The 71,265-nt window shown below is 46.2% G+C and overlaps 4 protein-coding genes, 1 long non-coding RNA gene and 1 pseudogene across 6 annotated transcripts; 1 reads left to right on the top strand and 5 right to left on the bottom strand.

Moving 5' to 3' along the window:
* Positions 1-1,695: 1,695 nt before the first annotated feature.
* On the bottom strand, positions 1,696-2,780 carry LOC147966512 (uncharacterized). Its single transcript, XM_087530853.1, has 2 exons — positions 2,093-2,780; positions 1,696-1,709 (listed from the first exon to the last, which is right to left on the bottom strand). Exons 1-2 carry the CDS (start codon positions 2,778-2,780, stop codon positions 1,696-1,698), a joined length of 702 nt encoding a protein of 233 aa, XP_087386979.1.
* Positions 2,781-6,294: 3,514 nt separating this feature from the next.
* On the top strand, positions 6,295-7,397 carry LOC147966511 (uncharacterized; annotated as a pseudogene).
* A 10,238-nt stretch (positions 7,398-17,635) lies between these two features.
* LOC125515233 (structural maintenance of chromosomes-like protein, putative (DUF3531)) lies at positions 17,636-20,569 on the bottom strand. Its single transcript, XM_048680674.2, has 8 exons — positions 20,278-20,569; positions 20,021-20,108; positions 19,824-19,912; positions 19,371-19,449; positions 19,227-19,286; positions 18,575-18,696; positions 18,420-18,491; positions 17,636-18,059 (listed from the first exon to the last, which is right to left on the bottom strand). The coding sequence occupies exons 1-8, from the start codon at positions 20,535-20,537 to the stop codon at positions 17,957-17,959; spliced, it is 873 nt and encodes a 290-aa protein (XP_048536631.1). The 5' UTR covers positions 20,538-20,569; the 3' UTR covers positions 17,636-17,956.
* A 243-nt stretch (positions 20,570-20,812) lies between these two features.
* Positions 20,813-23,457, bottom strand: LOC125515232 (Tetratricopeptide repeat (TPR)-like superfamily protein). 2 transcript variants are annotated; one of them, XM_048680672.2, is made up of 3 exons: positions 22,128-23,457; positions 21,273-21,896; positions 20,813-21,189 (listed from the first exon to the last, which is right to left on the bottom strand). In XM_048680672.2, exons 1-2 carry the CDS (start codon positions 23,380-23,382, stop codon positions 21,358-21,360), a joined length of 1,794 nt encoding a protein of 597 aa, XP_048536629.1. In that variant the 5' UTR covers positions 23,383-23,457; the 3' UTR covers positions 20,813-21,189; positions 21,273-21,357. The 2 variants fall into 2 exon arrangements, with proteins under 2 accessions (XP_048536629.1, XP_048536630.1); XM_048680673.2 differs by having other exon boundaries at positions 21,290-21,896.
* Positions 23,458-27,134: 3,677 nt separating this feature from the next.
* Positions 27,135-30,269, bottom strand: LOC147966510 (uncharacterized). Its single transcript, XR_015607786.1, has 2 exons — positions 29,513-30,269; positions 27,135-27,388 (listed from the first exon to the last, which is right to left on the bottom strand). It is a non-coding gene; the product is annotated as an uncharacterized LOC147966510 (long non-coding RNA).
* A 2,114-nt stretch (positions 30,270-32,383) lies between these two features.
* On the bottom strand, positions 32,384-37,926 carry LOC125515231 (betaine aldehyde dehydrogenase 2). The gene is made up of 15 exons (XM_048680671.2): positions 37,686-37,926; positions 37,459-37,601; positions 36,686-36,766; positions 36,456-36,601; positions 35,746-35,838; positions 35,544-35,667; positions 35,390-35,455; positions 35,162-35,228; positions 34,236-34,312; positions 33,765-33,878; positions 33,267-33,344; positions 33,032-33,183; positions 32,855-32,915; positions 32,669-32,775; positions 32,384-32,591 (listed from the first exon to the last, which is right to left on the bottom strand). The coding sequence occupies exons 1-15, from the start codon at positions 37,798-37,800 to the stop codon at positions 32,507-32,509; spliced, it is 1,509 nt and encodes a 502-aa protein (XP_048536628.1). The 5' UTR covers positions 37,801-37,926; the 3' UTR covers positions 32,384-32,506.
* Between the last annotated feature and the right edge of the window lie 33,339 nt (positions 37,927-71,265).

The following is a 71,265-nucleotide window of genomic DNA, read 5'->3' as shown; positions in this document are numbered from 1 at the left end:
AACGGTAGCCGGCTTGACAACCGGACTGAAGGTATCCCCATAGTCAATGCCAAGCTGCTGTGTGAAACCACGGGCGACCAGACGAGCTTTGTACTTATCCACAGAGTCATCCGGACGATGCTTGGTCTTGAAGATCCATTTGCTCCCAACAACATTAACACCGCGCGGCCGAGGCACAAGAACCCAAGTCTTGTTGTGATGCATAGCAGTGAGCTCATCAACCATCGCGGTACGCCAGGCAGTCTCACGGAGAGCATCACGATGAGAGACAGGCACCGCAAGAAACGCACGGCGACGGGGATCATAGCGGATTGTCCCGTCAGTAGGAACAAGAGCACGGCGAGTATGATCGTGGGTGCGGGTAACCATGGTGTGTGCAGGAGCAGCTGGGGGCGTCGTGGTCGAGGGAGCGGGACTCCCCTCGACAGAGGGCGATGCGAGCTGCGGTGGCGATGGCGGAGCATCATCCTCGAGCACCGGGCGGGGGACACCACGTCACCGCGTGGCAAGGAGGCCGCAGAGGAGCCGGGCAAAGCGGCCGGGTCCGTGGACGGGCCGGTCGAACCGGGCGAGGCGGTAGCCGATGGGCCAGCTAGGCCGGGCGAGGTGACGACTGAGCCGGGCGATGCGGGAACCGAGCCGGGTGACGCGCGAGCCGATCGGGGAGACGTGCATATCCCATGCACGTCGATCGCCAAGGAGGGCTGCGCGATGGCCACGGGAGGGCGACGGGCAGAGGGCGTGCATGCGCCATGCATGTTGGGCGCCGGAGAGGGCGGAGCCGAAGAATCCCGCACAGAAGCAACAGGGCCTGGAACAGGCGTGTCAGTAGACAAATAGGACAAGTCGTATTTGCGCATATGGTCACCCGTGGCCGGTTCAGTGGGAGGAAAAGAGAGAACATCAGCCAAAGAAGAGACATCAACAGTGACCCCGGGAGTGGCATAGGGAAAGACAGACTCGTCGAAAACAACATCACGGGAGATGTAGATACGTCCCGTGGAACGATCAAGACACTTGTATCCCTTATGCATCGGACTATAGCCCAAGAAAACACACATGGTGGATCGGAAAGCAAGTTTGTGTGCATTATATTTACGCAAACTAGGCCAGCAGGCGCACCCAAAAGTGCGAAGAAACTTATAATCAGGGTGCACCTTAAGGAGTCGATATATGGGTGTATCTTGTTGAAGAACAGGTGTAGGCATGCGATTAATGAGATAGCATGCCGTAAGAAAAGCCTCATCCCAAAAACGCAATGGGAGAGAAGAATGAGCCAACAAAGCAAGGCATGTTTCAACAAGATGACGGTGTTTGCGTTCAGCAATGCCGTTCTGCTGAGACGTGTGCGGGCAAGACACACGATGAGAGATGCCAGTGCGCTGGAAATAACGATGCAACCGGTGATACTCACCACCCCAGTCGGACTGCACAGCTATGATTTTAGTGTGGAGAAGACGCTCAACATGAGCCTGAAAGGCATAAAATACTTGCTCAACGTCAGACTTATGCTTAAGGAGATAAATCCAAGAGAAGCGAGAGTAATCGTCAACAAAGCTCACATAATATTTATAACCTCCGGAAGAAGCAATAGCTGGCCCCCAAACATCAGAATGGATTAACTCAAGAGGCATAGTGGAAACATGATGTGATAAATGATAAGGCAATTGTCGACTTTTAGCACGCTGACAAGCATCAAACACGGAAGGCTGACGTTCAGAGGAACACACTAAATCATTATTCCTAACAAGGTTTTGAACAATATTATTCGAGGGATGACCGAGACGCTGATGCCACTGGGACGGGGTGGTCTTGACGCTGAGGGACGCTTGGCGGGTGGGGGATGACGACGCGCGACCAAACGGGATGGGGTAGAGTCCACCATGACATCTACCGTGAAGAAGGATTTTCATTGTGATCGTGTCCTTGACAAGGAAAAAGAAACGGTGAAATTCCACAAAGACATCATTATCAAGGACGAGACGATAAACGGAGAGAAGATTTTGATGAATGTGTGGTAGACGAAGAATACTGCGTAAACGAAGGGATGAACCGGGTATAGTGGAATGACCAATATGCGAAATAGACAAACCTGCACCATTTGCCACTTGCACTTGATCCTTCCCGCCGTAGCGCTCGTGGAAGTGCATACGATCAAGATCATTCGTCAGGTGGTCCGTCGCACCGGTGTCCAGAATCCAGTGCGGCGGCTCATGGGAGGAGGATGTGGACGCGGAGTTGCCGGCGCGGTGGTCATGGTCATTGCGGCTGCGACAGTCGCCGGCCTCATGACCCCAATTCTTGCATATCTGGCACCGGGGACGCCAGCGGCGGTTGCGACCACCCCCGTTGCCACCTCCGTTTCCTCCTCCATTGCGGCCATTGCCGCCGTTGTTGTTGTTACGACCAGAGGCGTTGCCCTGGCCGTTGCCATAGCCGCCCGAGCCGGGCGGGAGGGAACCGGCGAAGGGGCGGCCGCCGCTCGGGCGGCCAGAATCGGAGGCTCGGCCGGAAGTGTTGGTGTAGACCGGCCGAGACGCGGCGTTGGCGGAGGACTGCCAATCCTCGTGCTCAGACTGATGCTGCTGAAGGGCCTCGTAGTGGAGAACACTGGAGTAGAACGCGGGGAACGTGATTGGCACGCCTGCGAAGTTCATGGAGGCGGCGATGGGGTTGAACGCCGAACCGAGCCCTGTCAGCATGTAGTCGATGATCTCATCATCGCGAAGAGGAGAGCCGGCGGCGGCCATCGAGTCAGCGAGGGCCTTGACCTTCTGCATATACTCGCCGGCGGGACGATCTCCCTTGCGCAGCGCCTGAATCTGGCGCCGGAGGTTGCGCACGCCGGCACTGTTCTCGCCGGCGAACATGGTGTGCACGGCCGCCCAGGCGGCGGCGGCCGACCTGCAGCCAATGAGCTGCGCGGAGATCTCCACACCCATCGAGCCGAGGAGATGCCTGAGAACCTCCTGATCCAGCGTCCACCATTGCTCGTAGTCGGGGTTGGACACGGTGCGGGCGGCCTCGCCGGTGCCTGTCGTCACAGTCGGCGGCGGCGCAGTGGCCGAGTCGTCGAGGAAGCCGTGGAGGCGAACTCCGGCGAAGTTGGGGAGGGCAAGAGCCCTCCAGAGCACGAAGTTGCTGCGGTCAAGCGAGACCGCGATGGGCAGAAGGACCGGGGTGGGAGCCATCGCGACGGGTGGGGCGATGACGGGGGCGATCGGGACGAGCGCGGAGGGGGTGGTGAGCGTGAGCGCAGAGGAGGGGGTCATCGTAGGTGCCGGCGTGGTGGACATCGCGGCGGCCGCGAGGAAACTGCGGCGGCGGCGGCGGCGGCGGCGGGAGGAGAGGCGGCGGCGGCTAGGATAGGCTCTGATACCAAGTTAGAAAATAGGATTTAGGGTTTTCCGTGGGGCAAAGCCTCTCCATGTCTTTCTATATATATAACAATCAGTATACAATTACATACGTACAGGGTACGTGTACATGAGACGCTAGACCTATTTTAACAGCGATCTTTGGTGAATGATTGATGGAGCGGCTAGCTGACGTGAGGGTCCAAAAGTGAAAGTTCATCTGTTCCTCGATGATGCTTGTAACTTGTGAAATATGGAAAGAACGGAATGTGTGATTTTTTTTTGGCAACCTTAGGGCCCCGACGATGGTCATCTTGAGGATCATCAAGAAGGAGGCCCGTCTTTGGGGTTTGGCAGGTGCTATGTATTTGGGTAATGTAATTCCATAATAGTAATCCCTTTGTTTTCCTGCTTGGCAGGTCTTTGTTTAAGTCTCCTTTCTTGATCAATGAAAACAACAAGTTTTTTGTCTTGCTTAAACAAAATATTGTAATCCCAAACACGATTCAACATAATTATATGGGACACTGTAGATCATAATGACAAATGTAAAACTACCAGTAGTACTCATATTTTTAAGATTTGCCCAAAAGATTGATGAAAACAGCTTCGCGTTACTCAGATTGGTGGCTAACCTAGCCGCCACCAACGCGAGTCATTCGTCCTCCTGATTTCCCAGCGCTACCGCCGAATGATGCTTGGGGCCCTCCTATGGTCGGTGGTAGCAACAGGGCGGGCGGCTGCAGGTGGTCGGATTTGATGTTCAATGAAGGTGTCGGCGGGCATGAAGAGGCCTGGCATCAAGGATGGTTGTGGAGGGCCGACGGGTTGTTGGTGCTGCTATTGCTGCGGTGGCTTGTTGTTGGGTGCAACAAGATCTGGCTAGACATGGTGCGAGGCATGCAACGCGACAACGGGGTTGGAGGGCTTCCTCTAGGTGGGATGCACATGCGTGGAGGTGGCGCTTCAGCACCAAGGAGGTTGCGGCATGGTGCAGGATACGACATGGTGTGGTGCCTGCGAGATGTGGGTGTGGACGCTGGGTGGGTGACCCTAGGTATGTGGCATCAACGACTTGGGCCATTGCGGTGGCTAGGGAGTAGAGGGCAGGTAATTCAACTGGTTTGGTCTCGGAAGTGTGAGGCTACACCGGGTGAAAGCTTGACTCCGATTGTGTGAGCCGGCAATGGTGGCTCCCATGGGATGCCTTCTTGAAGGTGTTGTCGTGGCGAAGTGCCCCTCTCCCTACCAGCCCTTGCTCCGAGGGGAAACCTCAGATCCGTGCATTCCCAGAGTGGATGATGTCGACGCCTTGCGTCGTGCTCCTGTAGAGGGCTTTATTTTGAAGGAGGGCTCGGCTAGAGGGACAAGTGGCAGGTGTGTGGATGATGGTAGTGTTGGCGTAAAGGCTCCGTATGGCAATGATGATGGGGTGAGTGATGCCGGGGTCATGGCAGTGGTTGCAGTAGTCGTGTCTTCTCCGTCGTCTTCGTGAGATTTCCTCAAGTTGTTTGTTGCTATGAAATTGGAGTTGCGGCGGCGGGTCCCGATGGAGACGATGACATGAGGTAGGTAGTTTGCTCGGTGATCTTCAGTGGCGCCAGCCTTGCATATCTCATCGAGCAAACTACCTACCTCATGTTTTCAAAATTTAAAACACCATAGCTTGGAACTCACTTCCAAAGGGGAGTACTCCGCGACCTCGGCATACAAGGTACAATTTGTTGGCCACGCCTCCACTCCCATGGTTCCAACGGTTTGAAACGTTTGAACTCTTCATAAGTACAAGTTTTTCGCTTGGGTTGTTATCTGAAAAAAAGTTCTTATATTTTAAAGATTACTATCATTTGAAAAAGATTGTTTTTTACTGATGCATTGCCATTAGAAAAAAGATTGTTCTTTTATACTACAACCTGCCATCGGAAGAAGTACCGGTATGTCATGGCGAAAAAACAGAGGCAAGCTTGGCTACCGAAGTCGTCAATGGCAGAACATTTGATTAATACACTTTACTCCCGTACTCGAGTGCAGCAGTCTTGCTTTCAAATCAAACTCGCCCTAGCTGATCTCTACGTAGATCTCCTACGTCCCAATGCATCAACATGATGATGAGATGCATTCAAGAAGGTGCAGCTGGTCTTCACTGCTCTATGTGCTGCCAAGAGCAACCATCTAGAACAGTACTCTACCAGTACCGTGATGATCTATGTATAGCTCATCTATTCAAACGTCCATCATCATGGCACATCACTTCATTCTCCAAGATTCAATGTGAAACTATGATCACATCTTGTTCAACATTTTGGAAACCGTCAAGAATGTGATGATTTGTTTCCTTTCGGGGTTCTGTAGATTCTGCAGGCACTCCTTCAACATGTTGACCGGCTAGTACTATAGCAGAATGAAATTTAGCGGCAATGCGCAAGTTTTCCAATGAGCGGATTCCTTTCTGTATCTCATCTTAGTAAAATAATCTTCACTATATCTGTAAGGCCAACTGCAACGCGCGACCCATCATGTCCGCTCGTGTTCGTTTAGGTCAAAATGGACAGATGACACGGCCCGATGCACGGCCGCATCCGTAAATTTTATCCGTTTCGCGTCTGACCCGCCTCATTTCCGGAGCAACACGTGCACTTGGTTTGCGGCCACACGGACGCCGAACGAACGGGCACATGCTTGATCGTCGTACGTCTCGAGGACGCGTGGCGACCGTCGACCTATCTCCACCGCCCAAAGTCAATGCGCACGAGCAACGGGCTCTGGTTGTCATTCACACGGGTGGAGGGGTCGTCGTCCTTCTTAATGTGGAAGCCGTAGACCGGCCAGTCCACAACTTCCACTTCCTGGACGGCCTGCCTCCTCGAGCCCCGACACGAGCGAGCAAACCCTAGCCAGCGCCGCCATACCCCCGCTCGTCCACCTTCCTGCCGGCATCATGGGCTGGGATTGGATCAACAGCAAGGGGAAGCACGACCACGAGGCCGGCTCTTCCTCTGTCCGCCGCCGCTCCAGCAGATCCGCGTCGCCCGCACCACCATCTCCGCCCACACCACCTGCCTTTCGGCTCGCGCCGCCGGTGGTTGGCTAGTGCAACAGGATGTACGTCCACGTCGAGGTCTGTCGCCGGTACTGGGAGACGTCCACGCCGCTCCCGTGGGAAGATGTTCATTTGCCAAACAACTGGCATCTCTCCGCGGACCGCGTGCCAATAACAGCGGTGCTGGTGAGTGGCCTGCCAGCCGCGAAGAGATCAACCGTCGCCGCCAACAGCTGCCACTGGATCTGCTGCGGGACTCGAGGTACGCCATTGACTCGCCGCTATGGGACACATGGTTCCGCGATGAGCATGACCTGCGGCGGCGGTCCTACTTTGCTGGCCAGCGCGCACCACGTCCAGCTCGTGTGGACAGCCCGCCCCAAGCACGCGGCCGTAGGCATGTGCGCAACATCTCACCGACGTCGTCGCCATCTCCGTCCCCTGCACCGCCGGCACGCATGACCGAGGAGGAGGAGGCCCGGCTTATGAGACGTGTCATGGAGGATTTCATGAACACGCACAACGAGCGGCAATGGGATGGCCTCTTTGTGGCCGGTGACGTGGCCATCCCGGAGCTGGACGTCGACGTCAAGGAGGAGGTGCACGAGGAGCAGCCCCTCGCCACGTGGGACCCTCATCTGGTGGGCCAGCGGTGGAGCTGGTCCTGCACGGCGCCGGAAATGGATGACTCGGTGGGAGTCGGCCCATGGTCAGTAACGCCACAACGGTCGCCGGAGCAAAAGCAGGAGCCACGGGAGGAGGTGGTGCAGGCGCCACCGGCGCCTCTGGTCTGGCAGGGGCCGCCATCTCACCTTTGGCAGCCACCTTCCTCGACCTCACCAGCGACGACGACGCGTAGAAGGGCGGCTCCTCGATACGACGGTGGCCTCACCAGCGACGGCGGCGGCCATTTTTATCTAGTTTTTAAAAGTCTTTTATTAATTTTTAATTTAATTATGAACTATGGTGAATTTGGGTACTACGACCGTGTGGCCTTTTAATGTTTATATTTATGTTTTCTTATTATTTGCATGTCCATTTAAGTTTTTTTGGGTACAAATGCAAGTCCAAAACACACGGACGTTTTGGGGTGAGCCGTGCCGGTTGGGCGCACCGATGGGTGCACGACCGCAAATGGACGGCCGTGTCCGTTTTTCTACTTCAAACGGATGAAAAGCGAATAGATCGGACGTCCGTTTGGGGTCGCGCGTTGGAGTTGGCCTAATCAAATCTCAATTTCAGCTCACTTTTGTGGGTTTTTTTTATCATATATAGTGATCTAGTATTTGCCAATAAGGATCTTGAATCTGGAATGTAGAGATTTCGGAAGAAAGTTTGCCAAAAAAAATGTCAAGAAGAATTTCCCATAACACTCCAGATCCTGGTGAGATACGGTTCATGCAACTAACCACCACATTGCTTACATGAATGTAGTACTAGTAGTACTCCCATTTTGGATATGGAGGGCATGGATGCGAGAAGTAGGGCGGGTACCCTGCAGAACGATCCAAGATTTGATTCTTACTCTGACTGGAATATCGACCTTGGAACCCAGCTGCAGATCTGCCTAGCTCTGGCTCTCTGCCTACAAAAGTTATGATGACAGAGCCAACTGAAGTCGCTGTCTGTTGTTCCTTCCTCCATTCCTGTGAGGGCAGTGCGTCATGGCTGGAGACTGATGGGAAGACTGGAAAACAGTACAGACATGCACAACTACACAAGGGAGGAAGAACAAAAGCCTGCTATGGACGTGCACCTTCCCTTGGAATAAATACGAATGCACTGTGATCTTGGGGAGGGTTCGGACGAGTCCCGAGGGAGATCTATTCCCGGGCTCGCCATCCTCAGGGCCTGTTTGGTTTCAAATAAATCATCAATTTATAAGTCGAAAAATGAAAAAAGTGACTTATTTTGTCAAACAAACCTGACTTATAAGTCACCCCAACTTATAAGTCATAAGTTGCTTCACCCCAATTTAAAACTTATAAGTTACCCCTTTTTACATGAGTCCCACCACCTGCATAATATTAATTGATGTGAAAAGGTGTGTCAGGTGACTTATAAATCAGATGACAACCAAATAGACGTGACTTATAAATCACTAGTTTTAAGTCACCTGACTTATAAGTCGGATGACTTATTGAAACCAAACAGGTCCTTCCTTACCATGACGTAGTATGCAGTAACTCAGCCGATGGGTGCTGAACAGGCAACGTACCCTGCTGGCAGTAGCTTTTCTCTAGTCAAATGAAGTCCTACCCGCAGCTGCAGTGAGATGATCAGATGGGCAGACCAGGATTTTTATTACTACTGGAGTAGTACTCCCTCTCTCTCAGTTTAGGAGACGTGTGCGTATTCTCAGGTCGTGAATTTGCTTAACTTAATGCAAGTCATATATTATAAAAAATATACCAATATAAACTGCAGATGTTCTATTTTCAAACGGTATAATTTTTGTGTTATATAGTTTATATTATGATGATAAAATTAACAACTTAGATATACGTATAGAACTTGTAAACTGAGATGGAGGGAGTACCTACGTAGAGTATAGACGCACTTGAGCACCTTCAGGATTGCGCGAGTAGCAATACACGGTGTAGATATGGTTTGGGGCTGGTGAACGATGCAACTACACTTGGACTTGGTCGCTTCATTTACTTTTGGAGTTTGGATGGAGTGTAGCAATAGTAGTACTGCCAGGAACCAATGGGTTTGCGTGGGGCAGGCCCCCTTGTTTTTTTTTTGGCGAGGCAGGCCCTCTTGTTATGTAAAAAACTTAAAAATCACCGCCCTAATCAAACAACAATAATGCTTTCTTTTAGTGTTTTACCTATGATTCGTTTTTTACAACTTTCTGATATTGCTTATTTTCGAGAGAAAAACTTCTGATCTAAAGAACACAAGAAGCGATAGAAATTACATCCATATCCGATATTGCTACTTAGCTCTTTGATTCGTAGGATACTCAAAACACAGGAATAGGAAAAAAATGAAGGATTGAAATATCATGCCCACTTAAATCCCATAGGATTAACACAAAGTGTTCGATGCCATAGGAAAAACAAAGAAAGTGAAAAAAGAGGTTGCAGTGGATGCTAAATTGCAATGAAATCTAGTACACATAACTTCATAAAAAATTTCCTATAAAATTCAATCCTATGAATCAAACAACCAATAAAGAAAAAAATCCTAAGGATTCTGACCCTTTAAAAATCCTATGAAATTCCTTTGAATCAAAGGAGCCCTAAATAGTCGAGAAAGATATATGAGAGCATCTATAGCCGGATTTGACAAATTCAGCCCCTCAAACGCCCGCGAACGTGCCTGGGCGCGTCCGCGGGCACTGTCGGTCACACCTCAAATTTTCCTTCTCACAACCGGACACCTCAGTTAGCATACCTCAAATACATACAAACTCGTGCAACTACATAAATGATGCATTAAAAAAATGTCCGGCTACTACATCAGGACATGCCAGTGGACTACCAAAATTTCACATGTTTAACAGCTATGCAGAAGGCCCTTGCCCTTCACGTCGCCCAGGACTGGCCCTGGGGCATGGGCAGAGGGGCGACGGCCCAGGGCCCAGGCAGAAGGGGGGCCCATGATGTAGTACACATATAGTATAGCCTAGAAAAAATAGACAAGGGAAAAATTATGAAAGGAAGAAAACAAGATGGGCTCGGCCCGTCGGATCGCCTGGTAATGCGTAGCAAGGCGTCGCACACGCAAGTCACAGCCGCTCGATGCACGCGTACGTGTGAAACAAATCAATCGGAATGTCTGGCTTTCCCTTTCTTCTCAAAAATAAAAAAAATCTGACTTTTCCCATTCGTCGCTCGTCGGTTCTTCTTCGTCGTCTCATCTGCCCGTCGCTCTGTCGTTCCTCGCTCGATGCCTCAGCCGCTCATTGTCTCCACGGCACGCAGCAATCCGACAACTCGGCCTTCCAGCAATATGGCAATACATATGTATGCGAACGCAGGTCCGTACCCAATATCCATGTTCGGATGTTCCTGATCCATTCGTCCATCCCTAATTTCAGTAGTTTCTTTATACGTATATTAAACTATTCATCCCATGAAGTATCTATTTTTTGATGTATAATTTTCTAATTCAATCTTTCATAGTATGTATTCAACCATCCTAATTTTTTGTCATTCTGTGTACATGTCTAGGGTTCTGATCATCCGATCTATAAATTTCTAATTCGTTGTCTACTCTTTGCTTCGTAATATTAGGACATTAGCATGCCATGTTGCCTAAGAAGCATTTGTCGGGTGCTAAAAAAGGAAAAAAAGAAAGAAATACATTTGAAAATTCAACCACTGAAGGGTTCTTTGACAAAGTATTTTACATCTTCAAGTATTGTTGATGTCAGTGAAGAACATAGGCAAGGAACTAATCCCGAGTATGAAAATTCAGATGTTAAGGTCAATGAAGATTGTGAAAGTATACAGAGAAGCAAATAAATTTGTTTCCTATTTGAGATAATCATGTCATGTTTGTTTTATTTTGCATTGTCCAACAACTATTGTAGTCAAATTTCAAACTAAAAATGTGTGGTCGAAAGTTTACTTTTAGTATTACGCAAATAAAGTTATATATATATATATATATATATATATATATATATATATATATGTATCACGCAAACACATACGTATAAATATGGTCTTAGGACTTAAAGGGCCCATGTCGTCGAGTTCGCCTAGGGCCTCCCGAAACACAGGGCCGGCCCTGACGTCGCCCTTGCCGTCCCTCTCGCGGAAGTAGCGATCGAAAACGCAATAGGGATCGAGCCTGGTCTGCTCATCGTCGGAGCTGTTCGACCCGTCGGAGTCCTCCTTCTTCTCCTTCGGAGGCAGTCCGGTCATGGCATGGTTCGCTCGACTCTGCTCTCAGGCGAGGGCGCGAGCGTTCCTCCGCTCGCTTCTTTACAATGCGGGCGCGGATGGCTTCCTTCTCTCCGGCAGCCCGCGCCGTCGCATCAGCCGCCTCCGCCTCCGCCATGTTGACAGCGAGGCAGGCCTCGGCCACCCTCATCCTCCCCTTCCCACGGCGGGCACACCAGTCCTGGTAGCACTCATACTCCGCGTGGGCCGATGATGGGGAAAGGAAGATTAGAAGGCTCACAGGTGGACCGTGATGATCCAGCCTCGGAGGATCCGAGCGCCCGTTGCGCCGACACAATGGACCCGCGCCGGATAGATCCCGCCGCCGGTCAGGTGTTGTCCTCCCGGGACCGGCGGAGTGCATTGCGGACGGACATTCCCTCCCCCAACCCGCACATGACGACACTCCAGTCGATGGATCCGGACTGGTCGGAGTCAGATCCACTGCTCGCCATGCTGGAGAAGGCTGGAGATCACTGGACGGGAGTTTGGGTAGCGGAGGGGACTGAAGGGGAGTGGAGTGAAGTGGCTAGGGTTTCTTCCGGGAAGCGGATGGGAAGGAACATATATGGGGTCAGATAGGCCGGGGCTGACGTGGCAGACGCGCCCGGTCACGCTCGGGCCTCCCCATATCCACCTCATATTTGGGCTGGATATGAGAGGTGCCGGTCACTCTGGGCATTTGAGGCCGGTTTGAGGCGTCCGTCTAGGTAGGGTTTTTTTATCGATCAGTGACTAGGGGAGCTCCTATTGGGCGTTGTAAGAGCATCTCCAGCCGCGCCCCCCCCAACAAGGCCCCCCAGGCGACTTTTCGACCGCCGGCGTCAAAAAATCGGCCCAATCGCGTCCCCAAGGGCCCAATTTTCGCCGGCTCGGGCCGAAATTGCCGCCAGCGGACCCAACCCGAACCCGGCGTGCTGGGGGGCGCTCGGGGGCGCCGGACGAATCGTTTTTGGCGTGAAAGAGCCGCGGGCCCTCCTTGCCAGCGACTCATCTCGCTTCTCGCCACTTCGTCGTCCTCATCGCCTCGTTTCCCGCGGCGAATCAATGCCAAAGCTGTCGCGCGCTACCGCGCCGGTCAGCCTCCGCCATTCATGCCTCACGGGCGGCGCAGTGAAGACGAGACGACGCGCGTCCCCTCGCATGCCACGCGTAACGCGGCGGCCACGCGTACGCGCGGCGCCTCCGCCTATATAAAGCCGACCCCCAGCGCGCCGGTGGCACACATAGGGTCTCCACCGCCGACGAGCCCTTTCTCCCCCCTTCCTCCCTCTCCTCTCACCGTCTCCAGTTTAAAGAATGCTCGAACACTTCCCAGGCGGCGGCGAACGGCTTCGGCCACCACCACCTTCACGAGGACGAAGAACGGCTCCTCTTCGAGGCCGAGTACCCGATCCCGCCGGACATGCGGGTGCCCGGGGCGTGGAGAATCAGCGCCGACGGGGTCCGGGTGCCACCACCGCCCACCGGGGCGGCGCGGCGTGCGGCGATCGCGTGTATCCGCGCCTCCCTGCCGCGGGCGGCGAGTAAGGGGCCACGCTACGTCCCTGACAGCCTGCTCTGGGAGCCATACTTTCGGCGCCGTCACGCCGAACAGCTCGAGGCCACCAACGGCGTCGTACCCTCCAGCAGGCTCAACTCTGAGGGGCGGCGCCGATGGTGGGGCGTGCCCGGGCGCACACTGGAGGCCGTCCTCGAGTACATCGAGGGAGGCAACACGCCGAGGGCTGGAGTACCCTGACCCCCCGTCCTTCTCTCGCCGCCGTGGGAGCTCGTGGACGCCGAGGCGCATGGACCCCGGGGTGTCCTCCTCCTCGTCCGGTCGGTCGACCGGCTCCCCCTGCCTCCGTCCCGTCAAGCCGGAGCCCCAGGACACGCCTGTCAGCCGGCGCACCCACCGCTCCGGCGTCCGCATCGGCAACTCCACCCCCGCCTCTGGCCGCCTCGTCCTCGTCGCGCCCAAGCCGGAGCCCGGCCTATCCCCGGAGTATGAGGAGATAGCCAGGCGCGGCTTCTCCAACGACGATGCCCTACGGTGGGCGCGTGACGACTACCTCCGCGACGAGATGGTCCGGCAGCGCCGGGCCCTGGAGGAGATAGCCGCATGCAAACGTGGGCGCGAGGATGAGCACGGCGTCGTGGTCCTTGACAGCGACGACGACGAGGACGCCCCCGGACCGTCCAACCCGCCGCGCCAACCGGGGGAGGGTTGCAGCAGGGACGGCGGCCATGGCGGAGGTGACGACGACGGCGGCGGCGACTACACGCGGTTCTACCGCCTCCTCGGCATGTAGAACTACAAGGGCGGCGGGCGGCGAGGAACGGCGAGGAAGACGGTGAGGAGCAGACTAGTAGCGTTTTTTTTCTTTTTTTGTAAAATATTTTAAATATGAACGAACTCGCCGAAGTTTGGTTTAATTTGCGCCGTGTTTGTGACAAAATTTAAGTTTTCAAAAAAACGTGGGCGCCACGACTGGGGTGCATCACGCCCCCAGCACACGGTTTAGCGCCGGTGCGTCCCGAGGGCGATTTTAGGCGCCTCCTGGGGGGCCAACAGCTGGAGATGCTCTAAGCGCCTAACTTGACGGCATGGTACGACAGCCACTAGGCCAAGCTCACTTGGTTGTCTACTAACATGAAAAGAGTGCTATTTGATCTGTATAAATTATTTCAGAAAGAAAAATGTAAATTACAAAAAGAATTAATAAAAATTGAATGAACCACAAATTTAAATAAGGTTCATACAAATCAGGAAAAGTTGGCAAATTTGAGAAAAAATCATGAATTTGAAACTTTTCATACAAAATTCGAAAAGATCATGAATTTGAAAAGGTTCATGAATTTAGAAATAGTTCATCAAATCTGAAAGAAGTTCATAAATTTTGGAAAAAGTTCATAGAATTTGAAAAAAAAATCTTCGATTTTAGAAAAAGTTCATCAAATTTCGAGAGTAAGTTCATCGATTTTGAAAAAAATAGTTCATAGAATTTGGAAAAATGTACATTGATTTCGAAAAAAATCATTGATCTCATAAAAATGTTCATCTAATTTTAAAAAGTTCATCTAATTTGCAAAAAGTTCATTGGTTTTGAAAAAAAAAATCATTGAACTTGCAATTCTTTGTTCATTTTGAAAAAAAGTTTCATCAATTTTTTTTAGAAAGTTCACGCATTTAGCGAAAAAAGAATAGAAAAACGAAAAAAGGGGAACAAAACAATTACAAAAAAAGAGAAAGAAGAAAACAAAAAACGGTTTGGGAAGCTTCCCAAAACTGAGGGCTTTGCGAGCTGGAGAAAGAATAAAACAAAGCAAACAATGTTAGTAAGCAAAAGTCGTTTGATGGCGTAGTGGTTGGTGCACCCGTGTGTGAAGGGTGAGGTCCTGAGTTTGAATCCAGTGCGCACCCCGTGTTGATGAACACACCATTGCAGAATCTTGACTCGGACCTGTCACTGAGCATCGACAAGGAGGAAATGTAGATTGTGCGTGATGAGGAGAAAAAATTGCTTCAATTGGAAACATGGAACACTTAATGGATACAACTTGATGCAAGTAAATCAAGACGATACGCCAATGCTCAAATCTTCTCGGTGATCTCATATGGACCATAGTATTTGAGGGATAATTTATGATTGGTGCATCGAATGAGGAATGACTGGTGACTGAATATATGGCTATAGTTTCAGAAAAAAAAATGTCTTACAATGCAAAGGACCTTTCAGTGTGATGTTTATCAGCTTGTTGGTTCATCCTATGTCGAACTCGAACTAGATGCTAATGAACAGAATCGAGAACCACTACACGCTGGGTCAACCATTCTTGAATGTCCATATGAGCAACATCAGTAGCAGATATTTTGAATGTCCATATGAGCAACATCAGTGGCAGATATACCAAAGTAACGAGGGGCATGTCTATATAAGATCTCAAAAGGAGTTTTGCCCACAACTGAGTGTCAATTAGATTGTACCAAAGCTCACAAAGAGTACAATGATTTAGACCACTGATGCGGATGAGCACTAATAAAACATCGAAGATATCATTCAACATGGTAATTAGCATGTTCTATCTGACCTTCTGTCTCAGGATGATTGGTTGTGCACTTGTGCTCATTTTCAGTTCAGCACTAGTGGCTTTAGTCATAGCTTGCCAGAAGGTGCTTGTAAATATAGGGTCCCTATATGAAAAATGTACTTGGGCATGTTTTGTAATTTATACACATTATCAATGATACCTAAGCCACCTTCTGAGCATTAAAGGGATGTCACGGGGGAATAAAATGCCCATATTTTGTAAACTTATCAATAACCACTAAAATGCAGTTGCAACGACTAGAGGCAGACAATCCACTAATAAAATCTATTGTAATCATTTCCCAAGCTTGGGTAGGAACAAGTAGTGGACAAAGCAGACCTGGATACGTCACTCTTTCTAGTTTGGCCCGTTGAAAAGTAATGCAACACTTGATCATATCCCTAATGAAAGTTTTCATGCATATCCAACAAAATAAGGAATGGACCCTCCTATAAGTAACAAGGAACCCTGAATGCCCTCACAAAGGACTGTCATGAAAAGCCTTGAATATTTGCATATGTAAATGAGGATTATTGCCAACCACAAGCTGCCCTTGTATTTGAGTAATCCATTTTGCAGAAAAACTTTTTTCCTGGAGTTTGGGTTCAAAGAGAATTGTTGTAAAAACTAAAAATCTTGTGCCTTCTGGAGTAAAAATCAACAATGTCCAGAAACCAAGCTAGGGTAGCACTGGACAATGTCAGGATATGTTCAGAAGAAAATGGCATCCTAGAAAGAGCATTAGCTGAAGAATTTGTAGTTCCTTTCTTGCAAGTGGTCTTATGTTGTAGGCCCATTATTCTAGTCAGAGCTTTCTAGTGCCAAGCTAGATGTAAATGTTATTATTCGAGCTAAACTCTTATGGTCAGTTCTGATATCAAATTCTTGCACTTTCAAATAAGACCTCTGTTATTCAATAGCTAATAAAATAGCTAAGTACCCCTTTTCATACACTAACAACTTAGATTCCTAGGACCCAAGGATTTGCTAACATGGTAACATATGCCAGTGGATGTTCATCTTGCATTAGCACAACACTAATTCCCATATCACAGGCATTTGTTTCTACTACAATAGGCTTATTGAAGTCAGGTAAACCAAGAACAAGAGCAAACATCAAGCCTTTCCTAAGAGTTTGGGTGGCAAGTCATGTAAGAAAATTGCACTTTCTTCAGCGGGTTTGTTGAAGGTTTCTATAGTAACCAATGATACCCAGAAATGCTCTCACTTCCTTTGTGTTAACTGGTGTAGTCCATTGAGCAATTATCATAACCATACAGTTTATATTTATATCTCTACAATATAAACCTAATTTGAATTAAGCTTAGGGTTTAACTATAAGTGTGTTGTGGGTGATTCCAAAATTAGTAGAATAAATTTAGCAGCTTCCAAAAAATATTGGAAGATTAGATATAGGTTTATAAAAGATTCACCAGGTGAAATCCCTCAATTTAAATAGACAAAATCTATTCATTTTATGAATTGCAATTTAATTAAAATACAATCCTTGCATTCTTTTAAAATTTGGGAGGGTCCTCATATTAAATATGAGGCTCTATGAATATTTAGGGTTTGGAAAGGGTATTTTGAACATTTGGCAAAATTTAGGGTTTTGTCCCTTTAGGAAAAAAGGTGAGGATTGCAATTATCCTCATTTTTCATATTATAATGAGATGAAAATGATACTTATGAGATGCCTATGATGCACAAAATCAATTCCTAAGCATAGTGCTAGTCCTGGTTGTTACATCGCTGAAGGCCTATATTTTTGTTAAGATGCTTCAGTGAATAGCCTACTGTTGTTTCAAGATCGTGCTATGTCTTGCTCGTTTTGCCTGCTGAAGGCATGTGTTTCGGCAAGATGTTTCAAGGACATGTCTACTGTTGTTTCAGGATTGTGCTAATTGATTCGTACCGTGTGATTGTCTAGCTTCTTTCTGAAGTTGCCATGTTGGTTCATCACATTCATGCACAACAAGATACCCAAACTCTGCAACACACATGAATAGGATAGCAACATATAAACAGAGGACGGGAAAACACGAGTTTCATAGAAACTCAATTCCCCAAATATTGGTTCATTCACAGGAGTAGAAAACACATTCAAAATTGAAGTCCCAACCACATGAAAATGCTGTCTAGCCATAGATTCTACCACCAAACTCAAAATAACCATGAAGCCGTCTAGTCTAAAATTCCCCCCTTTGAGATAAAAAAGAAGAGCTAACATCCCACTAGGCTAAGATTCCGGAACACTGAGGGGGAACTCAATGTGTGCAGGAGGCACTGAAGCATCGCTCTCATCATCACTCAGCATTTACTGGACTGACTTTGACATCACTAGCAAAGGATGCAACCTTCAACTCCAAATATGTGAATCTCTCATCCACCTTCCCAAATGCATCTTGCCGGAGCAAGGACACCAGCCTTTGGAAATTATTTACATACATACATGAGCACGCAATCCAAATCCAGCCGGTCCTGGAAGTTGGGACTACTCCTAACTCATTCCTAAACAAAATTTATCTGAACTATTGGGGGCTGTGTGGTCCCTCAGAGGCTTCGAGCCGCATACCACTTGTTGATTCCTATATTTTGAAGTGCTTGTATCCATAGTCGGAGCTCGTCATGCCTTCCTCCCAGTCGCCCAATTTTCTGCCACCAAAAACAACCTGTTTGATGCCCAAATGTCTGCAGTGTTTGCCAAACCAACAGACCGGGTGAGTTACAGTCACTATGATGGTTAAATCTGGAGAACTGTGCAATCACAATTCGTAATCTATATTATGCGTTATGAAATGATGCTGCTTAGGAGGGTTTTCAAAGCAGAAATTATAGAGCTAGCAAACTATAAATGAAACAAAAAGCTACTAGTTTGGTTATACAATTATCTTCGTCTCACAATTGGGGTTCAGCTAATATATGGTTACAGAGTTAAGGTGCCAGTGCCAATTTATCTCCACAATCTAATTGAAAACCATCATCTGAGATGATACTTCCTCCAAGCTAAACTGCTACTGTATTGTACTACGTCAGTGAGAGATGCCTTACTCTGAGCTTAATTGTGTAAGACAGTTCAGTAGTACATCCAATCCAAGATGATCTGAAGTCCCAAGGTCCACCCTGAAATAAATAGAAGATGATTTCCAGAATAGCATACACCACTTTAAAAGGCTTCAAACTTACTGAATGTTTCCAATCCTTACCACACTCTGCCCCAACTGTCTTGAAACTCGACATCACTGATATCGTGGAAAGATGAAGGCATTACAGCAGAAGCTTCCTCAGAATCGTACGAAGGGTCAAAGTCCAGCATTGAGTTGGCCAGCTGAGATCAAATTTTACAAAATCACAACTCTAAATGAGCAAGGGAAAAACATAAATATCATAGAACAGCAGAAGAAGCATGCAAGCTTTACATACATAAACTTCAATGGCCACATAGATGTTGTAACCAGATGATAAAGAATAGCTGAATAGGTAAACGCTACTATAAGAGGTAAAACATTTTTCTTTATTCTAATATCTTGGCCTGTGTGACTGTGAGTAGAGTTTGCAACACTTTTTAGGTGCCAAGTTAAACCATGCCAAAGATGGTTCACAAATTACATAGAGAAACAAAAAGGGGTAGTTCACAGATCACAACAGTGTGCATTTTTTTTTCAAAATTTAGAAGACACCAAATATAATGTGCAAACTATTTCGTATTTCCAAAAAGCTCGGAGGGTTTCTCTTAGAACTGATGAACAGTATTATCTTTCAGTTATTGATTTGGCTTCATGAGTGGAGGAATCCAACTGGAAATGAGAATAAAAAACATGGCTGCAATATAGGATTCAAATATCAAACAAGTCCAACCTGCAAATTTGAAGAGTTGAAAGCTCCTAGCCTTCCCATGACATACCAAGCCTGAATAACCTGTGAAGAAACAGTTGCCGTCAAGACAGGGTGGTGGCTTTCTACCATGAGAATCCAAAGAAAAAATATACAATGTCACATTACACCGCCAAGAAGGTCAACATCTCGATCAGTTGGTTCTCCAAAGAGTTCAAACCAGATGAAAGCATTTAACGGGTTGAAGCTGCAAGGATACAAAGATAAATGAGATTCAGACTTCATAAGACTCCACATCTTTGAACTTGGAAACTTTCCTATTGCTTTCACTGCTATCATCATATCAACCGTCGGTGTACTCCCCTCAAAAAAAGAAGAAATTAACCGTCTGTGCAATGTTGATGTCAGCTTAGCTGTTACATTGTTGATTATGCATTAGAGTGGCCCAGATTCAGATTGTTGCCTCAGTTTGAAAAATGGGAAATACTGCATTGAAAGCAGAAGTTGTTTTGGATTATGGATGTTTCTGGAGATGTTGTGTCATTATTATTTCACTAAAAAAGAATTTCAGTTATATCAAAGAATCATGGATACAGAGAGAGCAAATCGACGACAACTCACTCTCGGAAGCTGACTTTGAACGCAGCGACGGAGCCCGTCTTGGGTCTGTTGAACCCCTCCCTGCCTTTGGCACGCACCCTCTCTTGTATCTGCACAGCAAGCACGCAAACCTCTACAATTTCAGTACAGCAGATGCACTGCACTTTGAGGCCCCAAGAATCAAAACCCCGGTTATTTATTTTCACAGGAAAACGCACCCTCTGCTTCATGAGCTCCGGGTTCCCGATGCTGTCGCCGAGGATGGCGCGCATCTCCTCGTCGTCCCTGCAGGCGTTCTCCAGGACCCTAAACCACCACAGCAACCACCAGTGAGCTAGCTAGCTAACTGAGCAGAGGGTTCATACATTCATTTCAACAGCCGGGATCCAAACACACACGGTCCATACGTACATACATACAGTAGCAAAGCAGAGGGGTTCAGAAAGGAGGCGACGGGGGGAGATGGCCGACGGACCTGGCCCAGCCGGGGTAGGTGTGCTCGCGGTCGTACTCGCGGCGGCGCCGCTCCTCCCGCACCCTGGCCAGCCGCCGGTCCCTGGCCGACGTGCCGGACGCCGCCGACACTGCCGCCGCACCGTCGCCCCTCCCGCCGGCAGCGGTGGCGGTGGCGCGGCGGAGGTGGAGGCGAGGCGAAGGCGGGAGCCGGGAGGGGAACAGGGTTTTAGCTGCTGGAGCTAGCAGCGGCATGGTTACTGCGAGGTGAGCGCGCGGCATGGCCACCACCTTATCTTCTTCTTCCTGTAGCTAAAGAAGTAACTCCAGTGGGTCAATACTGCACTTCTGTCACTTGGGTTGGGCTGCTTGGCCCGGCCCAGTTGTCAAACAGGCCCAAAGCCACACAAATCTGTTTTTCAATTCTTTTCTTTTTACTAACTGAATAGCAAAACAGGATAGAAGTTTTGTCATCTACTCAGAAAAACATCCACTTTTCAAATATATATTCTCAGAAAGGCAAATGGATGGATCCACCCAGAAGAGAACAGGCCAAATGTAGTCTAAGCATCTGGGTTTTATTTGCCTATTTGTCGCTACCTTGTTGAGCTCAGAAAATAGATAAGCATGCGCATTGCTTCCTTTTCCCTAAACAGAATTTGGTATCAAAGATACATAACTGAGTAAACATATTCTAACTGAAACAAAAAACAAAAAAACAGATTGCGCTGTGAATCCCTAGCGAAACCAAAGTATCAAACATGTTCTGCTTCTACCCGCACAGCAAGGTGCTTTCACCACCTCAACTGTCCTCTTGCTGCCATACATTGGGTATGCTTCTGTTGACCAGGTTCATGCACGCGACATGGATATGCGAGGAGCATAGCTCGCAACCTTCAGCGCCAACAAGATGCGGTGCCAATTCACAGGGCACCTGAAAACAATTTTAGACACGCAGTAAATACACAAGATTGATATAAGTAAACCAACACAGAACAGAGGGATGTCGCGAATTACCAGAGTGTGTTTCATACCCTTTCACGAGGGGGGCATATGGTAATGATACATGAAACTGCCACAAGTGTATAAGCCCCCTGAGTTCTCATTTCACAGACGCCGGCAAGCCCGGCCTTGAAACAGGAGCATGCCCCTCGTTCTCAACTGCAGGATTCAATGATTTCAGCCTTGCTTGGTGCATCAGTTTGTACACACTCTTCCCAATCAGGCCTCTCTCGATGGCATGAACCCAGAACATGTTCAGTGTCTCCTTCTCGTCCCCATAAGAAGTGCATAGACAGTTGTAGATCTGGGGCGTCACGGACAGCTGCTTCTTTGCCATGTCATTCAATGTGTCGGAAGCAGCAGCCAGCTTTCCTGCGGTCAGCTGTGCGTATGCAAGTGTGGCATACACCAGACAGTCAGCTTCTAGACCTTTGCCTTGCATCTGGTCAAGTACTTTTTGTGCAAGATCAACCAGCCCCTTCTTGCAGAGCCTTCGGATCAGAGACCTGTACACTGATTTATGTGGTGGAAGGCCTCTTTTCATAAGTTCATCAGGAAGGAGTAGCACTGCATCTGCATTATTCTTCTTGTAGAAGCCATCAACGAGCCATGAAAATACACTATAATTGGGTGAAAATCCTGCATACAGATAAACCAAACATCATCAGTAGAGACTAATATGCCTACGTAACCAGTGAAGTGATGTAAAGAGTTAGTCTAATTGCATACTGACTGTTTTCTATTGTAACATAAGGATCACACGCCACTCAAAGCACTGCTGGGTGGTTAGACATTAAATCCTTCAGTCTTTAGTCCTTACCGGGCTAATACTACTGATTTAAACCGCAAAATAAGACAAATTTGGAGTACCTGCACCCATCATCTCAAACAAGGCCTCTTTGGCCTCATCTAGCTGCTTGGCCTTGCTGAATCCATGGATGAGAGCCTTGTAAGTGAACTGATCCAACTGCAAGCCTGACTCCATCATCCTCGTCTTGACCTTGCATGCCGATGGCATGTCCCCCTTCTTGGAGTATGAGTTGATCAACGTGTTGCACGTCACATGGTCAGCCTTCACCTTCCTCTCATCCATTTCGCTAAGCAACCCGTTCACTTCCTTCATCTCGCCATCCTCACAAAGCTTCCTAATGATCGCGTTGTACATAGCCACACCCGGTAACATCCCCCTTGCCTCCATCGCCCCTCGCAGTTTCATCGCTTCCCCCACATCACCCGCCCGGCAATACCCATCCACAAGCGTGGTGTACGTCACCGTGTCCGGCTCTACGCCTGCCGCCACCATGTCTCTATGGAGCTGGGCTGCCTCCTTCATCCTCCCCTCCTTGCACATCCCGTGGATCACGGTGTTCCAGGTGACGATGTCCGCCTCGACACCGTCGTTCGCCATCCGGTCCCGCACGCACATCGCCTCGTACTGCATCCCCTTCCTGACATACAGCGCGATGGCGGTGTTAAAGGAGAAGAGGTCCAGCGGGATGCCGGCGGCATCCATCTTCGTCATCAGCGCCTCGGCGCGCAGGGCGTCCCCGGCCTTGAGGCACACGTGCAGCATGGCGTTGTAGACGTGCGTGTTCATGGCGACCCCGGCCAGGCCCATTTCGTCGAACACCCTGCGCGCGGTGGCCGTCATCCGGGCCCTGGCGAGCGAGGTGAGGAGCGCGGTGCAGGCGTGGGCGTCGGGCGCGAGGCGCGCCGCGCGCATGTGGTCGAAGACCCGGACGGCGTCCCCGGCGCGGCCGCCCTGGGCGAGCGCGAGGAGGAGCCAGCTCGGGACGTGGGGCTCGGCGAGGAGCGAGGGGAGGATGAGCGGGGAGGAGAGCGGGTGGCGGACGGAGAGGTCGCGCAGGAGGGAGCGGGCGACGGGGTGGTGGCGCGGGTGCGCGGCGAGGAGGCGGACGAGGGCGAGGGAGGCGTCGAGCGGGTGCGGGGGCGGCAGCGCGCGGAAGAATGAGAGGGCCGCGGAGGGCAGCGGGGAGAGGCGGCCGAGGACGGCGGCGAGGAGGGACGGGTCGGCGGCGAGGAGGTGGGCGTGCGGCTTGAAGGAGCATTTGATGACGGCGGCGCAGATGGCGCGCGGGAGGTCGACGCCGGCGTGCGGCGGCATCGGACCGCCACGAGGAAGTGAGGGGGGGATTTTGATTTTTAGGCAACTCTACTGTCAACTCTAGCGCATGCCCTTTTCAGAGAGACTTGCAAAATTCTCTATACCCATCTCATTCTCTAAAACCCCTCAAAAAAAATATTTCATTCTCTAAAAGAATGTAGAGCACTTCTTCGCCACGCTGTTTTTCACTCATGGGATTGTCTTTTTTCTCTATATATCGGGTTATTGCGGTTGTTTGTTTCATTTGATTTTATATTATCTGTGTTGGCAGGGCCGTACCTAGAAAATTGAGGCTCCAGAGCGAAATCACAATTTAGGCCTCATGTATAAGAAAGTCAAGTAAACAACTAAAACAATATTTTTATTAGTTACTGCGGTAGTACAGACTTCTCAAGGAATTTCAACTACAAGAGAAAAATCTTAGAATTTTAAGCTACAGTTTCATCTTAATTCGCCAGCCGCCAGCGCGGAGTCCGCGAGTCATGGTCTCAAGGAACAGGTGAATTTGATTCTTCTTCAGTCTTCTCGAATTCTCCATGAGAGATTTGAGTCGGGCTATGGGCCTGTTGATCCGTTGGGGCTTGGTGGATTAATTGAATGTGCGTTGGGATAGTGGTTGCACTTTTTTTCTTTTGGTAGTTTAACGGTCCAGTCTTTGCTCTTTATTAATCTCTATATATACGAAAATGCCTAATGGCGCTCGAGCTGCATGGGGCTCGGTATCTGGGCCGCCAACATGCTTCGTGATCAGGCCATAGACCATATTTATTGCATGTATTCAGGTTGTCAGCAATTTATTTTATGCCGTATTCTACTACAGTGTGCAGTGCGCCGCACTTTTGCAAGTCTACACGCAAGCCCGTCCCGAGTCCTCGTTGCTGTACATGCACGGCCTATGCATCACGTACCAACCAGTGCGGCGATGGGCCTTTGGTGTGCAAGCACATCACACATAAAAAAATGCTCTACATCTCACCCCACAAATTGAACCTAGCGTGACGAGCTCGTGGTGCATAATTACTTATCTGAGTTGATTCGGCACATGCATCAACTCACTTTCCTTTGATATTTCTTTTTTTTCTTGCGGATTTTTTCCTTTCAAATTTGTTCAGGTAGATGGACTAAAAAAACAAACTTTTTCGATTTTTTAACTGATCATGATGATCTGCGTAGAACATACGAAAATAATCAGCAAAGCACGCAAAATATAGTTTTTCTCGTGAGCGGATTTATTTTTTATACTCATGTAAGACTAACAAACGTTATTCGCAATTCGTTGTTCCGCCAGTATCCGTGTGTAAAATTGAGAATTCCATGTTGACCAGTAGCATCATTTGCATCGGGTGGACCACATATGTTACATGCATCGGAAAATATCTCAGTGCATCTTGAGATTTGGTGTTGTCGATGGCGCCCACCTCCCAGCTAAAATCATCGTCCTCTAACGAACAAGTAAATTACAAAAAGAAAAATGAAATCCAGGTAGGACTCGTCACATGACTATATTATATGACAAGTTTTCATATTCAAATTAGAAACATACATGAAAAATTCATTTTCTCAAACACGCACAAGAGTGTGTATCATATATTAAAGGAGGGAGAAAAGGGTACAGAAACCCAGCCACTTTGGATAGGAGCATATATTACATGGTAGTCCACCCACAATTGGGCCAGTCACATGATTTAGAGAACTACTCCGGATTAACCCACCTAGACCGTACATGTAAAATTTACATGTACGGTAAACAAAACATATGGCTGGTTCAAGCGACTACCATGAACCGTGCATGTAAATCAGTAAATGTATGGTGAACAAAAAAAATGTTAGTCATGTATTTATAAATTTTGCCTAAAAAATTTATTTTATAATTTTGTGTCGCGTACATTTACAAAGTGTTCAACATATATTTGAAAAATATTCATACTATTCTTAAAAATTGAATAACTGCATATTTAGAACAATTTACACCGTGTAACTAGCAATTGTTTAGCATGTATTTTTAGAAGTGTTCATAGTGTATTTTAGTAATATGTGACCAAATTTTCAAAATTGCATGATTTGCTATAAATACGTGAATACTTTTATTCTTGCAATACATGACCGTCTTTTCACTTTATATCTATAATACTAATTATCTTCAGAAATTTTGTGTGGGAAAGAATTTTTTTCACGCACATTTTTTCCTTTTTGAATCGTGCACACATACACATGTGGTGTGCTACCAGAAATAGAAACAGCGCCAACTGAAAAAACAGAAACAAGTATGGTGAATGACGGGGCGTAAAGGGCACGCAGGCGGTGAATCAGGTTGTAACTTACAACCTGATTAGTCTGCTTTTTAAGTGAAAGTCTGCTTTTTTACGATCATATGGTGAGCTAGTTAGCGTAGCAGCTAGGCGCTGACTAGGCAACTAGTGTACCAGCCAAGCAGATGTGCAACACAGCAAACAGAAACGAAATGTAAGCGAGCCGTTCGTACCAGCTTAAATGCGCCCAGGCAGCATATAATGTTCGTGCAATCATACAACCCACCGGCAGCCCATGTAGACAGCTAACACTACCTCATGGCACTGTATTTCCTGCTGACTAGCGCGAGTATACAACAGAAAATCCACGATGCACACATCCCAAAGGGCGAACAGCTGGCTGAGATTCCGAGCTCCATGTCGCTCGTCCACCAAAATGCCCCCCTCCTATATATACCCCTCAAAAGTATATTAATCTCTATTTATATAGTACTTGCGCAAAAATTTGGGGCTTCGATTTTTGGGGGGCCTGTACAATGGCTCCACTTGCACCTGTGCATGTACAGGGCCTGTGTGTTGGCTTGGGAATTAGTTATTTTTTGATGATGTTCTTTTTTTCGTTCGTATGTCGTGATGAGTGCTGCTAGAGACGGTATTTGTTTGAGAGGAGAGTGAAGTTGTTCGATGTGTAGTTATGGTGCCCTTACACATTTTGGTTTCGGTGTCAGTCAATGATCGTGGCGTGAGCCCCTTGGGAGCTTTTATTCCATGTTGAAACCATGGAACTGCCACCGTAACGTCCATACACGTCAGTCAGCTAAGCTAATGCTCACTTAGTTCGGCTCTCTGTCCACTCGCTCGCATAGGAATTATTTTTTCTCGCTCCACTGCTATCTCATAAAAAGCTGGTTAACATTTTATTTTTTAAAACTTATTAAATAAAAATATTTTTTATGGATTTTAAAAATGCTACAAAATTAAAAGCATGATTTTTTAATCACAAATTTAAAAAAAATCATGAATTTATAAATATTTGCACATTTGAAATAACTTTGCAAATCTTAAAAATATTCACAATCTTTTAATACTCCTGAACTTTAAAAATATTCGTGTATTTTGAAAAGAAACATGAATTTAAAAAATATTCAAGAATTTTAAAAAATTTCACATTTTTTAAAATGTCCATGAATTAAAATGTGAATAATAAAATTAAAAGTAGAAAGAGAAGATAAACCAAAAAAAACATGAACCCTCAACCAACGACAAACACCGTTACAGACGGGCCCAATGACCCCTACAACCTTCGACGCATCAGAAGACTTTAATCAATCTAGGGAGCTTAATATGTTAATTAATTAATGGATGGATGTATGTAACGCCCTCGATGCGGCTATATCTCTCACGTGTCGAAGCACGACTTAGAGGCATAACCGTATTGAAAGCAATGTCGCAAGTGAGGTAATCTTCGCAAACAACCCATGTAATACAATAAGAGAAAAGAGATACATAGTTGGCTTACAATCGCCACTTCACACAATTACATGAACAAAGCATTACATCATCCAGATACAGACAAGGTCCGGCTACGGAACCAAAATAGAAGAAGACTACCCCAAATGCTACACAGATCCCCGATCGTCCCAACTGGGCTCCACTACTGATCGACTAGAACGAAACAACACAAAGGACAAGATCTTCAACGAGCTCCTCCTTGAGCTTGGTTGCGTCACCTGCTCGGTAACATCGACACCTGCAAACTGGTTTTGGAAGTATCTGTGAGTCACGGGGACTCAGTAATCTCACACTCTCGCGATCAAGACTATTTAAGCTTATGGGTAAGGTAAAAGGTATGAGGTGGAGCTGCAGCAAGCGACTAGCATATATGGTGCTAACATACGCAAATGAGAGCGAGAAGAGAAGGCAAAAGCACGGTCGGACAACTATGATCAAGAAGTGATCCTAGAACAACCTACGTCAAACCTTACTCCAACACCGTGTTCACTTCCCGGACACCACCGGAAAGAGACCATCACGGTTACACACGCGGTTGATGTATTTTAATTAAGGTCAACTTCAAGTTTTCTACAACCGGACATTAACAAATTCCCATCTGCCCATAACCGCGGGCACGGCTTTCGAAAGTTCAAATCCCTGCAGGGGTATCCCAACTTAGCCCATCACAAGCTCTCACGGTCAACGAAGGATATTCCTTCTCCCAAGACAATCCGATCAGGCTCGGCATCCAGGTTACAAGACATCCTCGACAATGGTAAAACAAGTCCAGCAACACCGCCCGAATGTGCCGACAAATCCCGATAGGAGCTACACATATCTCGTTCTCAGGGCACACTCAGATGAGCGCTCCATACAACTAAAATCAAATCTCGAGTTTCCCCGAGGGGGCGTTGCACAGGGCTCTAGTTTGGACCAACACTCAGAGGGGCACTGGCCCGGGGGTTTAAATAAAGATGACCCTTGAGTCTGCAGAACCCAAGGGAAAGAAAAGGCTAGGTGACGAATGGTAAAACCAATGTTGGGCATTACTGAAGGAGTTTTATTCAAGGCGAACTGTTAAGGGATTCCCATTATAACCCAACCGCGTAAGGAACGCAAAATCCGGGAACATAACACCGATATGACGGAAACTAGGGCGGCAAGAGTGGAACAAAACACTAGGCATAAGGCTAAGCCTTCCACCCTTTACCAAGTATATAGATGCATTAATTAAATAAGAGATATTGTGATATCCCAACAAAATATCCATGTTCCAACAAGGAACCAAATCCAATCTTCACCTGCAACTAACAACGCTATAAGAGGGGCTAAGCAAAACGGTAACATAGCCAAACAACGGTTTGCTAGGACAAGGTGGGTTAGAGGCTTGGTTCAACAATATGGAAGGCATGGTAAGCAAGTGGTAGGTATCGCAGCATAGGCATAGCAAAAGAGCGAGCAACTAGCAAGCAAAGATATAAGTGATTTCGAGGGTATGGTCATCTTGCCTGAAATCCCGCAAGGAAGAAGAACGAGTCCACGAAAAAGACAAACGGACATAGTCGAACGGGTCCTCACAAACACGACATTATCGGAACCAACCCGAAGAAGCAACACCGGAAAGAAGCACACAACATAGTAAACAACCAACACATGAACATGGCATGATGCACAATCAAGTATGATGCATGTCCGGTTTAAAGAGGCATGGCATGGCAAAGTGCACAAACAACCCTACAAATTAAGTGGAGCTCAATATGCAACTCCGTTGCATATTGACGAAACACCACGTTCCATTATTTAGTTCGCTCTCGTTATGTACCCAACAATATTAAATGTTCTTAACATGGCAAGGGGTGAAACACAACAAAACTACCTATCTAGGCAAGTTTAAATGAGGCCGGAAACAACGAACAACAATTCCGGAAACTCCTCATGAGCATATTATAGATTTGGTACTGTTCTGCCCTAAACCATATTTTAGAGTTGTTAAACATGCAAAGTGATGCCACCATGATAAACTAGACACTCTTCCACCCCATTTACATATAAAGTTTATTAAAATCGGAGCTACAGTTATTTAGTTATGAATTAAAGCATTTTAGCATGGCATAGGAGCAAATTCAAACAAACAACATTTTAAACATTTTTAACATGGTTGAAAAAGACATATTATGAAACTAGATGAAAAACTAAGCATTTTACACATTAAGTTTGTTTAAATCCGATGCACAGTTTGTGAGTTATTAAATGCATGATGTATGAGGGCTTTTCTGTAAAACTATGATCTCTGGAATAAAAGGGAAATCGTTCTAGAGAAAAAAAACATGAAACAGGCCGTAACTGTTGGCCCAACAGAGCACAGAGGTCTGAAAGGGGGGTCTCACCATGGGCCAAGCCCAGCTAGCGAGGGGCGTTGGGCATTGCGCGACCCACGAGTTGGCGCTGGACGGACATGGGCCGGCTGGGTCAACGGGCACCAGCGAGCGCCTCCCAGCCCGAAGCTGGGGATGAGGCGTAGCTATACCCGGCCGCCGGCGACGTTGGGCAAGGCGGCGCAAGGCTTGACGTCGGGGAGGAGCAGAGGAGGCCCCTGAGGTGCGGATCCGGACGGGATCCGTCCGTTTCCGGCCGCAGTGGTGGAGATCCGGCGACGGCGAGCTCGGCTCGCACTCAACCATGGCGTCGGTGGCTCCTGTAGAACGGGAGAGAGGGAGACGTGAGAGGAGGGAGGAGAAGGAGATAGACAGGGAAGTAGGAGCGGGGCGGCGGGGTCCGTCCTGGCGCTCGTCGGCAGGACAAGTCCGGCGAGGTCCGCGGGGTGACGGGGCAGAGCGGCGGAGGAGCTCGGATCGGGATCTCCCTCTCCCGATCTGGAGCTCGGGGAGCAGGGGCGGTGCGGTACGGGCCTCAGAGCCCAGATCGGGGCCCGGGCGGGCCTGGCGCGGGCCTGGCGGCGCGGGGCGATAGGAACGGGGCAGGGAGGCCACGTGGCACGCCCTGGATGGCCAGGTGCGGTGGTTGCAGCGGCGCAGGCCAATGGGGGCTCGTCAAGTGGCGCTGGCGAGGTGGCTGGCGCCGGATTTGGAGGGGGAAGGCGGCTGGTGGCATGGAATTTGAGGAGGGAGGCGGCAGGGAGGTAGGGGAAGGGCTAGGCTGCCAAATTTGGAAGGGGGTTGTCCATATATAGGCAGGGATGGCTAGGGTTTGGGTTTAGGGGGGGGGGGGGGGTTTAGGAGCGTTTCGGAGCCTCCGATCGCGATCTGACGGTCCGGAACGGAGGGGGGTTTAGGTGGGCTGTAGGTGGGTTGTGAAAAGATGTTGGGCTGAGATGAGAGGAGAGGAGTGCAACCTGGCAACTGTTTCCGGAGACCGAAACCGTCCGACGTTTAGACCGACTATAATGTCGCTATAGTTATCTGTTGGGGCATCAAACGAACTCCGAATGCGGTGAAACTTGGCAGGCGGTCTACCTACACTATAACACGACCGCACGCCAACTCTCATCCCATTCCGAGAATATTTTCCAGCCACTTATAAAATACTATTTCGGACATGCCGCGGGCGCGTGCAAGTGTGGTCGGGCTCAGAACGAACAACGAAAAGAACGAGGAGACCGGGACGGATGCAAGTTTTGAAAACATGATGATGCAATACACATGATGACACGATGAAATGCAACACGCAAGCAAATGACATGGCAACGACAGCGAATAACTGGAAGACACCTGGCGCATCGGTCTCGGGGCGTTACAATGTAGCCCCCATTTTTAGAGGTATCCAAATTATCAGAAAATCGATGTTGAACTCCATCTCTGACTCGGAATATTGAATAGATAAATAAACACATTGCACAAACAAAGAACACCAACATTTATGGAAAGAAACTTATATAGTTTCGCTAAAGCACATCACATCTAATCCTATGTCATTGATCTTACGCGGAGATTTGTGTGGGTGTTTTCTTTTTCCCCTTTTTAATGCTTGATTGAGTCACTTAGATGCACAATAACTATGTCACATCTAGACGTGCCCTAGATAAACCAAAACTTGTAAGCTCTTTGTTATATTCCCTTTATAATGTTTTTTTCTCGTGAGCTCAAATCAACTTATGTATAGAAACTCTCCATCTCATGGCCTTTTATAGTGTAGCCCACTTGAAGCATTTTAGTAATAAGCTCACATTAATCTTTTGACATTTTACTAATGACATTACTTATTATTTGTATGACTCGTAGAAATCAATTGAGTAGCATTGCATAGATTAATGTTGCATAACACTCCTCGTTCAGGGAGTCCTCCTTCAATTACTTGTTACGTAGCCACCAAGTACTCTTCTAGAGTTCATGAGGGTAGAAGAATATAGGAGCTACTCCATCCGTTCACAAATGTAAATATGTTTTGAATATTTTAATATGGAGTACATACATCTGAATCAGAAGAAAAACCATCTTATAATATTGAGCGGAGGGAGTATATGCCTAGTGAGATTGCTTATTGACATAACTCATTTGCACTCGTTCTTTCAAAAACAAAACCTATTTGTATTTGTGCAACACAAAGCAACATTATCATCGCATATAATTGTGGGGGTGTTGACGGTATTGAGTCCACGTGGCTTCTGAATGTGATTAGTAATCCGTCGCTATGTGGGCCTGCTTACATGACCGCCAAGAAATTGATGTTCCACTATAGAGAAACACAAATCCAGTTAGCGATCTACCCATCATAGTCAAGTCTCGGTTCTTCTGGTAAAACAATCCAAGATCACGAGTACCTTGGAGGCATGTATATATGGTTTTGATATACTATCCCAATGCGTTCAAGTTGGGGGTTGCATTATACATTGGCTATGCGGGTTTACAGCGGTCATAATGTCAGGCCTAGTGCAATTTGTCTCTAAAATCCTCCATTATTTAAGATCTACATGCATCTTCATCAATGTTAAGGGATCTTACAACCATGGGTTCTTTAAGAGGGTGAGACTTGGCCATATTAAATATTTAAAGAACCCTCTGTATATGCAGACTAGGGAACAAGAACTCCTCCAAGAAGTTTCTCAAGTCGTAAGCCTAAACAGAGCCTGGTTTTGGAAGTCTTTCATCTCAAACTCCATCTAGAGCTAACTTCCTTTATGTCCTTTGTGTTGCCGGTGATATTTCAGATGATCGATATAGACTGGGATATTAACGGGGAGTTGATGGAGATACTCTAATCATCTTAATTTTGAAAAGTAAATCCATGCCACACATAGCCTATGTCCATAAAACTCATGCCATTTATTTTGCAAAGAAGGTTCAGCAGTACATGGCAAACTACATTTATTCACCACTACAAAGGCCGGCGCACAGATTTATCCTGATGGAACAGATCCAAGTCTCTCAAGCCGGAGCTTTGTACCATCCCCACGGCGCATCAGATGTGTACTCCGTGACCTGCTTGATGCTCAGGTAGTTGTCGATCCCCCTGCAAAACAGAAGGCACGGACGGCGTCAGGTAAAAACAATTGACAGTTATAACATGACTCAGAGAACACAGCTCACCCTTCTCCGAGCTCACGCCCAAAGCCGCTGCGCTTGTTCCCGCCCCACGGAGCTTGGCAGAAGCAAGGCTGCGAGCAGTTCACCCAGATGCATCCCGCGTCGATCTCCTGTAGTTGGAATCACCATCAGACACCTATTACAGAGTCGCAGCAAAGCAGAGTCCAAGGATCGATTTGCAAGACATACCTCGGCTAATCTCTGGCATCGCTCACGGTCACCGGAGATCACGGCACCAGCCAGACCATAACTGTCGAAAGGGAACAGGTTATCGGAGTTAGCTCACAAGCAACAGGCTAACATATATGATGCAATCCCTCAAAGCAGCAATGACATCGATGCTCTAGTGAAACGAAAGTAGCTCACTGAGTATCATTGGCCAGTTCGATGGCTTCCTCTTCAGTAGAAAATTCCTTCACACACAGGACTGGACCAAAGACTTCCTCCCTCCAAATCTCCATTGATGTGTTGATGTCAGTGATGATTGTGGGTTCAATGAAGAAACCTTTCTCCAGATGCTGCAAAAACACAAAACGTTAGCTCTATTCTAGTAGCACGTGAATGCCTGTACATGTACAAGCATCTGTGAACTGGGAATTACCTTGGGCCTGACACCCCCAGTCAGAATGGTGGCACCTTCACTTTTAGCATTCGCTACGAACTTCTTGATCTTCTCATACTGAAACCGGGCAATACCACAAGTAAGACTACTAACAAGGAATGAGTCTAAGCAACGGGTAATATGCAGACACGAAGAATATTTGTAAAGCTGGAAGGTGATGGATTGATCGTGATGTTTATTTTTCTCAGTCAGTGTCATGGGCTATGACAGAAACATCAATTCTTGCAGTGAAAAACATAAAAGTAAATCCAAAGAATGTGGTGCTTCAGTGCATTTGGACACAGTTCCTCCAAGTATAAGTTGCAGTTTGTAATAACTAGCAAGAACAAGAGCGGCTACAGCTGCTAACTCAAAGGAGCAAACTGTATCACTATATATAATATAAAGGAGAACATAAATCCAGCAAAAAGACATGTGGTTTATTCTTGATATTACTTTTTTCTCTCCCTGAATTTATATAAAGCTAACATGTAGTACCTGTCCTTCACTAACAACTGGCCCAAGCCTGCATCCCTCCTCGAGAGGGTCTGACACCTTGATATTTTTGGACCATGCAACCATCCTGTCGACGAATTCTTTAGCGATATTTTTCTGCAAAGAGTTTGATGTCAGGAGTGCAAAGCTGACTGCCATATATGCTCAAGAGCAATAAATTAATAAATCTGGAATATAGCTTCCAGAGCAACATTTTGAAAATTGCTCCAGATTGCCAGCCATACAGTACAGCAACCCTGCTTAATGTGCTTTAAACAACAGGCAGTCCATATGTTACTGAGAAAAGCATACTGTACACAACGCAATGACATATGCCATGTGAACTGATAGTGGTGCATCATGCAATAATCATAAGTGAAAAGTTGATGACCGGTCTGAGCTATCGTTGAATCCCATCAAACATGTAGAGTGATTCATTAGCATTACAGTTAAAGTTGCAACATCAATACTTACATGGATAAGAAGACGAGATGTCGCACTGCAAATCTGACCGTTGGTCCAAAAGCACCCAAATAGAGTCCACTCAACAGCTGTTTAAATAGAAGGATCAACAATCAAAACTAACTAAAGGTCACAAAAGGTACTTCACAGAATCGTATTATTCAATCAAAATGTATGTATCAACTAACTTGAGTGAATCACTGTCTAGAAATACTTAGATCGTAAAGGTTTCCAGAGCTAAAGCATACTAATCATGTTTTAATAATCAGTTCAAAATAAGTGCCTTGCTTGTCACCAAAAATTTGTGATGAAATAATTTCCTGTATGTTTGGGCCTCAAGCAAGAAAACCCCTAGACTAGCCCAGCAAGGTTGTGCGTTTTGGAACAACCAGAATTTACTATTTGGCAGCGACGTAGCCTACGATGGTTTCAAAGTAGTTGCGTGAGCCGAATCCGCTTGCACTTTTGGGCAAGGATCGCACACAAGAACAGCCCTTTGGTAACTCATATGGATCTCTGAGGGGGCTTCCTTACAAAACGTAACTATCCTCCAAAAGCTAGGATTAGTCTTTTTTTTAGGGGAAGCTAGGATTAGTCAGATTAAACCAAATAGCTAGCCAAGGCCAGCACAACAAAGCCGGGATAAGTTACTTGGGCTACAGCCCAGCTTAGCTAGGAACCAAATGTATCCTGCGTTTCATTATTCAGCTTGTATGTACCCTCCATAAAAAATTACGCCAGTTTGAACAAGCAGAACGTCTGGTGAAATTATAGACATCATTCTTTTTAATCATTTTAGAGGTTACTAATCCTAAGTTCTAACAATTATTTATCATGACAAGACCCTGACACCAAATGAAGGCTTTGGGGTGTGTAACACCATGCATTTCGAATTGGAACAAACCTTGACTGGATAAATCTCAGCATGCAGTATGTACCTTTGTCAATGTCGACATCATCAAATACTACAATAGGACTTTTGCCACCAAGTTCCAATGTAACAGGCTGTCAAGAAAAGATGCAACACAAAAGGTGAGTTGGTCTGCTATCAGGAGAGCGGTGTAGTATCTTGGTCAATATTTTAAAAATCTAAAGGAGGGGAAAAAAAGGATACTTGGTGATAAATTACTACAAAGATTAAAAGAATAGGGACATGTGGAACAAACCTTGACTGTAGGAGCTGCAGCAACCATAATCTTTTGACCGGTTGCATAGCTCCCGGTAAATGCAACCTACAAGCTCAAATAAGCCATGTATTGTGAGGAATATACTCCATCGACATAGATGGATCACAAAAAGATATAGGACAAATATATGTACCTTGTCGACGTCAGGGTGTGAGGACAAAGGAGCGCCAGCTTCATTACCTAATCCAGTCACAATGTTTAAGACACCTGATGGAAGACCAATCTCTTTACACACATCACCAAGCTCTAAGCAAGTCCTGGTAATTACAAAAATATAGAGATATTTCAATTCCCATTTCTTATAAAATGGAAACACGGACAAATATTAAACTTACACGGAAGCTAATTCAGATGGTTTCAGTACAGCTGTACAGCCAGCTGCCAGAGCAGGGGCTACCTTCCATACAGCCATCAGGAGAGGATAGTTCCTGCAGCAAAATATGTCAAACGAAGAATATTATATGTCAGGACCAACTAATTTAACGCTATAGCATAAAACTATAAAAAAGAAAAATACAACTAAAACCACAAAGTTGAATGTAATCAATAATTAATTACTGGATCAACTGTTCTTGTTCAGCAGTAAGATTCTAAATAATGATATCTACGTAATTAGATTAAGTGAGCAGGGCTGACAGCAGATTACCAGGGCAAGTAAGGAAAAGAAATATTTGGATGAGGAGAAAACACGGGGTTGAGGGTCGTATCAATCCATAATAAGTTTAGTGACACTAGCCAAAAGTTTCACATGCACACGCACACACAAATGACATTGTCTCAGCTGCGTGAGTTTGAACACTTGATAGTACTTACAAATCCGGAGAACACGAGCACAATATGCGGGCAAGGAAAGTGAGAGAAAGTGCACTAAAGCAGCGACAAGTAGTATGGATCGGAGGGAGTATCAAATTACTTGGATTGTGATGGCTAAGCCTAATAGTCGTCGACGCCAGTTTAAAGCTCCTTTACTATATGAAGGATTTGCGGTAGCATGCTTGAACCATATATAGAGATACAGGCAAGACAGGAGGGGAATGGGAAATACCAAGGTGTGATTAGAGCAACTACACCAATAGGTTCCTTCTTAAGATGGCATTTAAAATTCTCCGGGAGAGCAACTGCAGCATTTTGCCTTTTGTCCAAGGCTTCAGCATGACCTGCGAAGAACTCAAAGCAGCCGGCGACATCGTCCTGATAAAAGAACATAGTGCACATCAGTACATCCAGTGTACAAAAATACAATGCATGCAGACAGTGAAAAGGTGGATCGCATACCATGTCCCATGCCGCTTCATCAAGAGGCTTCCCGCAATCAAGTGCCTCGAGCCTAGCCAGATCAGATTTCCGCTCAATCATCTGAAGGAAAAGGAAATCAAATGCATCAAAAACTGACATACATGAATAAATGCCAGGCTTTACAAATTTACGATGAAAAGCAGATTTAATTCGGTTTCCTCATTTAGAGTAAAAGGCTATCGTCCATATAGAGAGCAGGTCTTAGGAGTCCAAAAACACACCATGGCTTTCCTCCAAGCGGTTCTAACTTTTGGGGCACATAAACAGAGTGTACTACTGTGGTACACACCATAACAGCAATTGTGTGATCATGCATAATTCGATACAGATCAACATATGCCCAAAAAAAAAAGATGCTAAACAAAAACTAGCAGCTGTTCATATCTGTTCATGGAGAAGCCAGATCCAGGACGAAAAGTGATTTTTGCTATTCACCACTACCATTCATGTTGCTACTCGCCAATCTCTTCTCTTTCAAAATGTACTGAGATTGGTCTTGTTTTTTTTTTTCAGATCCCCTACGAACCATATATTCTGAGTATCCTTTAGAACTAGAATGTGTGATTTCGTACTGGGTCACTTACAAATCTAGCATTCGTTTGGCACCCATAATAAGAAGTAAAATACTGAGGAGTTGACTGATTGACCGACTGTGTAAGCACCATTAATGCACAGCCCACAGTGTTTCAAAAAAACTTTAATACACAGCCTATTGACTTGCGCGCGGAAGCGGCGGGGAGCTCCTGGCGTACCTTGGCGGCGATCGCGCGGAGGTACTTGGCCCGGACGGCGCCGGGGGCGCGGGACCAGTCGCGGCCGCGGTTCCTCTTGAGGGCGGCCCGCGCGGCCGCCACCGCCGCGTCCACGTCCTCCGAGGTGCCCGCCGGGATCTCGCCTGCACAAAGCTACTGATGAGCGCCCAACGACACGGGCGAACGGAAAACAGAGAGAGGGAGAGGCGCAGGGATCTGGTACGGACCGATGGAGGCCTCGGTGGTGGGGTTGATGACGGGGAGGCGGCGGCCGAGCGCGGGCGCGCGCCAGTCGCCGTCGATGAAGAGCTGCCGCTGCGGGATCTTCGCCGTGGCGACCATCGCGGGAGCTGCGTCGGCCGGGGCTGGTGGGTACGACTGCGAGGCGCGAGGTGGGGAGGTGGGGAGCGCTATCCTCTCGTCGCTCCGTTATTTGTAGACGGACGGAGGACGCGGCGAGCACGCTTGGCGTTCGCGGCGCCGTTATCATTCTGGTTCCACGATGCACCGTGCGTCTCGGATCAGAGCCAGCCACAAAAAAGGCCTCCATGATGTGCACGTCACAGTTCACAGGTGGTTGGTTGGTGGAACGGCGCTATCCCCTCCCGTAGTGCGATAAAAGGAAAGGAGGTGATGACAAAACGGCGAACGTGCTTGTGTTGGGTGGGTCAGATCGGGTCGACACCGATGTGGAACCATGGCTCGTACACGCGGCAGAAGCTTCCGTTGGCGTCGACCCCTTTGGTTGGATGGTTGATAGGGCATCCTGATGGTCGTGCTATTTTTGAATTTATTTTAGAATTTTCAGTGGGAGGAGATATTCCCGTCGACTACGAAACGCGTGTGGTGACTTCGTCAATCTCAAGACGAGATGCCGGCTCAGTCTCTCGGAGTGCGTGTGTATTCATATAGATGAGTGTATGCATATATATATAAACATCTTCGTTTGTACTATATTCTAGAACAAAAGCAACCGACTGACAATTATTGAAACATCACACGGACATGAACGTCCCAACCATTGATTTGGGTTTCATGGGAACCAGGGGCAAGAAATAGATCAGTTGAAGCGAAAAGATTGGATAATTTTGAAACCCGGACCAGTGCCAGTGCACCACCATCGCCTATGATAAATGATAGCAATGTTTGATACACCACTTAACTGAGCTATGTTAAACTCAAAACAAAATCATACCCTCTTACTCTCTTGCCAACATTGTATCGTAAATATCCCTCCCAGGCTACATGCAAAAAGGCGAGGTCTCCTTCATAGCATTTGGATCAAAAAAATCTTATAAACACCAACACAAATCCATAAAAGAATTATTGTACCCAACATGCATTGCATTGACAAAGTATGTAGCAGCCGGCGCCATGTGTCTCGGTATTGGCACCACCAAGAGCATGATCCTGATTCTGGATCATTGATCGATTAAATTCCAAACTGGAATCATGGTATTCCTACAAATATGGTAGTGCTTCCTCTTTATAGTTGTACATTTGGTAGAACGTATGCAACATATGTGCGTAACAACATAAGCAACATGTGGTGTGAACGTGAATAGAAGATAACTTCTTGGGTCGATAAGTCTATGATAATATCACCCAACAGTCTCTATTTCCTTTTAGGGGCATGCCTAGAAGGCTAGAACTCAGTCAACTGGGATGTACATCAGTGTGTTTGTGGTGCTACGAACGGCAGTGCTGGATGCTGTAAACGGCAACGACAGTCACTTCGGGACATGTTGTGAGCAACGACGGAATGCAGCAACCAATGAAACTTCATGCCGCAAAACGACAATGGCAGATGCTACGGGGTGATGGGACGACATGCTGCGAGCAATGAGGGGAACATTGTGATCGGTGAGACGACATGCTGCAACCAGCACATACGGGCATTGCGACTGTTGGGACGACGTGGTGCGAGGGGCAGTTGGACGATGCTTAATCTAGCACGAATCTCCACACAAAGATCCATTGACTAATCAGTCGACCGAAACTTTGTTAAATCGATTAACATTCTTATGAACTTCATGAACAAAATTTGAATTCAAGAACATTTTCAAAAATTGGATGGACATATTTTGGAAATAGATGAATATCTCTTGAATTGAACATTTTTTAATTTGGTGAACAATATTTGACATGAACATTTTTTAATACAATTATTATTTTAATTTGATAGGTTTTTTAAAATTGATGGACAAAAATGTCCAGTTTTAAAATATGTTAAAAAATCGAGAAAATTTTAAAACTGAAAATGTAAAAGAAAAATTATGAAAAAGTAAAAGAAATAACGGAAAAAATTAAAAAACAAACAAAAGTATAGAAAGGTTCTAGAACCTTTCAAAACCGGAAGAGGGATCATGCGCTGGGCTGACCCAACTCACTTAGTGAGCACGGGGGGTGGACGTTTGGTCGACTCTCGTCGATGTCCCCTAGCTGTGGGGCGTGGAGGGGTAGATCCTCCTCGGCCCAGCGGGTGTACGTCACCGCCAGCAGGAATGACACAACAAACACGACCAAATCAACGGCCAATTACTACACTTGACAGCCTGTTTGGTAAACATTTAGGCAAAGGAATGTGAGTTTGCATAAGGGTGTTTATGAAGGGATTAAGCATGGGAAGTAGATTTTTACTTCCATTCTCTTGTTTGGCATATGATGGGAATTGGCGTGGGATAAAACTCTCCTCACGAATTTAACAGGGTACCTCCTGGGAAGAAATCGGTGGGAATTGGCTTCCATCCATCATCAAAATCTAATGGCCCTTAATCATTCTGTGTTTAACGCTACCAACCACCCAACAAGCCACAATCAATCGCTAACCCACCCTGCCCGTTCGCATGACATGTCGCCCCGCTCGCACGACCCCCAGTCGCCCCCTCCTCCTCCATCGTCCCGCCCGCACGACCCCCAGTCGCCCCCTCCTCCTCCTCCCGCGTCGTTCGCCGCCCCGCTGTTCCTCTCGCAGCCGTTAGCCACCACAGGTCGCCACCCTTCGCTGCGGGAGCCGTCGGCAAGTCGCCGCCCGTCGCGCCCTTCGCCGTGGGAGAGCCGGAGCCGCCGCCCGTCGCGCGCCGGGGGAGAGACGCCGCAGGTCGCCGCCCTTCGCCGTGAGAGAGCCGGAGCCACGGAGCCGCCGCCCGTCGCGCACCTGCCTCTCCTCCTCTGCTGTCACAGGTACGTCGACGCCTCCTCCCTCGTCCCGCCCGCACGACCCCAGTCGCACCCTCCCCATCCTCCCGCGTCGTTCGCCGTGGGTCATCGCATGGTCCACCATCGCCGTTCCCATAGCATGCCGCCTGCACTTCCTCTTGGTCGGCGCAATCGTTGGGTCACTGGTTCATCTGTTCGTCCCTGGATTGTCGCCGTTCATCTTTACTCATGTTTCTCTTTGATGATGTCCAGGTGCCGCAGTGCCATTGCAGGAGGAAACAGGCGGGTGCTCGGGGACATCGGCAACATCGGCGGGTGCTCGAGGGGTAAGAAAATCAGCGCAAGGATCGAATCCCAGTCCTGTTTTTCTTTCTTCCGTTCTTTTTCCTGAACTGAACCCGATCTTGTTCGTTGCAATAGCAATATCCAGCTACCGGTGGGGATCATTCCAATCACCAGGAACTTCGGCGCTGAGCTCTGAAGAAGGCCTAGGCTGATCCATCCAAGGTACGGACGCTCTGCTGTTTACACCACCTACTCTCTTGTCTGTTGGAGTTCATGGCCTATCACTCATGTCCTCACAGTGTAGGCAAGTGATCAATTATCCTGAAATCTTTGCCCTATTGTACAGCCCGTTCAAGCAATCACAGAAGCCTCTCTATAGATTGCATTAATCCCTAACGTTTGATCAAGAAAAATTGGTACTTTTGGTGTCCATCTACCAGCACTGCTCATGACCATATCATGCAAATACAGGAGCGAGGGGAACCAACAGGGGTGGTGTCCTGTGTGCATCTCCTACAGCGCCCTGAATCCCTGCAGTACACCAGCTTTGCGCTCTACCTAGAAGCTACATGTGCTTTCAAATTCGATCTCCTGTGTGGCTTAAGACTTTGAAATAAATTTTGATTAGATAAATCTTCAATAGTTTTAGTTATACTCTCTATACAATTAGTAATTGTTTAGATGATAATTCCGAACAATGTTAGTGCTAGAGACTCATACATTAATTTCAAGTAGCAGTTTTAGTTCCCCGTTCTCCAATTGATACAAATATGTTGGAAATATGCCCTAGATGCAATAATAAATTGGTTATTATTATATTTCCTTGTTCATGATAATCGTTTATTATCCATGCTAGAATTGTATTGATAGGAAACTCAGATACATGTGTGGATACATAGACAACACCATGTCCCTAGTAAGCCTCTAGTTGACTAGCTCGTTGATCAATAGATGGTTACGGTTTCCTGACCATGGACATTGGATGTCGTTGATAACGGGATCACATCATTAGGAGAATGATGTGATGGACAAGACCCAATCCTAAGCCTAGCACAAGATCATGTAGTTCGTATGCTAAAGCTTTTCTAATGTCGAGTATCATTTCCTTAGACCATGAGATTGTGCAACTCCCGGATACCATAGGAGTGCTTTGGGTGTGCCAAACGTCACAAGTAACTGGGTGGCTATAAAGGTACACTACAGGTATCTCCGAAAGTGTCTGTTGTGTTGGCACGAATCGAGACTGGGATTTGTCACTCCGTGTAAACGGAGAGGTATCTCTGGGCCCACTCGGTAGGACATCATCATAATGTGCACAATGTGATCAAGGAGTTGATCACGGGATGATGTGTTACGGAACGAGTAAAGAGACTTGCCTGTAACGAGATTGAACAAGGTATCGGGATACCGACGATCGAATCTCGGGCAAGTATCGTACCGCTAGACAAAGGGAATTGTATATGGGATTGATTAAGTCCTTGACATCGTGGTTCATCCGATGAGATCATCGTGGAGAATGTGGGAGCCAACATGGGTATACAGATCCCGCTGTTGGTTATTGACCGGAGAGTTGTCTCGGCCATGTCTGCATGACTTCCGAACCCGTAGGGTCTACACACTTAAGGTTCGATGACGCTAGGGTTATAGGGAAAGTATGTACGCGGTTATCGAATGTTGTTCGGAGTCCCGGATGAGATCCCGGACGTCACAAGGAGTTCCAGAATGGTCCGGAGGTAAAGATTGATATATAGGAAGTATGGTTTTGGCCACCGGAATTGTTCCGGGCATCACCGGTAGTGTACCGGGACCACCGGAGGGGTCCGGGGGTCCACCAGGTGGGGCCACCAGCCCCGAAGGCCTACATGGGCCAATAGTGGGAAGGGACCAGCCCCTAGGTGGGCTGGGGCGCCTCCCACCAAGGCCCAAGGCGCCTCCAAGAGGGGAAGGGGGCAAACCCTAGGGCAGATGGGCCCTAAGGCCCACCCCAGGTGCGCCTCCCCCTCTCCCCCTTGTGGCCGCCACCCAGATGGGATCTGGGGGCTGCCGCCACCCCTAGGGAGGGAACCCTAGGTGGGGGCGCAGCCCCTCCCCTCCCCCCTATATATACTTGAGGTTTTGGGGCTGCCTAAGACACACGATTCAATCTCCCTGTTGGCGCAGCCCTACCCCTCTTCCTCCTCGTCTCTCGTAGTGCTTGGCGAAGCCCTGCTGGAGTTCCGTGCTCCTCCACCACCACCACGCCATCGTGCTGCTGCTGGATGGAGTCTTCCCCAACCTCTCCTTCTCCCCTTGCTGGATCAAGGCGTAGGAGACGTCATCGGGCTGTACGTGTGTTGAACACGGAGGTGCCATCCGTTCGGCACTAGGATCATCGGTGATTTGGATCACGACGAGTACGACTCCATCAACCCCGTTCACTTGAACGCTTCCGCTTAGCGATCTACAAGGGTACGTAGATGCACTCTCCTTCCCTCGTTACTAGATTACTCCATAGATTGATCTTGGTGATGCGTAGAAAATTTTGAATTTCTGCTACGTTCCCCAACAGTGGTATCAGAGCTAGGTCTATGCGTAGTTACTATGCACGAGTAGAACACAAAGTAGTTGTGGGCGTCGATATTGTCAATTATCTTGCCGTTACTAGTCTTATCTTGATTCGGCGGCATCGTGGGATGAAGCGGCCCGGACCAACCTTACACATACGCTTACGTGAGACCGGTTCCACCGACTGACATGCACTAGTTGCATAAGGTGGCTGGCGGGTGTCTGTCTCTCCCACTTTAGTCGGATCGGATTCGATGAACAGGGTCCTTATGAAGGGTAAATAGAAATTGGCAATTCACGTTGTGGTTTTGGCGTAGGCAAAAACGTTCTTGCTAGAAACCTATAGCAGCCACGTAAAAACTTGCAACAATAATTAGAGGACGTCTAACTTGTTTTTGCAGAAAGTGTTTTGTGATGTGATATGGCCAAAGGATGTGATGAATGATATATGTGATGTATGAGATGATCATGTTCTTGTAATAGGAATCACGACTTGCATGTCGATGAGTATGACGACCGGCAGGAGCCATAGGAGTTGTCTTAATTTATTTATGACCTGCATGTCAATATAAACGTCATATAATTACTTTACTTTATTGCTAACTGTTAGCTGTAGTAGTAGAAGTAATAGTTGGCGAGACAACTTCATGAAGACACGATGATGGAGATCATGGTGTCATGCCGGTGACAACGATGATCATGGAGCCCCAAAGATGGAGATCAAAAGGAGCAAAATGATATTGGCCATATCATGTCACTTTTTGATTGCATGTGATGTTTATCATGTTTTTGCATCTTATTTGCTTAGAACGACGGTAGTAAATAAGATGATCCCTCATTAAAATTTCAAGAAAGTGTTCCCCCTAACTGTGCACCGTTGCGAAGGTTCGTTGTTTCGAAGCACCACGTGATGATCGGGTGTGATAGATTCTAACGTTCGAATACAACGGGTGTTGACGAGCCTAGCATGTACAGACATGGCCTCGGGACACATGCGAAACACTTAGGTTGACTTGACGAGCCTAGCATGTACAGACATGGCCTCTGAACACGGAGGACCGAAAGGTCGAGCATGAGTCGTATGGTAGATACGATCAACATGAAGATGTTCACCGATGATGACTAGTCCGTCTCACGTGATGATCGGACACGGCCTAGTTGATTCGGATCATGTAATCACTTAGATGACTAGAGGGATGTCTATCTGAGTGGGAGTTCATAAGATGAACTTAATTATCCTGAACATAGTCAAAAGGTCTTCGCAAATTATGTCGTGGCTCGCGCTTTAGTTCTACTGTTTAGATATGTTCCTAGAGAAAATTTAGTTGAAAGATGATAGTAGCAATTATGCGGACTAGGTCTGTAAACTGAGGATTGTCCTCATTGCTTCATAGAAGGCTTATGTCCTTAATGCACCGCTCAGTGTGCTGAGCCTCAAATGTCGTCTGTGGATGTTGCGAACATCTGACATACACATTTTGATAACTACGTGATAGTTCAGTTAAACGGTTTAGAGTTGAGGCACCGAAGACGTTTTGAAACGTCGCGAAACATATGAGATGTTTCGAGGGCTAAAATTGGGATTTCAGGCTCGTGCCCACGTCAAGAGGTATAAGACCTCCGACGATTTTCTTAGCCTGCAAACTAAGGGAGAAAAGCTCAATTGTTGAGCTTGTGCTCAGATTGTCTAAGTACAACAATCATTTGAATCGAGTGGGAGTTGTCTTCCAGATGAGATAGTGATGTTTCTCCGAAGTCATTACCACCAAGCTGCTAGAGCTTGGTGATGAACTATGATATATCAGGGACATATATGATGATCCTTGAGATATTCGCGATGTTTGACACCACAAAAGTAGAAATCAAGAAGGAGCATCAATTGTTGATGGTTGGTGAAACCACTAGTTTCAAGAAGGGCAAGGGCAAGAAGGGATACTTCATGAAATGGCAAATCAGCTGCTGCTCTAGTGAAGAAACCCAAGGTTGAACCCAAACCCGAGACTAAGTGCTTCTGTAATAAGGGGAACAGCCACTGGAGCAGAATTACCCTAGATACTTGGTAGATGAGAAGGCTGGCAAGGTCGATAGAAGTATATTGGATATACATTGTGTTAATGTGTACTTTACTAGTACTCCTAGTAGCACCATGGTATTAGATACCGGTTCGGCTGCTAAGTGTTAGTAAACTCGAAATAAAAGGCTGCGGAGTAAACGGAGACTAGCTAAAGGTGAGCTGGCGATATGTGTTGGAAGTTTTTCCCAAGCTCGATGTGATCAAGCATCGCACGCTCCCTCTACCATCGAGATTGGTGTTTGCGTTGAGCATAGACATGATTGGATTATGTCTATCGCAATACGGTTATTCATTTAAGGAGAATAATGGTTACTCTGTTTATTTGAATAATACCTTCAATGGTCTTGCATCTAAAATGAATGTTTTTTTTGAATCTCGATCGTAGTGATACACATGTTCATGCCAAAAGATATAAGATAGTAATGATAGTACCACCTACTTGTGGCACTGCCACGTAAGTCATATCGGTATAAAACGCATGAAGAAGCTCCATGTTGATGGATCTTTGGGCTCACTCGTTTTTGAAAAATTTAAGACATGCGAACCATGTCTATTGGTGTATATGCATGAACAAACTCCATGCAAATGGACCGTTTGGACTCACTTGATTTTGAATCACTTGAGACATGCAAATCATACCACATGGGCAAGATGACTGAAAGCCTCGTTTTCAGTAAAATGGAACTAGAAAGCAACTTGTTGGAAGTAATACATTTTGATGTGTGCAGTCCAATGAGTGCTGAGGCGTGTAGTGGATATCTGTAACACCCTCGATGCGACTATAACTCCCACGTGTCGAGGCACGACTTAGAGGCATAATCGCATTGAAGGCATATGTCGCAAGTAAGGCAATCTTCACAACATCCCATGTAATATGAATAATAAAAGGGATAACATAGTTGTCTTACACTCGCCACGTCAAACAAGGTACTTAAATAACATTACATCATCCAAACACTCATGGCCCGACTACGGCGCCAAAATAGAAGATAAACCCAACATGCGACACGGTCCCAATCACCCCCAACTGGGCACCACTACTGATCATCGGGAAAGGAAACATAGTAACGTTGAGAGTCCTCGTCGAACTCCCACTTGAGCTCGAGCGCGTCACCTGGAGCGGAATCATCAGGCCCTGCATCTGGTTTAATAGTAATCTGTGAGCCACAGGGACTCAGCAATCTCGCACCCTCGCGATCAAGACTATTTAAGCTTATAGGTAAGGCAAGGTAAAAATGTGTGGAGCTGCAGCAAGCGACTAGCATATATGGTGGCTAACTTATTCGCAAAAGAGAGCGAGAAGAGGAGGCAAAGCGCGAGCGAGAAACTAGAGAGCAACCTGCACAAACATTACTCCAACACCGTGTCCACTTTCCGGACTCCGCCGAGAAGAGGCCATCACAGTAACGCGCTCAGTTGATTCATTTTAATTAAATTAAGGTTAAAGTTATCTACAACCGGACATTAACAAATTCCCATCTGCCCATAACTGCGGGCACGACTTTCGAAAGTTCAATCCCTGCAGGGGAGTCCCAACTTAGCCCATGACAAGCTCTCACGGTCAACGAAGGAATAGACCTCCTCCCAAGACGTTCCGATCAGACTCGGTATCTCGGTTATTCAAGACACTTCGACAGGTTAAAACAAGACCAGCAACACCACCCGAATGTGCCGACAAATCCCGATAGGAGCTGCACATATCTCTTTCTCAGGGCACACTCAGATTGTCTAAACTTTCGGTAGGCCAGCCCAGAGTTGCCCCTGGTAGCCACCGGCGGCTGGCAGTTTGGAGGAGCACTGGCCCGGGGGGTGGGGGTTAAAATAAGATGACCCTTGAGTCTGCAGAACCCGAGGGAAAGAAAAGGCTAGGTGGCAAATGGTAAAACCAAGGTTGGGCATTGCTGGAAAAGCTTTAATCAAGGCGAACTATCAAGGGGTTCCCATTATAACCCAACCGCGTAAGGAACGCAAAATCCGGGAACATAACACCGATATGACGGAAACTAGGGCGGCAAGAGTGAAACAAAACACTAGGCGAGAGGCCGAGCCTTCCACCCTTTACCAAGTATATAGATGCATTAAGATAACAAGATAATATAATGATATCCCAACAAGTAAATAAATGTTCCAACAAGGAACGGCCTCCAATCTTCACCTGCAACTAGCAACGCTATAAGAGGGGCTGAGCAAAGCGGTAATATAGCCAAACAACGGTTTGCTAGGACATGGTGGGTTAGAGGTTTGGCATGGCAATTTGGGAGGCTTGAAAGCAAATGGTAGGCATCGTAGCATTGGCATAGCAAAAGAGAGAGCAAACTAGCATAGCAAAGATAGTAGTGATTTCGAGGGTATGATCATCTTGCCTGCAAAGTTGTCAGAGTTGACTGCATCCTCGAAAGCAAACTCAACGGGATCCTCGTTAGCGAACTCGTCTCCCGGCTCTACCCAAACAAGACAAACAAGCAACAAGGACACAATCAACCACATGCAAACTCAAACAACACGATGTAAAGATGGTATGCGATGCGGGATGCATAATGCAAGATATGACAGGAAAAGCAAGAACCTGGCCTCAACTTGGAAATCCAAGTGTGCCACTGGAAAGATGAGATGAAAACGCTTGAAAACGATATAAAGAACGCCGGAATCGGAGTTACGGTTTGGAAATGGCAAGCGATTCAAAAATGACACCGGTCTACGATTTACAGCAAGTAGCCATCTAAATGCAATGAGATGAACATGCTACAACATCCAAACATGACAACAAAATACATGGAAGGGATGCACTCAAGATGCTTAACAAAAGTCTAGCACTGAGCTACGGCCAATTCATCCATTAACAGGTTCAAACAAGCATGGCAAAACTGCATATGGTAAACAGATCTCAGACTTAGTGAAATTAACACTTGTCTGAAATTTCAGATCAGATAGCACTCTTCGGAGCAACAAAACTATATGCCACAGGACCTGAACATGACAAAGAAGAACATGGCATGGAGCTACTCAAATAGCTTAACAAAAGTCCCTTAGTGCCTGTCGGGGATATACCCCGTGGCGTAAACCGGTCGGAAGTATAAACCGACCGGACTGGATGACTCACTGGTAACCCGCCCGGAGCTTGGCGATTCACGGGCTACCCGTCCGGTCTTGGCGGTTCATTAGTAACCCGGCGGGCGGGTCAGATGGATGACAAGGCCCATGGCCCAGAAGGCCGGTTCACGTTTAATGGTGGGCCGGTTTATGAGGAAAGCACAAAGAATATTCCCTTACAAAGGAAGCAAGACTAGGACTCCACTTGTAATAGAATAAACCTAATCCTAATAGGACTAGTCATGTAAACCGCCCCTTCAAGATATATAAGGAGGGGCAGGGCACCCCAAGAGGGATAGGCTACAAGCAAGAGAAACAATCTTAGGGCTAGATACAAAGAGGAGAGCCGGTTTACGGCGACTCCCTCGTGATGATAATGAGACCTAGCCTCAAACAGCATGTAGGGTTGTTACCGGATGATGTTTCCCGGGGCCCGAAGCTGTCTAAATCCCTGTCTTGTGTTGCGTCTCTCGATTCCGCTCAACCCCTCTCAAGCTATCACATAGATGCGTTGGCCTCACGACTAAGTCCTGACACTAAGGACATCTGCCGTGACAATTCCACGACAGTCGGCGCCCACCGTGGGGCCTGCGCACGGTGGTGTTGAGTTCTTGGAGGGATCTCTCCTAGGGATCGAAAGCTCGCGATGTAATCAGATGAAGAAGAGCCGACATGGAACAATCTTACAGAGCAACCCGGCGTAATATAGTTTTTAGGCCAGAGCCGGCAAGTTCGTCGTTCATCTACTACAAGCCACGGACAAGTAGAAATCTTTTATTCACAGAATTCAAGATCAAGTAGGATTGTGTGTACTGCCGCATGCGACCAGGCAATCTGTCCAGATCAATTTCGATTATGCTGTTCGATGAAGAAACTAAATCGCTGCCACGGCGCCCGCTTCAAGTCCCAGGCCCGCAAGAGGTGGTCACGACCCGGAACCGGATTGAAACACGCACTCGGTTTCTGCTATCGAACCGCCCTCGCTTCCGCCTCGTTGACGGATCGCTGCTGAGCCGCCGATTTCGCCTGGAAGTCTCCGCTGTCGCGAACCATCGCCTCGATTGGCCTACCTTACCGGAATCTCCTCGCGGCGACTCATCTCCACGTGCTTGTGACGCCAGCTGGTTCCGAGGGATCGAGGAGTTCGTGATTTTTGGATCAAAAAATGACGGTTCAGAAGGATCTACGTCAACTCCGTGTGAATAGTCACAATTGAAAGTTTAAACAAATCAGAGTTAAAAGTGTGCCGCCGGTCGCTGAAAAGATGTCGAGCTGACGAGACCAAGAGATAAACCAAAGTTAGATCGATTTTGGAGCACTGGCAGTTTTCAACAGTGGAAATCGGATCAGGAAAAGGAAAAGATGACCACAACCAGGAAGTGGATACGGCCACGATTCCGAAGTGGATATGGCTACGACGCGTTTTTCCCTCGCCAGTGTGCCTCGCCGCTGTATCTTGCGCCGCCTCCGGCTCCAAACCGCCGGCCGTCTCCGTTCCAGGCCTACATACCCCCGGCTGAGAACCGCCTGCACTGTGCCTCTCCAGCCCGCTGCGAGGTGATGGGTTGGAGTCAAAATAAACCACTGTATCGCCGGCGACTCAGCAACGCGGAGATGGCGATTTAACACGAAGGTTTGAACATTGCTACTTCCATGTTGATCAAGATAAGTCACGTCAACTACTGGTACTACTTAATGCACGTGAAGATCAAGGATACCGTACGCCTTGGTTACTAGTGTTACTACTGTTGCTACAGAAGCACTAGTACTAGTTGACTGATCTGGTACTAATTGCTGTGAACTGCTATGCCCACTACACGATACTACCAGGTGCTATCTGCCTTATCTACTTTTTAATGTATATATTAAATCTCTTTAAAAGAGCAATTACTTTGTCTTGCAATATTTCATGCAGGACAATTATTTATGACAAAGGTCATGTTATACTATGGGTATGGAACACGCACTGGCAACATTCTGGTCCAGTGTTTCGTTCGTGCCACACTACCCGATGAACGGACGTGCGTAAGTCGCCGCTCCTGTAGCCCGGTCTACATCAACTCGGCAGTCCGCACGGCTTACCACGTCTGCGATTGACTCGCCGTCCGCGCGGCTTGCCATGCCTGCGATTGACTCACCGTCCGTCGTCCAGACAAATCAGGTGACATCCTTTTAAGTATAATTTACTACATATTGTTTTTGTCAAAGAGCAATTACTTTGGTCTTTGCATGTTATATGCAGGACAATTGGTCATTGCAAAGCCGATGGCCGGATCATGGATATATGAATTGCGTAATTACTGTCATGTGCTAGCATATGACCGTGCCACAATGATCAAAGAATATGTGTGCAAGACGCCGCCCTTGTGGCCCGGACTACTTCGACTCACCGGGACCGCACCCGCGATTAACCCGCCCGTCTGTGCCGGTTTACAACACCGGTGAAGATTTACCCCGTCCGCACCGGTTTACAATGCCGCGGCCGATTCATCTATCCGAGCTGCCTCTGATGTTGCGGTCGCTTTTGTCGTCCGTCTCTCGCGGCCTGGTCTACATCAACATACCGGGCCGCACCTGTCTGCATGAGTTGTTTATTGGGTATGAGCAAGTCACAGCTTGGGTAGCCCGGTTTTCTTTCAAATTGGAGACAAATTATCATCAAACCGCCGTTTGCACTGGATGGTTCAATGGGCAGGCGCACAAGTCGCTGCCACTACAGTTTTAACTTCAAATCTTCAGTTGGAGGAAACCATTGGCCGAGTTGCTGACACGGCTCATATGGGATCATTTACAACCCGCCGCAGTCACCTCAACCTTCTATGGATTCACATCGTGCTATCAACACCAATGATATACAAGTTATGCCGGTTTATATCACGGTCAAATATGGGGAGTCTCAAGCCAGCTCCTCGAGTCACCTTTGAGATTTGGAGGCTACAATGACATGACTTAGCGAATCTTGCCAGTTTCAGCAAATTTAAGAACCCCAGGACGATGGAGGGAAAGATAACCCGGTCCCGGAGGCTACTGTTATATTGATGAAAGTTTAAAGGCCGTTAGAAAATTTCCAGCTTAGAAAGTATATGACAGTTATAAAATTTTGGCTCGATGAAGTTCCAGGTCATCAGAAATGACTCCGGTTTGCAATCCGGTTCAAGAAAAATATTCCCCTACAAAGCTCCGAAGCGCTCAAATCCGGTTTAATAATGTCTGGTTCAAAAGGGAATTAACTTCTCGCAAGTTCGAGTTTGAAGGCCGTCAGAAAATTTCCGGCTAAAAATGAAGATTCCGGTTTAAAATCCGGTTCAAGGGAAAGATGTCTCCCATAAAGCTTTGAAGCTCTCAATATCCGGTTTAACATCCGGTGCAAGAAGAATTTATCTCTTGCAAAAAGTTAAAAATTGCCAAAGAGGACCTGCTGCCATGATGCGCGGTTCAAACATGGATATTCCGCCTTACTGGCCTGACATATTATTGATTACATGGGGGTTTCTGCTTCATAAAGCGGGGTCTCTGGTCTTTTACATCATGTGAGGTTACACGGAGTTGCTCTAAAGCGGCCTCCGGTTTACCCCTTGAGTTCGCTTTGCTAAAAGCATCGTGTTATATCACTTGGAGGATTGGTCGTGTCCGAACCAATACCATGCCTCTTGATAGGCGAAAGCCACCAGATCACTTGGGGACTTGGTCATGTCTGAACCAGTCATGCCTCTTGGTCGGCCTAAGGCCACAGAATCACTTGGGGGCTTGGTCGAACCCGAACCATGACCACGCCATTTGGTCGGCATAAATGCCACAGAATCACTTGGGGACCTGGCTGACTAGAACCATAGTTACACCTAACGGGAGCTTGGTCATGTTTGGCCATGGTAACGCCATTTGATCATTGCTTTTGTCATTGCTTTTGCTTCACACTTTTCTTTGAAGGTTTTTTTTTGCTTTTCATTGTGTTTTTTTAAACTGACAAAGTTTTTTTAACCAATTAATTGACGGAACACAGTTCACGTCAATCCGGAGACTATTTGCCCGGTTTGATCCTTGTTGTTAACATCCTCTTATGGAGTAACACGGTGTTTATCACAACCCGGCACGGTTTTATCATAAACCGGCACAATATGGAAGGAGTTATCAGTACTCGAGATTTGGGTTATCACCCTTACTAAAAAAGAAGTTGGTAAACCAACGATGTGATTCAATGTCACAGGTATGATATATTTCATATTTGATTATTCTAAATGCAGCCTTGGTTATAAACCCAGGTTATATGTTGGGCATTATGACCCGTCCGGTGGTAAACCGCCAGGACACTTTAAACTTGTTGTATGCAGAAACAGGTTGAATAAAGCATGATTATAAATCACCGGTGTTTATTAAACCGGTAGTATGATCCGGTGTTTATTAAACCGGCCTGCCTTTGGACTATAAGTCGCCAGCATATATTTGGAATCATGCGCTTATAAATTATTGGGGTATATTATTCAAATAGCCAAACTTGGCTGAATTTTCATTATGATATTGAATGAATAAGGTTTTCATACCGGATTATATTATCTTGAAATAGCCAACACGGCTGGATTTTATTATGATCATTAATAACCGGTATTATTGAGGTTTTCAAAGTCGCTTTAGCGTAATGGCTATTATTTTATCACAGGATATGATTTATTCTACAATGGAAGGAATAGTCCTGAGTCGCTACAGGCTTACGACCCGGCACTTGGGGGATACATTATTCAAATTGAGATTACATGCAAGTCTCATGTCGCTGCAAGCATGCACCATGACACTTGGGGGCTAATGCAAAGTCATTTTTACTAGTCTTATTGAAGACCCGACTCATCATATTATAATGAGCCGGCCCTTGGGGGCTACCAATTGCTCCTGTCAACAATTCAAGGTACACAAGTTTTCGACCATAATATTGAAGGATCCATTGCTCAGTTGGTAAAGCACAAAGCTCTTAACCTTGTGGACGTGGGTTCAAGCCCTACGATGGAAGCTACATTATAATATGTTATTTTCATTAAAGTATATATATATATATATCAAGTCCCGGTTCAGTATTATCTTACTAAGCCGGCCCTTGGGGGCTACACGTTGCTGTTCAAAGTTTACAAGATTATACTTACAAAGTCCCTGCTCATTATTGCATAATGACCCGGCCCTTGGGGGCTACACTGATTGAAGTTTTTATAAGCAATTGCAAGTTCCAGGTTGCTGCAAGCATGACAACCCGGCACTTGGGGGCTACATATATGGAGTATTCAGTTTATATGATTGAGATGAACAAACCGGATTTCTTCAAGGTTGAAACATTTATTGGAGCAAGTCTTAAGTTATCACTATGTTCTCCTCTTAAGACTTGGGGGCTACAGGTATTATGCATATAAAGGAGGAATATCTTCATTTTATCAGTTTTGAGCAAATTAGGAAGATCAATTACATAACCCGGTGTTGACAACAATTATGACCCGGTGTCATCAATATTTATAAACCGGCCATTTTGGTAATATTAAACCGGCAAGTTTTACATCTTCAAACCGGCTGAATATCAGATAAGTATTTTCAGACCCATATTTCTTAAACCGGCGGAGCTGAATCAAAGGAGTTATTCTTCACAATATTTCTCGGTGACAAGCCAATGTCGGCAAATTGATTATGAAGCTGGTTTGTTGACCCGGATTTCCCAAAAGGAGGAAATAACAAGGACTTAAGGATGATCAGGTACCGGTTTGCAAAAATTCTTAACCCGGAGCATAACCTATCAAATTTGCTCTTGAGTTTATGTTGCAGATCAGTTTAACATGGATAAATTCAAATTAAACTGGGGGCTAATGTCAGGGATATACCCCGTGGCGTAAACCGGTCGGAAGTATAAACCGACCGGACTGGATGACTCACTGGTAACCCGCCCGGAGCTTGGCGATTCACGGGCTACCCGTCCGGTCTTGGCGGTTCATTAGTAACCCGGCGGGCGGGTCAGATGGATGACAAGGCCCATGGCCCAGAAGGCCGGTTCACGTTTAATGGTGGGCCGGTTTATGAGGAAAGCACAAAGAATATTCCCTTACAAAGGAAGCAAGACTAGGACTCCACTTGTAATAGAATAAACCTAATCCTAATAGGACTAGTCATGTAAACCGCCCCTTCAAGATATATAAGGAGGGGCAGGGCACCCCAAGAGGGATAGGCTACAAGCAAGAGAAACAATCTTAGGGCTAGATACAAAGAGGAGAGCCGGTTTACGGCGACTCCCTCGTGATGATAATGAGACCTAGCCTCAAACAGCATGTAGGGTTGTTACCGGATGATGTTTCCCGGGGCCCGAAGCTGTCTAAATCCCTGTCTTGTGTTGTGTCTCTTGATTCCGCTCAACCCCTCTCAAGCTACCACATAGATGCGTTGGCCTCACGACTAAGTCCTGACACTAAGGACATCTGTCGTGACAATTCCACGACAGTGCCCTTGAACCAAAAGGGATCAGAAAATATACTAACAAGCACGCGAACATCACAAAAACATAATCAGTTTTCAGACTTAGTGAAAACTGGCACATGCTGAAACATAACTCAAGAAGGCATGTTTACGAGCTCGATGCTCTCACCACAGTGCAAGTCATGATAAGCTAAGCATACACCCATCAATAATACACAAAATGCAAGCTAGACATGGCAAGAACAATAACGTAGCATGCACGGATCAATTACAACATCATCGGCAAAATTGCAAACAAGTTGACAATCTGCCCAGATTCACAAAGTAGCAAAAGTAGAGCTCGATTGACTCAAGCTAGGGTGCTCCATAATTGCAAACAAAGACATGGATGGATAGAGCACTACCATATAAATAAAACTCCCTTACTGATCATCCTCAAAAGAGGCACGGATCACTAGGAAACAACAAGAACATATGGCATCATGAGATAAACAGATCCAGGACTTAGTGAAATTACTAAGTCCCTGAAAACAGAATTACCAAGTGCACCACTTTGCAAGCTTGCACTAGTCACCACACACATCACAAAAATACATGGGTTGCACCTCTGGAAGGATGACAAAACCCTTAACAAAACATATGTAGAGCATCAGGGCATATCATGCACATATTAATCATGGCAAAAATGACAAAACTCTAAATGGAGTAGCAGATCTAGCAATTAACTCAAGTAGCCCTCTTCTAACAGCATTTTGGGCATCAATTTGAACTCAACTGAAAATGATGCAATGGAATGAAATGATGTACTCTCTGGGATGAACATTTTGATATGCTATATGCATGAATCGGAGCTACGGATGCAAAGTTACGAGGCCATGAACATGGGCACTTGGATCGGAGATTTCGGGACTTAGAAGAAATTTACCCCGCGCGGATCTAGGGTTTACTGTTCATCCGGCGCGATCTACTGTAGCGGCGGCGGATCCGAAGCTTGCCAGAGATGGCCGCAGCGGCCGAAGGCGACGAGGAGGACGGCGGAGGGCGACGGAGTCGCCGGAGAGGCGGGGAGGCGGCGGCCGGTGAGGGTCGGGCGCGGCGCCGTTGGAGTATCAAACGAAGTCCAAATGATACGGAACTTGACAGGCGGTCTACCGGTAGTAAACCAAGGCCGCTTGGCAAGTCCCGGTCCAATCCGGAAATGTTTAATCCCCACACACGAAAGAAAGCTAGAAATGACCATCGGAGGAGAACGAAGCGCCGGAATGCAAAACGGACAACGGGGAAAATGCTCGAATGCATGAGATGAACACGTATGCAAATGCAATGCACATGATGACATGATATGAGATGCATGACAACAATAACAACACACGGATACAAAGACCCGAACCCGAGAAAATAAAATAACTTAATGCCGGAAACAACAAGAGTTGGAGTACAAATTGGGAAAGTTATATCTGGGGTGTTACAATATCGTTATGTTCTTACTTCACAGATGATTTGAGTAGATGTTGAGTACATTTACTTGATGAATCACGAGTCTGAATTATTGAAAGGTTCAAGTAATTTCAGGGTGAAGTTGAAAGATCGTCGTGACAAGAGGATAAAATATCTATGATATGATCATAGAGATGAATATCTGAATTACGAGTTTGGCACAGAATTAAGACATTGTGGAAATTGTTTCACAACTAATACAGCCTGGAACACCATAGTGTGATGGTGTGTCCGAACATCATAACTGCACCCTATTGGATATGATGCATACCATGATGTCTCTTATCGAATTACCACGATAGTTTATGGGTTAGGCATTAGAGACAACCACATTCACTTTAAATAGGGCACCACGTAATTCCGATGAGATGACACCGTATGAACTATGGTTTAGAGAAACCTAAGCTGTCATTTCTTAAAAGTTTGGGGCTGCGATGCTTATGTGAAAAAGTTTCAGGCTGATAAGCTCGAACCCAAAGCGGATAAATGCATCTTCATAGGACACCCAAAACAGTTGGGTATACCTCCTGTCTCAGATCTGAAAGCAATAAGGGATTGTTTCTAGAATCGGGTCCTTTCTCAAGGAAAAGTTTCGCTCGAAAGAATTGAGTGGGAGGATGGTGGAGACTTGATGAGGTTATTGAACCGCCTCTTCAACTAGTGTGTGGCAGGGCACAGGGAGTTGTTCCTACGGCACCTACACCAATTGAAGTGGAAGCTCATGATAGTGATCATGAAACTTCAGATCAAGTCACAACCAAACCTCGTGGGATGACAAGGATGCGTACTACTTCAGAGTGGTACGTAATCCTGTCTTGGAAGTCATGTTGCTAGACAACAATGAACCTATGAGCTATGGAGAAGCGATGGTGGGCCTGGATTCCAAAATGGCTCGAGGCCATATAATCCGAGAGAGGATCCATATATGAAAACAAAGTGTAGACTTTGGAAGAACTACTTGATGGTCGTAAGGCTGTTAGGTACATATGGATTTTGAAAGGAAGACGGACAATGATGGTAAGTATCACCATTAAGAAAGCTCGACTTGTCGTTAAGATGTTTTCCGACAAGTTCAAGGAGTTGACTACGATGAGACTTTCTCACTCGTAGTGATACTAAGAGTCTGTTGGAATTATATTAGCGATTACTGCATTATTTATGAAATCTTGCAAATAGGATGTCAAAACATTGTTTCCTCGACGATTTTCTTGAGGAAAGGTTGTATGTGATACAACCAGAAGGTTTTGTCAATCCTGAAAGATGCTAATAAGTATGCAAAGCTCCAGCAATCCTTCTAAGGACTGGAGTAAGCATCTCGGAGTTGGAATGTATGCTTTGATGAGATGATCAAAGATTTTGGGTGTATACAAAGTTTATGAGAAACTTGTATTTCCAAAGAAGTGAGTGGGAGCACTATAGAATTTCTGATGAATATATGTTGTTGACATATTGTTTATCAGAAATGACGTAGAATTTCTGGAAAGCATATAGGGTTATTTGGAAAGTGTTTTTCAATGGAAAGCCTGGATTAAGCTACTTGAACATTGAACATCAAGATCTATAAGGATAGATCAAAACGCTTAATGTTACTTTCAAATGAGCACATACCTTGACATGATCTTGAAGGTGTTCAAGATGGATCAGTCAAAGAAGGAGTTCTTGCCTGAGTTGTAAGGTATGAAGTTAAGACTTAAAGCTCGACCACGGCAGAAGAAAGAGGAAGGACGAAGGTTGTCCCCTATGCTTTTGTCATAGGCTCTATACGGTATGCCATGCTGAGTACCGCACCTGATGTGTGCCTTGCCACATATCTGGCAAGAGGGTACAAAGGTAATCTAGGAGTAGATCACCAGAGAGCGGTCTAAATTATCCTTAGAATAATAAGGATATGTTTCTCGGTTATGGAGGTGATAAAGAGTTCGACGTAAAGAGTTACGTCGATGCAAGCTTAACACCTATCCGGATAGCTCTGAGTAGAGATACCGGATACGTATAATGGAGCAACAATTTAGAATAGCTCCAAGTAGAACAGTTATTTGAAATGGCTCCAAATGTAGCGTAGTAGTTGCATCTACAAGATGACATAGAAATTTGCGAAGTACATACGGATCTGAATGTTGCAGACCCATTGACTGAAACCTCTCTCACAAGCATAACATGATCAAACCCAGAACTCTTTGGGTGTTAGTCACATGGGGATGTGACCTTGAGTGTTAATCACATATCGATGTGAACTGGATTATTGACTCTAGTGCAAGTGGCAGACTGTTGGAAATATGCCCTAGAGGCAATAATAAATTGGTTATTATTATATTTCCTTGTTCATGATAATCATTTATTATCCATGATAGAATTGTATTGATAGGAAACTCAGATACATGTGTGGATACATAGACAACACCATGTCCCTAGTAAGCCTCTAGTTGACTAGCTCGTTGATCAACAGATGGTTACGGTTTCCTGACCATGGACATTGGATGTCGTTGATAACGGGATCACATCATTAGGAGAATGATGTGATGGACAAGACCCAATCCTAAGCCTAGCACAAGATCATGTAGTTCGTATGCTAAAGATTTTCTAATGTCGAGTATCATTTCCTTAGACCATGAGATTGTGCAACTCCCGGATACCGTAGGAGTGCTTTGGGTGTGCCAAACGTCACAACGTAACTGGGTGGCTATAAAGGTACACTACAGGTATCTCCGAAAGTGTCTGTTGGGTTGGCACGAATCGAGACTGGGATTTGTCACTCCGTGTAAACGGAGAGGTATCTCTGGGCCCACTCGGTAGAACATCATCATAATGTGCACAATGTGATCAAGGAGTTGATCACGGGATGATGTGTTACGGAACGAGTAAAGAGACTTGCCGGTAACGAGATTGAACAAGGTATCGGGATACCGACGATCGAATCTCGGGCAAGTATCGTACCGCTAGACAAAGGGAATTGTATACGGGATTGATTAAGTCCTTGACATCGTGGTTCATCCGATGAGATCATCGTGGAGCATGTGGGAGCCAACATGGGTATCCAGATCCCGCTGTTGGTTATTGACCGGAGAGTTGTCTCGGCCATGTCTGCATGACTTCCGAACCCGTAGGGTCTACACACTTAAGGTTCGATGACGCTAGGGTTATAGGGAAAGTATGTACGCGGTTACCGAATGTTGTTCGGAGTCCCGGATGAGATCCTGGACGTCACAAGGAGTTCCGGAATGGTCCGGAGGTAAAGATTGATATATAGGAAGTATGGTTTTGGCCACCGGAATTGTTCCGGACATCACCGGTAGTGTACCGGGACCACCGGAGGGGTCCGGGGGTCCACTAGGTGGGGCCACCAGCCCCGAAGGCCTACATGGGCCAATAGTGGGAAGGGACCAGCCCCTAGGTGGGCTGGGGCGCCTCCCACCAAGGCCCAAGGCGCCTCCAAGAGGGGAAGGGGGCAAACCCTAGGGCAGATGGGCCCTAAGGCCCACGCCAGGTGCGCCTCCCCCTCTCCCCCTTGTGGCCGCCACCCAGATGGGATCTGGGGGCTGCCGTGAAGGAAATATGCCTTGCAAGCATGTCCGATTAGGATTTGTCCCAGATTAGGATTTGTCACTCCGATTGTCGGAGAGGTATCTCTGGGCCCTCTCGGTAATACACATCACATAAGCCTTGCAAGCATTACAACTAATATGTTAGTTGTGAGATGATGTATTACGGAACGAGTAAAGAGACTTGCCGGTAACGAGATTGAACTAGGTATTGGATACCGACGATCGAATCTCGGGCAAGTAACATACCGATGACAAAGGGAACAACGTATGTTGTTATGCGGTCTGACCGATAAAGATCTTCGTAGAATATGTAGGAGCCAATATGGGCATCCAGGTCCCGCTATTGGTTATTGACCGGAGACGTGTCTCGGTCATGTCTACATTGTTCTCGAACCCGTAGGGTCCGCACGCTTAAGGTTACGATGACAGTTACATTATGAGTTTATGCATTTTGATGTACCGAAGGTTGTTCGGAGTCCCGGATGTGATCACGGACATGACGAGGAGTCTCGAAAGGCATGATGCTGAATTTTATTGTATGAGATGATCATGTTTTGTAACCGAGTTATCGGCAACTGGCAGGAGCCATATGGTTGTCGCTTTATTGTATGCAATGCAATCGCGATGTAATGCTTTACTTTATTACTAAACGGTAGTGATAGTCGTGGAAGCATAAGATTGGCGAGACGACAACGATGCTACGATGGAGATCAAGGTGTCGCGCCGGTGACGATGGTGATCATGACGGTGCTTCGGAGATGGAGATCACAAGCACAAGATGATGATGGCCATATCATATCACTTATATTGATTGCATGTGATGTTTATCTTTTTATGCATCTTATCTTGCTTTGATTGACGGTAGCATTATAAGATGATCTCTCACTAAATTATCAAGAAGTGTTCTCCCTGAGTATGCACCGTTGCCAAAGTTCGTCGTGCCCAGACACCACGTGATGATCGGGTGTGATAAGCTCTACGTCCATCTACAACGGGTGCAAGCCAGTTTTGCACACGCAGAATACTCAGGTTAAACTTGACGAGCCTAGCATATGCAGATATGGCCTCGGAACACGGAGACCGAAAGGTCGAGCGTGAATCATATAGTAGATATGATCAACATAAACGATGTTCACCATTGAAAGCTACTCCATCTCACGTGATGATCGGTTATGGTTTAGTTGATTTGGATCACGTAATCACTTAGAAGATTAGAGGGATGTCTATCTAAGTGGGAGTTCTTAAGTAATATGATTAATTGAACTTAAATTTATCATGAACTTAGTACCTGATAGTATCTTGCTTGTTTATGTTGATTGTAGATAGATGGCTCGTGCTGTTGTTCCGTTGAATTTTAATGCGTTCCTTGAGAAAGCAAAGTTGAAAGATGATGGTAGCAATTACACGGATTGGGTCCGTAACTTGAGGATTATCCTCATTGCTGCACAGAAGAATTACGTCCTGGAAGCACCGCTGGGTGCCAGGCCTGCTGCTGGAGCAACGCCAGATGTTATGAACGTCTGGCAGAGCAAAGCTGATGACTACTCGATAGTTCAGTGTGCCATGCTTTACGGCTCAGAATCGGGACTTCAATGACGTTTTGAACGTCATGGAGCATATGAGATGTTCCAGGAGTTGAAGTTAATATTTCAAGCAAATGCCCGAATTGAGAGATATGAAGTCTCCAATAAGTTCTATAGCTGCAAGATGGAGGAGAACAGTTCTGTTAGTGAGCATATACTCAAAATGTCTGGGTATAATAATCACTTGATTCAATTGGGAGTTAATCTTCCGTGTGATTGCGTCATTGACAGAATTCTCCAATCACTGCCACCAAGCTACAAGAGCTTCGTGATGAACTACAATATGCAAGGGATGAACAAGACTATTCCCGAGCTCTTCGCAATGCTGAAAGCTGCGGAGGTAGAAATCAAAAAAGGAGCATCAAGTGTTGATGGTTAACAAAACCACTAGTTTCAAGAAAAAGGGCAAAGGGAAGAAGAAGGGGAACTTCAAAAAGAACAGCAAGCAAGTTGCTACTCAAGAGAAGAAACCCAAGTCTGGACCTAAGCCTGAAACTGAGTGCTTCTACTGCAAGCAGACTGGTCACTGGAAGCGGAACTGACCCAAGTATTTGGCGGATAAGAAGGATGGCAAGGTGAACAAAGGTATATGTGATATACATGTTATTGATGTGTACCTTACTAGAGCTCGCAGTAGCACCTGGGTATTTGATACTGGTTCTGTTGCTAATATTTGCAACTCGAAACAGGGACTACAAAATAAGCAGGCACTGGCAAAGGACGAGGTGACGATGCGCGTGGGAAACGGTTCCAAAGTCGATGTGATCGCGGTCGGCACGCTACCTCTACATCTACCTTCGGGATTAATATTAGACCTAAATAATTGTTATTTGGTGCCAGCGTTGAGCATGGACATTATATCTGGATCTTGTTTAATGCGAGACGGTTATTCATTTAAATCAGAGAATAATGGTTGTTCTATTTATATGAGTAATATCTTTTATGGTCATGCACCCTTGAAGAGTGGTCTATTCTTATTGAATCTCGATAGTAGTAATACACATATTCATAATGTTGAAGCCAAAAGATGCAGAGTTGATAATGAAAGTGCAACTTATTTGTGGCACTGTCGTTTAGGTCATATCGGTATAAAGCGCATGAAGAAACTCCATACTGATGGACTTTTGGAACCACTTGATTATGAATCACTTGGTACTTGCGAACCGTGCCTCATGGGCAAGATGACTAAAACACCGTTCTCCGGTACTATGGAGAGAGCAACAGATTTGTTGGAAATCATACATACCGATGTATGTGGTCCGATGAATATTGAGGCTCGTGGCGGATATCGTTATTTTCTCACCTTCACAGATGATTTAAGCAGATATGGGTATATTTACTTAATGAAACATAAGTCTGAAACATTTGAAAAGTTCAAAGAATTTCAGAGTGAAGTTGAAAATCATCGTAACAAGAAAATAAAGTTTCTACGATCTGATCGTGGAGGAGAATATTTGAGTTACGAGTTTGGTGTACATTTGAAAAACTGTGGAATAGTTTCGCAACTCACGCCACCCGGAACACCCAAGCGTAATGGTGTGTCCGAACGTCGTAATCGTACTTTACTAGATATGGTGCGATCTATGATATCTCTTACTGATTTACCGCTATCGTTTTGGGGTTATGCTTTAGAGACGGCCGCATTCACGTTAAATAGGGCACCATCAAAATCCGTTGAGACGACGCCATTTGAACTGTGGTTTGGCAAGAAACCAAAGTTGTCGTTTCTTAAAGTTTGGGGCTGCGATGCTTATGTGAAAAAGCTTCAACCTGATAAGCTCGAACCCAAATCGGAGAAATGTGTCTTCATAGGATACCCAAAGGAGACTGTTGGGTACACCTTCTATCACAGATCCGAAGGCAAGACATTCGTTGCTAAGAATGGATCCTTTCTAGAGAAGGAGTTTCTCTCAAAAGAAGTGAGTGGGAGGAAAGTAGAACTTGACGAGGTAACTGTACCTGCTCCCTTACTGGAAAGTAGTTCATCACAGAAAACTGTTTCAGTGACACCTACACCAGTTAGTGAGGAAGCCAATGATAATGATCATGAAACTTCAGATCAAGATACTACTGAACCTCGTAGATCAACCAGAGTAAGATCCGCACCAGAGTGGTACGGTAATCCTGTTCTGCAAGTCATGCTACTAGATCATGATGAACCTACGAACTATGAAGAAGCGATGGTGAGCCCAGATTCCGCAAAGTGGCTTGAAGCCATGAAATCTGAGATGGGATCCATGTATGAGAACAAAGTATGGACTTTGGTTGACTTGCCCAATGATCGACAAGCAATTGAAAATAAATGGATCTTTAAGAAGAAGACTGACGCTGATGGTAATGTTACTGTCTACAAAGCTCGACTTGTCGCAAAAGGTTTTCGGCAAGTTCAAGGGATTGACTACGATGAGACCTTCTCACCCGTAGTGATGCTTAAGTCCGTCCGAATCATGTTAGCGATTGCCGCATTTTATGATTATGAAATTTGGCAGATGGATGTCAAAACTGCATTCCTGAATAGATTTCTGGAAGAAGAGTTGTATATGATGCAACCGGAAGGTTTTGTCGATCCAAAGGGAGCTAACAAAGTGTGCAAGCTCCAGCGATCCATTTATGGACTGGTGCAAGACTCTCGGAGTTGGAATAAACGTTTTGATAGTGTGATCAAAGCATTTGGTTTTATACAGACTTTCGGAGAAGCCTGTATTTACAAGAAAGTGAGTGGGAGCTCTGTAGCATTTCTGATATTATATGTGGATGACATATTGCTGATTGGAAATGATATAGAATTTCTGGATAGCATAAAGGGATACTTGAATAAAAGTTTTTCAATGAAAGACCTCGGTGAAGCTACTTACATATTAGGCATTAAGATCTATAGAGATAGATCAAGACGCTTAATTGGACTTTCACAAAGCACATACCTTGACAAAATTTTGAAGAAGTTCAAAATGGATCAGGCAAAGAAAGGGTTCTTGCCTGTGTTACAAGGTGTGAAGTTGAGTAAGACTCAATGCCCGACCACTGCAGAAGATAGAGAGAATATGAAAGATGTTCCCTATGCATCAGCCATAGGCTCTATCATGTATGCAATGCTGTGTACCAGACCTGATGTATGCCTTGCTATAAGTTTAGCAGGGAGGTACCAAAGTAATCCAGGAGTGGATCACTGGACAGCGGTCAAGAACATCCTAAAATACCTGAAAAGGACTAAGGATATGTTTCTCGTATATGGAGGTGACAAAGAGCTCACCGTAAAAGGTTACGTTGATGCAAGCTTTGACACTGATCCGGACGATTCTAAATCGCAAACCGGATACATGTTTACATTAAACGGTGGAGCTGTCAGTTGGTGCAGTTCTAAACAAAGCATCGTAGCGGGATCTACATGTGAAGCGGAGTACATAGCTGCTTCGGAAGCAGCGAACGAAGGAGTCTGGATGAAGGAGTTCATATCCGATCTAGGTGTCATACCTAATGCATCGGGTCCAATGAAAATCTTTTGTGACAATACTGGTGCAATTGCCTTGGCAAAGGAATCCAGATTTCACAAAAGGACCAAACACATCAAGAGATGCTTCAACTCCATCCGGGATCTAGTCCAGGTGGGAGACATAGAGATTTGCAAGATACATACGGATCTGAATATTGCAGACCCGTTGACTAAGCCTCTTCCACGAGCAAAACATGATCAGCACCAAAGCTCCATGGGTGTTAGATTCATTACAGTGTAATCTAGATTATAGACTCTAGTGCAAGTGGGAGACTGAAGGAAATATGCCCTAGAGGCAATAATAAAGTTATTATTTATTTCCTTATAATCATGATAAATGTTTATTATTCATGCTAGAATTGTATTAACCGGAAACATAATACATGTGTGAATACATAGACAAACAAAGTGTCACTAGTATGCCTCTACTTGACTAGCTCGTTAATCAAAGATGGTTATGTTTCCTAACCATGAACAATGAGTTGTTATTTGATTAACGAGGTCACATCATTAGTTGAATGATCTGATTGACATGACCCATTCCATTAGCTTAGCACCCGATCGTTTAGTATGTTGCTATTGCTTTCTTCATGACTTATACATGTTCCTATGACTATGAGATTATGCAACTCCCGTTTACCGGAGGAACACTTTGGATGCTACCAAACGTCACAACGTAACTGGGTGATTATAAAGGAGCATTACAGGTGTCTCCAAAGGTAGATGTTGGGTTGGCGTATTTCAAGATTAGGATTTGTCACTCCGATTGTCGGAGAGGTATCTCTGGGCCCTCTCGGTAATACACATCACATAAGCCTTGCAAGCATTACAACTAATATGTTAGTTGTGAGATGATGTATTACGGAACGAGTAAAGAGACTTGCCGGTAACGAGATTGAACTAGGTATTGGATACCGACGATCGAATCTCGGGCAAGTAACATACCGATGACAAAGGGAACAACGTATGTTGTTATGCGGTCTGACCGATAAAGATCTTCGTAGAATATGTAGGAGCCAATATGGGCATCCAGGTCCCGCTATTGGTTATTGACCGGAGACGTGTCTCGGTCATGTCTACATTGTTCTCGAACCCGTAGGGTCCGCACGCTTAAGGTTACGATGACAGTTACATTATGAGTTTATGCATTTTGATGTACCGAAGGTTGTTCGGAGTCCCGGATGTGATCACGGACATGACGAGGAGTCTCGAAATGGTCGAGACGTAAAGATTGATATATTGGAAGCCTATGTTTGGACATCGGAAGTGTTCCGGGTGAAATCGGGATTTTACCGGGTTACCGGGAGGTTACCGGAACCCCCCGGGAACCATATGGGCCTTCATGGGCCTTAGTGGAAAGGAGAAAGGGGCAGCCCAAGGTGGCTGCGCCACTTCCCCCTCCCCTAGTCCTATTAGGACTAGGAGAAGGTGGCCGGCCCCCCTCTCTCTCTTTCCCCCCCTTGGGAATCCTAGTTGGAATAGGATTGGGGGGGGGAGTCCTACTCCCGGAAGGAGTAGGACTCCTCCTGCGCCTCTCTCCCTGGCCGGCGCCCCCCTCCCCCCTTGGCTCCTTTATATACTGAGGTAGAGGCACCCTAGAACAGACAAGTTGATCCACGTGATCTATTCCTTAGCCGTGTGCGGTGCCCCCTGCCACCATATACCTCGATAATACTGTAGCGGAGTTTAGGCGAAGCCCTGCTGCTGTAGTTCATCAAGATCATCACCACGCCGTCGTGCTGACGAAACTCTACCCCGACACTTTGCTGGATCGGAGTCCGGGGATCGTCATCGAGCTGAACGTGTGCTCGAACTCGGAGGTGCCGTAGTTTCGGTGCTTGATCGGTTGGATCGTGAAGACGTACGACTACTTCCTCTACGTCGTGTCATCGCTTCCGCAGTCGGTCTGCGTTGGGTACGTAGACAACACTCTCCCCCTCGTTGCTATGCATCACATGATCTTGCGTGTGCGTAGGAATTTTTTTGAAATTACTACGAAACCCAACATGCCGCCACCCCTACGGAGGGAACCCTAGGTGGGGGTGCAGCCCCTCCCCTCCCCCTATATATACTTGAGGTTTTGGGGCTGCCTAAGACACACGATTCAATCTCCCTGTTGGCGCAGCCCTACCCCTCTTCCTCCTCGTCTCTCATAGTGCTTGGTGAAGCCCTGCTGGAGTCCCGCGCTCCTCCACCACCACCACGCCGTCGTGCTGCTGCTGGATGGAGTCTTCCCCAACCTCTCCTTCTCCCCTTGCTGGATCAAGGCGTAGGAGACGTCACCGGGCTGTACGTGTGTTGAACACGGAGGTGCCGTCCGTTCGGCACTAGGATCATCGGTGATTTGGATCACGACGAGTACGACTCCATCAACCCCGTTCACTTAAACGCTTCCGCTTAGCGATCTACAAGGGTATGTAGATGCACTCTCCTTCCCTCTTTGCTAGATTACTCCATAGATTGATCTTGGTGATGCGTAGAAATTTTTGAATTTCTGCTACGTCCCCCAACAAAATAATCTATGAATTATCAACTATTAGGCTAACTACGCACATATTAGATTCTTTGTTTCAGCTGTCTCCTGTTGCACTGATATATATTTACGTTTCAGATTATGTAGTCTTCTGCAGGTTGTCAGATAAACTCTTCCAGAGATTGAGATCTAATCAAAACTGCTTTGAGTCCTTTACCTTTGATTTTGCAAAATGCAATCAGAAGTAGTTGTCATCTCTAATGTTAATGAATAGATTCTCAGAAAAGGAAATTAATTGGAATGATCTGCTCAGCTTGTCCCATGACTTCAAAAGGAAGAATTTGACTAAACTGAGATGTTGATCTGCAGTGTAAAGATAGACAAAATCAAAGACTGGCCTATTTTCCAGTAACTCCCTTAGTCAACACCCGAGAGCATAAGTGTGAGCAAAATCAATGGTAGCACCAAGTATTGAGCAAAAGCACTTCGCGTTTTCAAGATACGGTCTGAGCTTAAAAATTGAATTGAACGTGACGGTTAGTGTTATGCTTATAAGTTGGTAGCCCCCGGCACTTTCTGTTGTAGATGATGCGTATTATTACCTCCTTCAAGTTAAAATGCCATTCTAATAAAAAAACAACATGTTCTGGTCAACTCAGGTGCGTTCCACTGGGTGTTTTTCTTTCTTAATAAATTGTTGTTGGTGCTAAATAACTATGGGCTTAGGATCAAGGCTGTACTTGTTATTGCCAATGAGTTATTGCTTTGTATTTTTACATGCCGACGGTTGGAATGTGATAATAATTTCTGCATGTCTACACATAGTTTATTCATCCCACTGGAAAAAGAACCAAGAATGTTGCGTGCAGAGATGTCTTGGAGGGACAACACATGTTTGTTTTCCGTACATGCCAATCCACCTTATTATATTAGGACATGTTACTCATCTCTAATATTGATTTTTTTTCTAATTTATGTGCATATTATGCATACAATTATGAGCTGTTCTGTTAGGATAATTTGAGTTAGGGATCCTTACTAAATAATGTATAAAGATGGTACTGAAGGAGGCTTTGCAACTAGCAAGGTGCTCTGTTTATAATCTGACTGATATTTCTTAAAAGACGTATGGCTGCTCTGTTCTCTCAGACAATATAAAGCATGGTTCTATATGCTCTGCTAAATTTGCAACTTTCAATGCTTTGTGGGGCCTTTCCCATCAACTCTAGGGATTTTACCTAAAGGTTCTTCTCTGATTTTTCTGTGTGTGTGACTAGCTATTTTACTTACTGGACGTCTATATCAGGCATGTTTAGGGCCTTGTCTATATTTTTCATGTGAATCGCAGAGTAATATGTGAATAACATTTGCACTGGTGTAAGCTTGCATGTTTGCTACAGCAGGGCAGAGTTGGTGTAGCATCATTAGTTTCTTTTTTGATATACTAACAAGTTACCCTGTGCGAATTCTCAACTATTTGGAGCCCTGCTTGCGTGCAAGATTACGAGGAGCGCCCTGTGCAATTCCTCGACTGTTTGACACAGCGAGCGTCAAACGGGAGGGCTCCCAGGGGAGAGGCATGGCGGCCAGGGGCATCTCCTTTGTTTATCCGCCACTTCCCTTCGTCACCAGTGAATAGCAATCATGGCACCGCATCATTCACTTGCCTACCATAGATTGACTGCTCATGCGGGCGCTTCAGTCCACTACTCCATCTCATGTTGTATATTTCCTCTCTTTATATCCAGATAAAGTATAGCATGTAAATATGTCTAAATTCAGAAATAACGGCTTCCCTTCTATCTTCATTATACTGTTTTGGTTAGTAAAAATGTAACTAAATTCAATGGATGGTGTTATTTGAAGCTAGATTATAGGATTATTCCCCTGGTGTTATTAATGTATTTGGATTAAAGTTAATAACATGATTCCTTTATATTATTCCTTTAGAATTTGGTATGATATATAACCACCAGTTTAGTAGATGATTTGGTATGATATATAACCACCAGTTCAGTAGATGATTCCTTTATATTATTCCAAAGGCTTGGCAATGAATTTGGATTAAAGTTATGAACATGATTCACTGGAAATTGGAAAAAGGACGTTATGAATTTGTAACTATAGGAAATTGTGCTTTCTAGGTTTTTTATGGTCTTGCTTCTAAATTTGATTTTATCTTGGGTGGATTTTCAAAGCAGGCATGGGTGTTATCCTTTTTGCTTAGCATGCCTTCTTTACTGGTAAAGAAACACATTAGATATATCTGGATTTTTGTTGAGTAAATGAGTGAGTGCAAATAAATTCAGACACGAAGCAAAAACTTTGATGTTTCATTGATTAACCAGAAGACTTTTCAGTTAATCACGAAAAACCAAAACAAAAGGGCCAAGCCCTCTCTAGAACACCGTAATGCCACAAGAAACTCCAACCACACAAACACACACTAGCTAGCGAACTCGCTTCACCGAACAAGCTGCTCTTCCATGTCCGAAAGAAGTCATGAGGCACTCTCCCATGGGCGATGAAGAGATAAGCATTCCACATGCACGTAGTAGTTGCAACCCACACGACATGAGGTCCATGCCGTCGAAGTTGCAAAGCTCTCGGGGCCGCCGCCCCGACGTCCACTGCTTCAACACGCCTTGTGCCCTCAACCGGTAGGGTCATCGCCCCCCACATGCCACTGCAGAGACGTGCATTGCACGTGTACGCTTACTAGTTCAGAAAAAGTCAATGTGTGCTGCAAGGTCGGAAGAAGAAGTGTGGTAAGCCCTGGTAGACAGCGATAGAAAAGAAAAAAGGAAATAAAAGCAAAAGAAAATAAAAGTAAGAAACCAAAAGTATGAAAGAAGGGAAAATCAGTAGAATTCGAAATTTATGGTGGGAACAGATAAAACTTTTACACGATGAGTCGATACACACGCTGAATCAAATTTCTTTTTTTCCTAAGGGATTCTAAGAATTAGTTTGACAGAGCCCAGATAAAAACATTTCAGTAGGAAAATCATTTTTTCAGTAATAAATGAATATTTTTTATTCATAAACTATTCAGAATGCATCATCTTGACTAAAAACCAAGATTCTTGTTATAAACTACTCCCTCCGTCCACAATATAAAACGTTTTTGCAAGACTATGTTACCAAACGTTTTATACTGTGAGACGGAATGGTAAAAGTTACATCGCATATCTTGGAAGTCATCCTCTCTAACTCCACCTTTTAAATCTGCATTCCTCCAGAACTCGAACGCAGAGTGATAAGGGCATCTCCAGCCGTTGTGCCTCCCAGGAGGCGTTTTTTCGGCCTCCTGGGGAGGCCCCGGTGAAATTTTTGGTATTGGCGGCGTGTCGTCTCCCAGCCGTCCCCTCATAGGTGTTCACATTTTCTTTTTTTTTTCAATTTCAGTGTCCGGTCATTCAACAAACACCTTTTGGGCATGCCCATCACACCGGACTCAAGCTCGCCGACGACGACCCCAGGCCACCCCGTCCTTCCTCCTCCGCCATGGGCATCGGTGGCGCCGGCGTTCTGCTATGCGTGGAGGCCGCCGCCAGCCGTGCCCGTGCGAGGCAGTATGAGCCTCCACGCGAGCTAGCTAGCTCCGTTGGATGGCATGGCGTTCCACGCGGGCT

Source organism: Triticum urartu, chromosome 6A, assembly GCF_056163025.1.
Source record: "Triticum urartu cultivar PI428250 chromosome 6A, HENAU_Tu73, whole genome shotgun sequence".
NCBI classification, from domain to species: Eukaryota; Viridiplantae; Streptophyta; class Magnoliopsida; order Poales; family Poaceae; genus Triticum; species Triticum urartu.
This window is presented reverse-complemented; position numbering and strand designations above follow the sequence as displayed.

What these genes read in the sequence shown, in the direction of transcription:
- LOC147966512 (XM_087530853.1), bottom strand. Translation starts at nt 2,780, where the DNA reads ATGCAGAAGGTCAAGGCCCTCGCTGACTCGATGGCCGCCGCCGGCTCT.
- LOC125515233 (XM_048680674.2), bottom strand. Translation starts at nt 20,537, where the DNA reads ATGCCGCGCGCTCACCTCGCAGTAACCATGCCGCTGCTAGCTCCAGCA. An exon ending in TTCAAAGTCAGCTTCCGAGA is followed by an intron (nt 19,450 to 19,823) that starts GTGAGTTGTCGT and finishes GTATCCTTGCAG; the next exon opens with CTTCAACCCGTTAAATGCTT. An exon ending in CTTACACAATTAAGCTCAGA is followed by an intron (nt 18,060 to 18,419) that starts GTAAGGCATCTC and finishes CAAACACTGCAG; the next exon opens with ACATTTGGGCATCAAACAGG.
- LOC125515232 (XM_048680672.2), bottom strand. Translation starts at nt 23,382, where the DNA reads ATGCCGCCGCACGCCGGCGTCGACCTCCCGCGCGCCATCTGCGCCGCC. An exon ending in GTTTGAGATGATGGGTGCAG is followed by an intron (nt 21,897 to 22,127) that starts GTACTCCAAATT and finishes ATCTGTATGCAG; the next exon opens with GATTTTCACCCAATTATAGT.
- LOC125515231 (XM_048680671.2), bottom strand. Translation starts at nt 37,800, where the DNA reads ATGGTCGCCACGGCGAAGATCCCGCAGCGGCAGCTCTTCATCGACGGC. An exon ending in CACCACCGAGGCCTCCATCG is followed by an intron (nt 37,602 to 37,685) that starts GTCCGTACCAGA and finishes AGCTTTGTGCAG; the next exon opens with GCGAGATCCCGGCGGGCACC. An exon ending in GGGCGTGAGCTCGGAGAAGG is followed by an intron (nt 32,592 to 32,668) that starts GTGAGCTGTGTT and finishes TCTGTTTTGCAG; the next exon opens with GGGGATCGACAACTACCTGA.